The sequence below is a fragment of the Beta vulgaris genome, chromosome 5, assembly GCF_026745355.1.
Source record: "Beta vulgaris subsp. vulgaris cultivar EL10 chromosome 5, EL10.2, whole genome shotgun sequence".
NCBI classification, from domain to species: Eukaryota; Viridiplantae; Streptophyta; class Magnoliopsida; order Caryophyllales; family Amaranthaceae; genus Beta; species Beta vulgaris.
In genome coordinates, this window is record NC_079206.1 from 11284975 (window position 1) to 11357063 (window position 72089).

A 72089-nucleotide genomic window follows, 5' to 3' on the forward strand; every position below is an offset into this window, starting at 1 on the left:
TGTAATAATTTAGAGTATCCAGTTATATAACGGCAACAAATAAGCAAAATGGCATATATCATCCTGATTAGGGGTGAAAGTTATTCGGATAAAATCCAAAATCCAATCCAATCCAATCCAAATTAGTAATTCGGATCAGATTCGAATTGTGTTCGGATTGGATTCGGATTGAGAATTTTTGAAAAATTGGATTATCGGATTGGATTGAGGGTAATTGGATCCAAAAATCCAATATAACCAAATAGCAATATGCCTTGTATTATGTATCTGGATTGGGCTTAAGTGCTTAACTGATTTTTTATTATAAAAAAACCTACTCCATAATCCAATACACATAGAACTTCAATCCTTCCCCTAAAGCACTAACTGCACTTAATTCCTCATTTTCTAAATCTACTAGGTTGCTGTTGTGCTTAATTTATTTCATCGAAAAATTAAAGTTTTAAAAAAATTGGATTTTCGGATCGGATCCAATCTAGAGTATGAAATTTCGGATTGGATTGGATCGGATTCAAACCTTAATTGGTTTGGATTCGGATTGAAAAATTGAAATCCAAATTTTATTCGGATCGGATTGGATTAGGCCCTAATCCAAACCGCACACCGAACTTTCACCCCTAATCCTGATCACATATTTTTAGTGTTATATATTTTACCCCAGAAGTTGGTGTTCACACAAGTCATTCTTATAACGTTGGATGTTATGCCGATACCGGATGTTGATATCCATGTCTATAAATAAGTAGCTATAATTTTAAGAGTCTCATATATTGTGGGAGAAACAAGAGAGCTTATATCAAATTGTAGGAATAAGTAGTACTAGGAAACAACCTCAAAAATGTGGATGAGTCTTGAGTTAGGATTATTATTACTATATGTAATGTTAATGATAGGATTTATATTATGGTGGTGGAATGAGATATGGTACGTGAGTATAGTTAAGGCAAGGTGCTCAATATTCAACATCAAATTGCCACCTGGTCATTTAGGTTTTCCTTTTATCGGAGAAAACTTCTCTTGTTATTGGTTCTTCAATAAAGCTCGTCGCCCTGATGATTTTATCAACCTCAAGAAACACAAGTATGTTCCCTCTATATGCCATTAACTTCATTAAATCAATCTCGTCATTTTCTTATAATTGTTTTATTTAGCATGTATAATGTGCGATGGGTGGAACCTAACGTCGGTCAAATTAAAAATTTCACCATAAGCCTTCCCCTAAATCCCCAAGACCCAACCCTTGTTCACCAGTCATTAAGATTAAACTCCAATTATTAGGAGGCGGATCTATGAAGGGTCTTGATTAGCACGTGCCTAATGTAAATTAAAATTCCATCATATCTATTAAATTTTTTATGTTGTTAATGAAATAAAATTGTTGGACTAAATGTTGCATTTTGTATAAGCCTTTTTCTATAACTAAATAATTAATTTGTTGATAGGTATGGAGAAAATGTGGGAGTTTACAGAACCTATTTGTATGGGTCTCCAAGCATCATAGCATGCTCTCCTACCATATGCAAACTGGTTCTTAATTCAAGCGATAAATTCAAACAAGAATGGCCCACCACTGAAGTTTTGGGAAGTAATTCTGTTATAACACTTCAAGGCCCACGCCATACTGTTATCAAGAGTTTTATTGTGAATTCAATAAACCGGCCCGATTCTCTTACTCGATTTTTGCTCCAAGTCCAGCCCGATATTGTTGATGCCCTTCACCACTGGTCCCAAGAGCCCAAAATCACAGCTTTTCGCCAGTTGCGGAAGGTAATATTTGTACGCCCTCAAATTTATATATATAGCTTTTTAATATACACGATGCGTGCCACGAAATTTGATTTTTTAATTTTCATATATGAGTTTAAGTATTTTTTTTTCTCAAATTCTTTTTAATATATAGGCACAAACAATTCGAGTTCTCATATTTCGCCTCAATTTTTTTTATATCAAGGGCACGAATATTGAAGTCATTTTTTACGAAATTCAATTTTTTTGACCATTTATGATGTAATTTTAATTTGAATTTCAACTATCTTCGAATTAAATTTTAAATAAACTGTAATTAAGTTAATATTTTTTTGGAAAACAATAATTATATAGCACATATTCGTAGAGTTACTATAATTTGAGTTTAATTTTACTCAAACGCAGTTCATATTTTTAAGATTTACTGAACATATAACAACACACATAATTTTATTTTCAATAACGAACTGCGTACCTGATTAACGGAATAGAATTGACAAATTTTAGAGTTCCGTATTTGAGAATGTCGTGAAGCTCCAATCTATGAAGAGAACTGATTTTTTTTTGTTTGGAGTTTGTGTTATGGAAAAATTGATTTGAGAGGATGTTATGCCGTGTAATTTTTTTTGTTATTGTATATATTATTAACATTTGGTAAGTTCTTGATTATGAATCTTTTTGATTGGCAAGTTTATGTGATCGAATCTTATATGAGTTAATTGGATTTAAATTTGATTTGATTGATATTTTTGTTTTGGCAAGTTTATACATGGAATTGGGGTTGATTAGGTGGCTATAGGTTGTTTGTGGAAACTTGAAATATAATATCTATGTTGGGGGGCATTTAAGTAAATTCCAAGAGGGACACTATTGCTCCCCCTTGACTTATATAATAGAGACATATTTTTAAAGAGAAATTTCATTAATTGAAGGTCAAACGACATCTATAATAGATATTAAAGAAAAACAAGATACAATGAAACAAGGTTAAATCAAATTTGTGTTCGAAAAAACTACAATGAACCAGATTGAGTAATACAGCGCAACCCCCTTGTATTTGCCGAATCAAGCAACTATTGATGATCCATGTTTACTGCATCCGAGATTTTAATACATTCATGTTGAGTCCCGAACTTCAACCAATGAATACAATTTCTCATACCTAAAAAAAAAAACCCATACTCAAAACTCCCATGGGGTAGAAGGAGATCTCCATGACACGGACTAAGATACTATTAATTCAACAAAATAAGAAAATAACTAAAAACTGAAAATAAAAGGGAAAAAAGGGCTTACCATGGATGAAAACATGCATGAAAGCCCCTAACTGATGAAAAAGTGACAGGAGAGGCCATGTTTTTAATGTTAAGGCTCCGTTTATATTGGATAATAATGTTTTTCAGGAAAACAAAATTCTCATTTTTCATTGTTTGGTTGAACAAGAGATTTAAAAAGAAAAACTAAGTTTCTTTCTTCTAAAAAAACAAAACTAATGTAAAAAAGAGTATCCGATCCCTTTGTAAACATTTCCCTCAAAATTTAAAGGAAAATCATTTTTCCATACTCTCTCATTTCCAACATCTTCATTATTCCCTCTTTAACTTAATAGTTTTCCATCAAACCAAACAAAGAAAAAACTAACTTTCATTTGCATTTTCCAACAGAAAATATTTTTCATTGAAAACCATTTTTCGTGGGAAATATTATCCGTCAAACCAAACAGACCTTCATTGTTCGTTAATGGAAATATAAAAGTATTTTAGTCTTATACAACTAGTTGTTGACCCAAGCGATACTCCAGATTATTTACTAATGTGAATTTGAACTTTTAAATCTAACACTTGAGAGAAGTGAGAAAAAAGAGTTATTGGCATTAGGTTGTGCTCAGGAAATGATCTTCCAGTTCCTTTTAAATTTTCTACCTTGTAAATTATAATATGAATTATTCATCAATATAACACTCGGTTTCAAGAGATTACATGTATATAAATATAATGGTTTTTTCACCAAATACCCTTGACAATTTCTTTTATTCACCAGATACCCCAACTTTTTTCTAAATTCACCATGTACCCCTGTCTTTCAAAAAAATACATCAAAATGCCCTTAATAAGTAACGACAATTAACTCCGTTAGTTATTAATCCTTAAAACCCTAATCAACTTTAATCAAACCTAAAAACCCTAAAACTCTAGCTAAGAGCATGAGCAATGGTTGGGTTGGTCTTTGTGTTTTTTTTTCTCTCTCCTTTTCTCGTTCTTACACCTCACATCCCACTAAAACTTCCACCAACTCATCTTTTTTTTCCTTACAATGGTTTGGTTGGTCTTACTTGGTTTTTCTATTTCTCTCTCCTACTTTTACCAAACCCAACAATATTCTCTCTCTTCTTCTACTTGTATTTTTATATGAAATAGATGATTTCAATAAATAAAAGCTAAGTAGATTACGTTAAATTAATTACGATAAATTAAATTACGTTACAAGCTAATTAGCGTACGTTAAATTAAATTAGCTAATTAGCTTACGTTAAATTAAATTACTTTAACTTGACATTATAAATTTTTTAAAAAAACGAACACATTACATAAGATAGATAATTTAAAAAACAGACATACATGAATTTTGTGGGTGGTTTGGATTAGTTTGGGAGTAATTAGGATTATTTGAATCCATAATATTGGCTTAGTATAAGTAATATTAGGTAGGAGAGAGTAGTTAGAAAAAAAATAGGTTGGGAAGAAATTTGGTTAAATATATGAAATTTGAACTCAATTTATAGATAAAAATATTTTATAGCCGTTATTGCAATTTTTTTAAAAAATAATAATCTGATTTTTTTTATTAACGTTACAAAAATTAACGTTGTAAATATAACAGTTGAAAATCAGATGGGAGGAAAGAGTGTTGCAAGTCTTCAACACGTGGCACGCTGCAGCTTGCTGCTCAGTGGGCCTCTGACGCGCGTCAGAGCCACTAACAACAAGCCTGGCGCATTGGGCCCAGCAGCGAGTAAGGTGAAGCATTTTATGCGCTTGCTTCACTCTTTCTTCCTCCTTTTCCTTCCAAGGGATGCGTTTCACAATGGGCCAGCATTTTTTTCGGGAGCTATTTTGCCACGCATCAGTCCAACATGTCTCTTGTGCGCTCCATTCGATGCTCATCTGGTCTAGAAATCAAGACCAACCAGCCCAAAGGGCCAAGTGCTCAATAACAAAACCAACCAAAGCTAGTTTTACTATTTCCTAGACCAACCTAAGACCCACCTATTGCTCATGTTCTAAAAATCCTAACTAACCATAACCCACCCCAGCCCACTACCCCCCCACCCCCAACCCCCACAAATCCAACCCTACCAGCCCCCCTCCCCACATCCCCAGTCCGCCGCGCCTCCCCCTTCCCCCGCGAACTCAATTGCCCCCTCCCTTTCCCTTGTGAAATTAGTCGTTCCCCCTCCCCCACGAACTCAGTCGCTCCCCGGTCCCATCCCCTCCCCTCCCCGCCCAGTGAACTTAGCCGCTCCCCCTCCCTTCTCCTGTGAACTCATTCACTCCTTAATGGCTCGAATTTCTTCGACAATAATGGCATCGACGACAGGTTTCAGATCTATTACGCCGGCAGAGTGAGGGAGGGGGAGGCGCGAGGGAGATCGAGGGAGCGCTTGCGTGGGGTTTGTCGGGGAGGAGGAGGGGACCGCGTGGGGGCTGCCGGGGATGGGGTCCTGCGTGGCTGCTGCGGGGGAGGAGGGGCTGGTGGGTTCACGGTTGGGTGGGGGGTTGTTGGGGCCGGAGTTGGGTTAGGGTTAGTTAGGGGTTTTAGGGTTACTTAGGATTTTAAGATTAATAGGGTTTATTTAGGATTTTAAAGTTGACTATGGTTTTTTAGGATTTATTAACGCTAATGATTAACGGAGTTAACAGTCATTAGTTATTAAGGGCATTTTGTGTCATTTTTTTAAAAGTTAGGGGTATATGGTGAATTTTGAAAAAAGTTGGGTTATTTGGTGAAGAAAAAAAATTGTCAAGGGGTATTTGGTGAAAAAATGTAAACATAAACACTTACAAAGAAAATGATACAAACTTATTTCTGAAAATTAATTTAATTTTTAATAGTATAACATATGTAATTATATGGTGTAGTAGTGTACTACGAAGGTTATAAAAATTTGAAGAGCTCTTTTTTGTTATAACAATATTGAAGGGTAGGACATGTTATTAGTAGCATTAGGTTAACGAGTATTAATTTATACATTTGTATCTTGTCTTAAAATATTATTTTATCCTTAAATAATTTTTTTCTCACAAAGTTCAACCTGAGATTGTAGAGTAGTTGATTAATGAATTTATATCTGAAATGAGAGGTCATGGTTCAAGTCTCAAAACACACATTTTTCTTGTTTATGTCTCATTTGACTGTTTGGGGGACATGGGATTACATGTGGCAACATGATAGGTTTTTACCTTGGGTTTTAGACCTATATAACTAGTTTTTAGGTCCGGACTATGCCACGGGTAATTATAAGATTCATTAATTAACATTTTACTTTATAAATAACACACCAAACATTACTTGGTTTGGTGGTTAAGATTTTAATGTATAACCTTCAGGTCTTGGAATCAAATCTTATAAGATAAATTTTCTATTTTTTTTATTGTATGCATGTTGACATAAAATAAACACTGTAAGTAAGGGATAGCACCACGTGGCATAGTTCCTTGCTTAGGAAAGCCTTTTATTATATTAGTGTAGATTACCTGTGACATGTCATAATATTAGTTATATGGTGTGATCTAGGGGCGTTCATTATTGGATACTCGATTTTTTCGGGTCCTTGAAAATGTGGTTACCCAACTCTGCGGGTAGTAAAAATGCCGGCCCATGACCTGACCTAAAAAATTTGGGTATCTTATTAGCGGGCACCCAACTTACCCCGATCGGGTCATATGGTACTTGGTTGCGTTATTTTGTTCTTATTTAAATGTAGCAAAAAATTTGCGTTGCCATGATGTAAAGGAAATCAAGGAGGTTTAATGTTAATAATAGCTTAATTTTATGGGAAGTATCGGAATTTGTCACATGGTATCCAGATGCATTATTTTGTCGCTATTTAAATTGTAGCAAAAAATTCCCGTTGTCGTAATGTAGAGGAGTTCAAGGAGGTTTATTGTTAATAATGGCTCAATTTTTTGGGAAGTATTGAAATTTTTCATGAGTTTAATGGGGGCTAGAGATAAATTTAGAAATTAGAAAAAGTTTAGAACTTGGAGAGAGATAATGGAGAAGTGTTAAGGATTATTCTGAAATGAAAATCACGTGTTCATGTATTTAAGGTGGTCAGGCTAACTAGTTTGCTTATAAGTAGGAAGTATAACTTTCTAGGAAATCCTAATGTCCATGAAGATATATTTATTAGGAAATGCTAAATTCTGTTTGGTTGGATATGGAAACTTCTAATTTTCATGAAAATTTTCACTTACTAAGGAGGAAATAAGTAAGTCATTACCTACATTTTGTAGGAAGTTAATTCCCATAGGAATTTGTATTTCTTACATTATTGTCAACCAAGCAAATGCACATAAATATACTTTCCAGGAAATACAACTTTTCATGAGTTTATATGTCAACCAAATAATACCAGTATTTCTATTTACCTTCTACGAGAGCAATTTTCCCATTTACCTTTCCTCCATTTCTATACAACATAAGATTTTAATTCCCCTAAAAATACGCCTTCTAGTTAGGTTTTTTTTCTTTTAATTTGAGTCATATTGAACATAATTTCTCATTTTGTTGATTTTATTTTTTTGAAAAATTTACTTAAATTAACCTAACTTTCATCCATCTTTTTCTAAAGTTAGTATAATTAATGTCAATTTTTTCTTATCTTATTATGTAATTTTTATAGTCCTTTGCTACCTCTGTATTAAATGCATAAAATAATATTATAGAAGTGGGGACACTAGTCAAATCCTATGAGAATAATTTTCATATTTACCTTTTTCTTATTTTTATACAACTTAATATTTTAATTCACCTAAAATTATACCTTCTAGTTTAGTTTTGTTTTCTTGTAGTTCGAAGTCATATGGAACATTATTTCTCATTTTATTGATTTTCTTTTTTGACAAATTTACTTAAAACAACCTAACTTTCACTCATCATTTTCTAAAGTTGAGATAATTCATGTCAATTTTTCTTATCTTTTTTTGGTAATTTTTATAGTCATAGCTCTGCATTAAATGTATAAAGAAATATTATAGAAGTGGGGAGACTGGTTCAACTCCTATGAGAGCAATTTTCCTATGGACTTTTCTCTTATTTCTATACAACTAATTTTCCTTATAATATATATACCTTCTAGTTTAATTATGTTATCTTTTAGTTGGAAGGAACATTATTTCTCATTTTCTTTATTTTCTTTTTTGAAAAATTTACTTAAATCAACCTAACTTTCACCCATCTTTTTCTAAAGTTGAGATAATTCATGTCAAATTTTTCTTATCTTTTTCGGTAATTTTTATAGTCCTTTGCTACCTGTTTTTTTTTATGCATAAAGAAATGTTATAAAAGTGGGGACACTGGTTCAACTCCTATGAGAGCAATTTTCCTATAACCTTTCCCTTATTTGTATACAACTTAATATTTTAATTTTCCTAAAAATATACCTTCTAGTTTCGTTTAGTTGTCTTTTAGTTTGAAAGAACATTATTTCTCATTTTGTTGATTTTCTTTTATGAAAAATTTACTTAAATCAACCTAACTTTCACCCTTCTTTTTCTAAAGTTGAGATAATTCATGTAAATTTTTTCTTATCTTTTTCGGTAATTTTTATAGTCATTTGCTACCTTTGTATTAAATGCATAAAGAAATGTTATAGAAGTAGGGACACTGGTTCAGCTCTTATAAAATGAATTTTCTTATTGACCTTTCCCTTATTTCTATACAACTTAATATCTTAAATTCCCTAAAAATATACCTTCTAGTTTAGTTTAGTTTCTTTTAGGTCGAAGGAACATTATTTTTCATGTTGTTGATTTTCTTTTTTGAAAATTTTACTTAAATCAACCTAACTTTCACCCATTTTTTTTTCTAAAATTGAGATAATTTATGTCAATGTTTTCTCATCTTATTTGATAATTTTTATATCAAATGCATAAAAAAATATTATAGAAGTGCTAAGGACTATTCCAAAATGAGAATCATGTGCTCATGTATTTAATGTTACGTTGTCAGGCCAATTACTTAAAATTTGAGATAACTTTAGTTTTTATAGGATAACTTTAACATTCAATTAACTAATAAAACTGGCAAGTAAAATGAGGCTATGTTCAGTTCACCTTATTTTTGCTTATTTCAGATCTAATCAGATCAGATCAGATCAGATCAGAAAAAATAAGTTCAGATCAGATCAGTTCAGATCATGCTTATATTTAAAAATCACTATATCTTTCATTACATATTAGTAAAAATTATAATAATTGAATATTAATAAAGTACTCATTGATACGAATCAAACAAGACCCCACATGACTATATTTTTTCTTATATATTGAGAAATCTAAAAGATAAGATCTTGTTATCAGATCAGTTCAGATCAGATCAGTTCAGATCAGATCAGATCAGATCAGAAAAAATAAGTTCAGATCAGAAAATTTCAGGTGAACTAAACATAGCCTGAATGACAATGATGTTTATAAATTGATTTTTATATTAAAAGCTCATAATGGGTTAGCTGACTAGTTATTGGTTTTAATTTGAAATTCGGAGCCCACGGAAATACTTAATCAATATATATTATTTTTTCTTCTCAAACGATTTCAAAGCCACGTGGGTTAGATCTTATATTCGCCATTGTCTAAGATAAAGGTTCGACTTTTTCCCCTTATAAGTGGGATTCTCATTTTCCTTACACTTGTAAGATATTTTCATGTTACCTTTAAAAATATATATGCTCATCATATATATGTTATTTAGGTATGCAACACTATTATTAATATATATGACACAGGTAACACTTGACTACACTATGAGGTACTTTTCTGGTTTTGAAGCAAACTCTGAACAAATAGATGCTTTTCAGAATTTATTAGAAGGCATCATTAATGGAATGAGAGCCCTACCATGGAACTTTCCCGGAACAACCTATCATCACGCCCTCAAGGTATATATGCTTCACCCAATGTGTGCCTGAGTGCATGATACTTATGTCACATCTAGTAGACGTTAATAATTCTTGATAATAATGGTAACGTTTTTAGACTTAATTTTGTAAAAAAAATATAAATGTGTGTACTTGAAGAAAATATGAAGCAATTAAAGGTGATCATGGGCCGGGCGTGGCAAAAATATTTGCCCATTGGTCGGGCCGAGCCTAAATTCGGACCAAATTTTTGTGCCCAAAGCCCGCTTTTTCGGGCCTAAAAACGGATCGGGCCAAAAAATAGACTAGAAAGTCGTTTTCGGCTTGCCCAAAGCCCGTCCAAATCCAAAAAAAATTTGGGTCGGGCCCGATCGTGGGTCGAAAAATTGTGCCCATAACCCGACCCAAAAGCGGGCCGGGTCAAAATGATCAGCTCTAGAAGCAATGTGGCTGCAATTTTTTTTTAAAAAGGTAAAATGAAGTCCTTTGCAAGTAGGGGAGGTGGGGATCGGGATCCCTCCTTGCAAGAGGTGAGACTCGATCCCTGTAATTAGAGGTGATGCCAACACCACTAGGCTATCATCTGCTGCTCAATGTTGCAACAAGTACACAATATGATGCTGTGTCTTACGATCTCATGTAGAAAATGCAGTGGGTGCTACATCCAACCCAAACTCTATTGGACCCATCCTATTTTTAAGGAGTGGGTCCAAATTTTACAAACCATATTGGGTCTGGGTTAGGTATATGTCTAAATGTTGTTGGACATGGGTCCAATGTTGCCCCATATCTGACTCATGAATGGTGAACCCACGTATAATTTTTTCCAAATAATAAATACATTGAGATTACAAAATACAATTTATCTACTCACAATAATAGGTCTTCATTCTCTAAAATAAAGCTAATGATGAAATGGAAGGATTTTTTTTATATATTATTGTTATAAACTGAAGTATATGATACTTATGTAGGCATCTTTAATATTGTTTAATTTTTAATAGTCTTGTTTACTAAACTTTTAAATTGAAATATGTTTAAGTAGTATTTTCTTGAGTTATAATTTTATTATTTCATTATTCATAAGTATTAATAGCCGAGTTTAGAACTAACATCGTGTTATATGTAAAAAAAATTGACTAAATAACGTATAGAATAAAGGATATCGACAACTAAAAAAATCTTAGGGGACTATTTCTGACCCATTTTGGACTTAGAACCCAGGAGATATAATGGGTCTAGGTCCAAATCAAAAATTATTATCCTAATATATTCTAGAGTCTTTTAGAAGTTGCTCCTGTCATGTGACATATTAAAGATGTTTTAGGTACGTATTTCGTCTTCTTATGCTATTGGCATTTTACAGAGTTTTCTAGTATTTTTCTTTCCTAATTTTAGGGTGGAATTCTAGGTAGATTTTAACTATAAATAGCTACTATTTTCTTGTAATGAGAGAGAAGGTAAACACACACAATTGGAAAAAAACTGATTCAAGAAATGAGAATGAAGAAATTTTTTTCTCTAAACAACTTCCAAGTTTTTCTCATTTCTCTTTATGGTATCAGAGCAGGAGATTATTATTTGCTTAAAAAGTTTTTTCAATTTCAAGAAAATCTTTAGAGAAAATGTCAGAAGAAAAAGAAAAGTCTATAGCTCATCTTGGATATGAGATCCTTTCTTCTTAGCTTCTTCTAAACTGTCGACAAATCAACTAGGTAGTATCACATTCTCAGGTGATAATTACTTAAACTGGACAAGGAGTGTGAGAATGGCCTTAAAGGCTAAGAACAAACATGGTTTGATCAATGGACATATTGATAAACCAAGGGAAAGTGGAACAGATTACAACAAATGGGAAAAAATGATGCCATGATGAGGTGTTGGTTATTTGTTTCTATAAATACTATTAGAGGAGTAAGCATGATGTATGTCAAGAGTGTTGAAGATTAGTGGAATGAGTTCAAGGAGAGATATGAGAAAACTAATATTCTTCTCCTCCAGCTGAAGAAAGAGCTAAGTGACCTTAGACAAGACAACATAAGTGTTGTTTAGTTTTACCATAAACTCAAACTATTGTGGGATAAAATATCACCATTGAAGGCGTGCTTAAGTGCAGTTATGGAGTTATGCTGAAATGTACCTGTAATATCCTTAAGAAGTTGGATTAAGCTGATGATTTGGACAAACTGATCCAGTTCTTCATGCCTCTTAATGAAGGGTATGAGAACATGAAAAGCAATATATTGGCAATGGAGCCTTTACCTATTGTGATAGAGCATTTGATCTTATTCAACCGAAAGAGAAGTAGAAGCAAATTACAGTGCAGATGCCAAGTGTAGGTGAGGCAAGTGCACTGAATGTGAGAGTGCATCAACAAGAAAATTGTTAGTAAAAGAAAGAGATCGATTAAAGAAGAAAAAAATGAAAAGAAATGTGAGCACTATTCCATGAAGGGCTTGTGTGGTAAGAATGTTTCAAATTATAGGCTATCCTGTGTGGTTCAAGAAACCCAAGAATAATCAGACGAATGCAATGAATTTGAACAATATTTAGTAAGAAGGAATCAATGAGGCCCCTCTTGACAGAAATTATGAAGTGGAAGCAAGTCTGAATCTAGCTTTATCAACAACCTTATTCAAGGAAAAAACAACACAATAGTAACTTTGGAGGGCCACTTCTATGCAGAAGACTATGGAAAAGGAAAACAAGGAGTCTATGTCTTGGTGCTTGGAGAAAAGATGAAAAAGTGACAAAAAAGAAGAAGAATAAGGATAAATTTATTTTATTTTATGAGAACTAAAGGATGTTTGTAATGCTGTAGAAGGTTTTCGATTGATTCATGCCAGATCAGGCCATGACCTGTATATCTTTCTCTAAATTAAGACACTTGAGTTTTTGTAGTTGCAAAGGAATAATCAAAGAATATTTTTGTGATACTTGATGTGTCCCTAAACATTATAGACTGGCTTTTAATGTTAGCTAATCAATGGCTGAATCCATCTTTGACTTGATCCTTGTTGACTTATGGGGGCCTTACAAAGTCCAAATAATAATAAGAGCCACTTTTTTTCCTCACCATTGTTGATGACTACAGGAGAACAACTTAAACTATCCTTCCTTCCAACAAAGAGCAAGTTAAAGGAAATTTTATTAAGTTTCTTGCTTATACTGAAAATCACTTTAATAAGAGTTAAGATTTTTAGGAGTGATAATGAAACTGAAATCTTACAAGAAAAGTTTGGGAAGATTTTGGGAGAAAAAGGGATACTGAACCAAAGGAGTATTGTGTGGGTTCCCCAACAAAATGGTAGGGTTGAAAAAAAGCACATATTTCTTTTAGAGACTGCTATAGCTCTAAAAATTCATGCTAGTTTCTAAACTATTTGCTAGGAGGTTGCATCCTTGCTGCAACTCATATTATTGACTTACTTCCTCCATCTGTACTAGGATGGAAGACTCCTTACAAAAGGTTAATGAAAAGAATCCTACATATGGTCATCTACGGATCATTGGGTGTCTTTGTTATGGGAGTGGAATAACTAACAGACAAGTTTGGTGAGAAAGGAATAAGATATGTTTTCCTTGGATATCCCTACAATAGAAAATGGGTTTTTCACCAAATACCCCTGTCAAATATTTTTATTCACCAGATACCCCAACTTTTTTCCGAATGAAACATATACCCCTGAATTTGTAAAAAATTACATCCAAATGCCCTTAATGACTAATGACGATTAACTCCGTTAGTCATTAGCGTTAATTAACCTTAAAAAATCTTAATTAACTAACTCTAAAAATCCTAAGTAACCTAATTAACCCTAAAATCCTAACTAATCCTAAAAACCCTAACTAACATTAACCCATCCACATCCCACCAGCCCCCACCCCCACCCACCCCCAACCCACCACCCCCACCCCCCATAACCCCAGCCCACCAGATCCCCTCCCCCTCCCCCTCCGCACCACCCCTAGCCCACATCCCCCCCTTTGAAATAATAGAAAGCTGTCGGCAGTTTTGTCTCTTGATCTCCCCCCTCGATCCGCCGACAGTTTTGAGAGGTCGATCTCCCCTTTCGATTCGCCGACAATTTTGGGAGGTCGATCTCCCCCCTCGATCTGCCGACAATTTTGTGTTTTTCGAAAGAGGTTTTCGCCGACAATTTTGTGTTTTTCGAAAGAGGTTTTCGCCGACAGTTTTGTGTTTTTCGAAGGGGAGGTCGAGAAAGAGCGTTAGGGCTGCGGGGGTGGTGGGAAGGGGGAGGCGCAACGACGAAGGAGACCAAGGGGGCGGGTGGTGGTTCGTCGGGCTGGGATAGGGGGATGGTGGGGTTGGGGTTGAGGGGGCTGGGGGGTGGGTTAGGGAGAGATAGAGAGTTGGGTTGACATAGGCTTAATTGGGTTGAGTTAGGATTCTTGGGTTTATTAGGATTTTTCTAGGGTTAATTAGGGTTTTTTTAGGGATAATTAACGTTAATGACTAATGGAGTTAACCGTCGTTTGTCATTAATGGCATTTTGTGTCTTTTTTTAAAAGTGAGGGGTATATGGTGAATTTGAAAAAATGTTGGGGTATCTGGTGAATAAAAAAAATTATTAGGAATATTTGGTGAAAAAATCGATAAAAAAAGGTTATGAACCTTCTCCACAGAAAAAGACTTTATGTGGTTAGAGATGTAATTTTTAAGGAAGGAATATTTCCTTTCCTTAAAAATGTGAAAGATTTAGTTAAGCAAGTTCAACATACTAGATTTATTTTCATTATTTTTCTGAGATGAATGATGATGATTTAATGGAATCAGATATAGTTGTAGAGGAAGAAAATGAATGGTTGATGACTTGATTCAAAGCCTTACGACATAATCTCCTATTTCTCAACTAGCTCAACTTGATCAAGATACTTCTCTAGACACTTTTGAATCTATGACTTACTCTTAGCATTTTCCTTTAGCAAGTGCGACTACCACAAGCATGTCTATCTTAAGAAGAAATGCTAGCACAAAATTAATCCCACACAAATTTGATGATTATGTCTATCAACTTTATGTTGTGAGCAACCAGGATGTAGAACATGATCTATCTAGCTCTTTCGTTATGTATGGAGTAGAAGAGATGCAACACTACTCTGCTCAGATGACAGGCTAAAGTCGTATCACCTAATTAAAAATAACATAAGGTCCACTAACTAATAGTCAGGAAAGTCAAGATCAAATTCACAAGGAGAAAGTTATACTATTGTATCTGAATTATAATATTATACTAACTAAATAAGATGAAAAGAGTTGTTATACTGTACTACGCAAATAACAAAATTTAAATCGAGGGAATGAATAAATTAATAAAGGAAAAGAATTATGGATCACCATGCATACAATTCAGGAAATCAGAGACGAACGATAACTACATGATAAGTCAATTGATCTAAGGTCACATGTAATTTCTCTCGAACATTACCTCCCTCAAAGATCACCTAGCCTCTGTCGCATGATAAAGGATCACTCTGCCTAATGATTGAAAGTCTCTACGACATCTATCCTCTCGAAGCATATGCAATATTGCGATAGTAGAAATACAAATCAGGCCTAATTTATAAATCTAGCATGAATGATTCAATCACAGGAAATAATTGAAATAAAAGGTAATTAGACTAATCTATCAATTCCTCATTGCATACATAGAGCCCCACAATCCTAGAAATAAAACTACTTACTCATGTTTATGAAAACAATAAGAAAATCGATATAGTAATTCATACTTGGCATGATTGCAAATAACTAATAGATGAATCAAATCAATAATAGCGAAAATGATAAAGAAGATTATCAAATTGAAGAACTTTATTGAACTTGCAAATAATCCAAAGGTTTGATCTTGAATCAAAAGAGAAAAGCAAACTAAGGTTTATGAATTACTCTACAGAGAGAACTATGAAAACAAAAGCTAAATAAAAGGTGAATCATAATAATATTCTGATTTGGTTATATATACTAAACTTAAAACAAATAGGAAAAGTATTACAAAAATAGTCCGGAAAGCATTAAATGAGCGTGTCGGGTCAACCGCCCGATCAGGCTTCACATGTTCGATGAAATCGGGTTCAACAAAATGATCTTTAGCACAAATGGACCAACGCCCGATGCAATCGTGCCAGACCCACCCGATGCAATCGGGCTACCAGAAAGTGTCCTCGGGGCCTTGACACTCGACATCAAACGTCTCCAATCCAGTGTTGTGGTCATATAATAGTAGAAAATAGGGAAATAATTTCCTAAAACCTGAATTCAACACAAACGAGAAAACCACGAATAGATGGAGAAAGATAGCATAAAATGGCTCCTAAGAGCACCATTGACATCCTTTTTAGCTTATAATAAGTAGGAAGAAAAACTCTATATAAAACCATAGCATCAAACTTCCCCAAGCTAAATATTTGCTTGTCTCCAAGCAAAGCACAACATGAACATGAATAAAATTTCTTCACCCCTCAAGTAAAAAATTCAGGCTCAAACATTTTCAAACTCAAAATCCTTTAAGTAAGCAAAATTCAAGTTCAGTTGTTCAGATCACCCTGACCACCAATCACTTAAGCAAACCATCATATGCAGCTGCCCCATAACATGCAAATCTTGAAAAGGTGCTCACTGAGGTGTCACTTCTCTCAATTTTTTGGCGAGTAAAATATGTGCCTGATCACTCATCAACCCAACTATAATAATTCTCGCTCACACTCTCATGTGTTTAGAAAGGTATAATATTGCTCATCTTAATCAGGTCGACTCAAATAACAAACTTAATCTTTAACTTGGGAAAATTGACTCAGTATTATTCCAATGAACAATCAAACACATGCTTAAGAGGTCTTTCTCAGGGTTGTAATGGGGCTCGGGTAAAGGTAAGGAAATTATTTAGGGAATGTGGTGGAAAATCAAGAAAAGGGGAGCAAAAACACTAGTAAAGAGTAAATGTGGTTGAAACAACTCCCATGACCTCAACAAAATGACCAAAATCATAACCAACTTTGAAATCTCACGAACCAACCAATAATAGTCGTCTCCTTGAGCATAATTTTCAATAATTTTTCATGAATCAAGGATTTTTTTGAAACTTAATATAAGTGAAGATCATGGAGACTTTTCATGTATTATTACTTTTTTCACTTTCTTTCTTTCTTTTTCACTTTACTTTTGTTCTTTTCTTTGTACTAGAGGTGATCAAACATGGCCCGGCCCGCTGGCCCGGCCCGGCCCGTTTTTGGGCCGGGTTTGGGCAGAATTTTTCGGCCCGCGGGCCGGGCCGGGCCCGGCCCGGTCATTTTTTTTTTTGTTTTTGGGCGGGCTTTGGGCAAGCTAAAAACGACTTTTTAGTCTATTTTTTGGCCCGGCCCGTTTTGGCCCGCAAAAGCCCGCTAAGCCCGGCCCGAAATAGCGGGCTTTGGACACAAAAATTCGGCCCGAATTTAGGCCCGGCCCGGCCCGGCCCGGCCAATGGGCAAATTTTTTTGGCCGCGGCCCGGCCCGAACCCGGCCCGGCCCATGATCACCTCTACTTTGTACCAACATGATATTATTTCCAACTATCCCACGAAATCAACCACACATTATAGTGTCAATCTAACAAATGCTCCCCCAAGGAAGGCTTGCAACAATAATCATTGTAAAAGATCAAGGTGTGTAATGTGGCTTAATATAGAGACAAAAAGTCATTAGGCTCAACGGGCTTAGGAAGAAAAATAATAATTCATTTAACAACTTTGAGGCTTAAAAATTAAACACATGAACACCTCTATCACAACACATGTCCAAAGTCATTAGAAATCAATGAGTATAATGCCAAAATCAAGATAAGAATGCTACAAGGAACTAACACACAAGAATAGACTATATATAGATATAAATCCAAAGGCTATAATGAATAATCACAGTCTAACAAGTTCAAGCATGCAGTCAAAGTAGGCGCTTTATCATCAAAATCAACTCAAGATCAAGGCACTTAGAGATCATCACAACGACACAATCGCAAATGCCCAACTATCCAGTGTAATGAGTTAAATCATTTTGCAAAGCACAGTTCGAGGCACGGGGAAGCAACTAATCCGTTCATGTTCAACTCGTATTTTTGGTGTTTTTTCAACAATATTTCATTTTTTTGTGATTTTTCATTTTTTGGAAAGCAATTAAACTAACTTAACTAACCTAAAAAGTAATAAAAGAGAGAGAAGTACTTATACAAACCCTCCCCCAAGTTGAACGTGGCAATGACCTCATTGTAACAAGGGAAATGAGAGGCATATATATCAATCATCCATGTGAGTGTCTTCACCATCATCATCCTCACTGCCATCATCATCCTGATCGCCCATGCCACCCTCACTACAGGATTCTGGCTGGGTGTAACTCTTGTTCCAGGTGTACCAAGATTGGTGCGGATCGGTCTCAACAATTCGATGAATTTTTATAATATTCATCGTACATGGGGTACATAGCCATATGATCGCGGTAGCCAATGTATTGACACACTGACTAATGCTCTGGATGGATGTGGAGTTGGCAGTATTACAAGACTCCATCCGCTAGAGCATGCTCATCATTGCCTGAAAATTAAAAGGAGGAGCAACATAATATGAGGGAGGGGGAGCATCAGAAGTAGAGGCACCAATATCATCAGAATGCATGGGATAGGGTATCTCAGGGGCGAGGGTGAAGAAAATTAGTGTCGGCAATGGATAGGTGGTAGTGGGGTTTCCCAAGTCTGATTTTGGCTAAGGGGTTAGGCAACTCAATAGAGCGCAAAGTGTGTATGCAAACTAGTACAGAAAAGGCAATTTGCGTCGGACGTGAGACGCTTATTTGCGTCGGACTTTGGTGCGACGCCAAAGCCCTCGACGCAAATGACTCAGAAACGATCTGCGTCGTATACAGGTGCGACGCAAATAGGTGAACATTTGCGTCGCACCTGTATACGGTGCGACGCAAGTGAATCTTGCCAGCCTAATTCACCAAGCTCAAAGGGTAATGTGCGTCGCACATCGCCTAGGATGCGACGCAGATGAATCATTTGCGTCGCACCTTGGGCCACGTGCGACGCAAATTGTAATTTTTTTTTAATTTTTTTTTTATTTAAAAAGACTAGAAAACGTAGAAAGTGGAGTTGGTAGTGGTACAGAAACAGCGAAAACTAGAAGTTACATGGTGTGCAGTAATTGAAAAGGAAATGAAGAACATCAGATCTAAAATACAACTTGATGATAATAAACAATTGAAACAATCAAAAAACCCGAATACAACTGTTTTATAAATCATCAGATCTAAATTTAAAAACAGCAAAAAATACTAGAAGTTACATGGTTTTGTATAATTTTAATTGAAAAAAATACAGCTGAGTTATGAGGAAGAGAGGAGTGCAGAGTTAATCTTTACAAGCAGTAAATCCCTTTCTGTAAAGATTTAGATGATTTCTATATCCCACTTCAAACCCATCTTTGAGCGCATTCTCCTTCCAAAGCTCGAGTTCTTGAAGGGTACCCAACACAAGTTTATCCTGTCCATGAACGATGATTGTCGATCCTCATCAGATCTAAAAATAGCCCACCCACTATGGGACTTATCGTAACTATTAATCCTCATCAGATCTAAAAATAAAACGAACAATCAAGAAACTAAATCAAAAATAGAAAAAAGAAATTCTAACCCTAATCAGAAGATGAAGGGGAGATAAAATTAAAAATAAAAATACAAAACTCAAACGCAATCTTCATAGCAATCCAGTCGAAATTTCAGATCTTCGAGAATTTCATATAATTTCATAGCAATCCAGATCTTCACCTCAAACGCAACTACAAGACTTCGAGAAAATCTGAAAACGAAAAAAAGGTCAAAATAAACAAAAAAATCAGACATAAAGAAAAATAAAGAAAAAGAAAGAATACCTTCACAAAACGAATTTGAAAGTCACTTGCGTCGAAGGTAAGGTGCGATTCACTTGCGTTGTTGAGATTTCGTTGTTGAGATTCACGAAACTAAGAAGATGAATGATTTCGTTGTTGAGATTCACTTGCGTCGAAGGTAAGGTGCGTCGTTGTTGAGTTCTGTATAAGGTGGGTGAGAGAGACGATGATAAGGTGAGAGAGAGACGATGGTAAGGTGAGAGAGAGAGAGAGACGATGGTAAGGTGAGAGGGAGAGAGATGACGGTAGTTGAGAGAGAGAAAGATGAAGTTAGGGTTTGAGAGAAGTTAGGGGAGAGGAGTGTTTAAAAGTCGCGCATTGTGGATTTTGGGCCGATCTGCGTCGGATGGGCCAAGGGTCCGACGCAGATTACTTTGTTATGTGCGTCGCACTATGGGCTTCATGCGACGCACATAGATGATTTGCATCGCACGTTAGTTACATACGACGCACATCGTTCGTCTTGTGCGACGATTCATTGTTGCATGCGACGCAAATAGTATTTTTGCGTCGTTTCCGTGTTTGTGCGACGCAAATACGCCACTGATATTTATCCCCAGCCCTCTCTAACTAGCGAAGGCGATCTAATGAGGGTAGGTCCTATGGCTGGCTGGCAACGAGTCTCATAAAAACCCAGGACTTTCCGAGTAAAAAGAGTCACCAACCCATTCACAATGGCACGAGAGGAAAAGGAACCTTCGGCTCGCCTTTTACGAAATGTGGTAGCAATACGCTCCATTTGGAGCGCAATATGGTGAGGGATGTAGTGTTGAAACTGGCTACGTGTGCTGTGGAGCATATGACTCTCGATCAAGTACATTTCTTCCCCCCCTGATCAATTGCCCTTCCACCCACCCAAACAATGTCTAAGACATAAACCGTACCTAAGATTTAAAGATGGGTTGGTGGATGAATTTGGCGTGACAGTGTTGTAGGGTGAATGTGTTATCATCACCCGTGATGGCAAAGTAAGTGTCACGGTGGTGGTAGTTAGGAGGATGCCCAATCTCCTGCTGGCTCTGGACTCGAAGGATTCTAGCAAATTTTGGGAGGGTGAGGTGAAAATCCTGATTAAGTAGTCTAAAGGACACATAAGAGACGGGTCTAGTTCGGGGTTTGGTAACCTCTAGACTATTGTAAAACTCGTAAACAAGCACAAGATAAGTATTAACATGCAAACTAAATAATGATTCCATCCCTATGATTTTCATGAAGTCCTTAAATTCAGATGATATACCCAATTTATTCAAAAATTCAATATCGAGAAAATGGGTAAGAGTTACCTCGCTCCTTTTTAGGCGATGCAAATTTTCGCGCTGTTGTTCAAATTTGAAGATGACATCCAGTGGTGGTGGTGGTGGTGGTGGTGGATGAGACTTGAGGCTAGGTTTGCAAGCAAGCCTCTTCAAATTCTTGGTGGAAGTAAGAAGGAGAGAATTTAAGATTTTCTCACTAACTTTAATAGTGGATGATGCAAGGAAGGATAAAGAAGAAATTTGTGAGAGATGGAGCCAAGGAAAGTGAAGAAGATGGAGTAGGAAAATTGTAACAGATGATGAGAGAAATTTTTGTGTGAAAGACAGGCTAAAGTCATATTACCTAATCAAAAATAGCCTAAGATCCACTAACTAGTAGTCAGGAAAGTCATGATTGAATCCACAGAGAGAAAGTTATACTATTGTATCTGAATTCTAATATTATACTAACTAAATCAGTTTAAAAGAGTTATTTTACTGAACTACGCAAATAACAGAATTAAAAACGAGGGAATGAACCAATTAATAAAGAACTAGAATTATGGATCACTATGCATACAATTCGAAAAATCAGAGACGAATGATAACTACCTGATAAGTCAATTTATCTAGGGCACATGTAATTTCTCTCAAACATTAGCTCCATCAAAGATCACCTAGCCTCTCTCGCATGGTCAAGGATCACTCTGCCTAATGATTGAAAGCCTATATGGTATCTATCTTCTCGAAGCGTATGCAGTATTGCGATAGTAGAAATACAAATTAGGCCAAATTTATAAATCTAGCATGAATGATTCAATCACAGGAAACAATTAAAATAGAAGATAATTAGACTAATCTATCAATTCCTCATTGCATATATAGATCCCCAAAATGCTAGAAATAAAACTAACCACTCATGTTCATGAAAACAATAAGAAAATCGATATAGTAATTCATACTTGGCATGATTGCAAATAACTAAGAAATGAATCAAATCAATAATAGGGAAAATTATAAAGAGGATTACCAAATTGAAGAACTTTATTGAACTTGCAAATAATCCAAAGGTTTGATCTTGAATCCAAAGAGAAAAGCAATAAACTAAGGTTTACGAATCACTCTAGACAGAGAACTATGAAAATAAAAGCTAAACCGAAGGTGAATCATAATATTCTGATTTTGCTATTTATACTAAACCTAAAACAAATAGGAAAAGTATTACAAAAATAACCCGAAAAATATTAAATGAGTGTGTCAGGTCAACCTCCCGATCAGGCAACACATGCCCGATGAAATCGGGGTCAACAATCGGATCTGTAGCACAAATGGACCAACGCCTGATGTAATCGGGCCAGACCTGCCCGATGCAATCGAGGTATTTGGGTTTCTTCACCAGTGCACACAGCTGCTCACACATGCACGCCTGATGCAATTGGGCCGACACGCCCTACCGGTCTTCAACATCAAATTACGATCGGGCGAATGGCGTGGATCGGGCCCGCAACAAAAATGCTTGTTGTCACTCGTGGGAACCCGATCGGGCATTGACCTCTCGATGTGATCGGGCCTGGATGCTTTTCTTTGCTCTTGGCTTCAATTGCCAATTATTCAACTCTTCTTTGCACAAGGGTCCCGAAAAGTGTCCTTAGAGCCTTGGCACTAGAGGTGGGCATGGGTCGGGCCAACGCGCGGGCCGGCCCGACCCGATTTGGGCCCGGCACGAGCCTGCTCGAGGTCCGGCCCAATCCATTGTCTGCTACGTGGGCCACGTGCCTGTCACGGTCAAGAAAATTTTATTTCAGGCCCGCACCAGTACGAGCCTGCGTGGGCCAACCCGCGGGTCGAACGCCCCTTTCCTTTGTTTTTCAGCCTAAAACTATCAAATATACAAAAAAAAAATCATAAAACACGAGCCCGACCCGTGGGAGGCACGGGCCCATGGGCTTGGGCCTGGCCGTGGTCAAATTTTCGAAATTTCAAGCCCGGCCCGCCACTCACAGGCTCAGGTTCAGCCCGGCCCACTATTTCTCCAAGGTCGTGGGCCGAGCCCGTGAACAGGCCCGGCCCATGCCCACCTCTACTTGGCACTAACATCAAACCTCTCCAATCCAGTGTAGCGGTCATATAACAATAGAAAATAGGAAAATAATTTCCTAAAACCTGCAATTTTACACAAACCAGAAAACTACAACTAGATGGAGAAAGTTAGCATAAAATGGCTCCTAAGAGCAGCATTGACATCCTTTTTAGCTTATAAGTAGGGAAAAACTCTATATAAAACCATCACATCATCAATACATCAACGCAATGCATAATGTCATGACGATTTTAAACTGACACTTACAACCAAGATCTTCAGCATCAAGGGTGGAAAGATGCAATGCAATTGGAGCTAGAAGCTCTTGAGAACCATACACATAGGAAGTTACCAAGCTACCACCAGGAGACAAATTAAATCAGTAGCATCTAAATGGGCTGTGGGTTTGTAAGGTCATGCATAGACCTAATAGTAGAATTGAAATATTGAAGGCCTGGTTAGTGGTTAAGGGACAAGCAGCTCAAAGACAAGATCTATGAACACCCATTATCTCCTGTTGCAAAATGTAGAATAATTAAAGTGTTAATACCCCATTCTACACTTCAGAACTGGAATTTGCATGATATTAATATTAACAATGCTTTTTTACTGGGATACATTAAAGAGAAGGTGTATTTGAAACCTCCTTGAGGTTATTCAGTCCCAGAAGGCAAAGTATGCAAGCTGAAAAGAAGCTTGCATGGTTTGAAATAGGCTTCAAGAACTTGGAATGTGGAGCTAAAGGCTTTCTTGCTGCAACTTGGTTATGAATATTCCAAGGAGATTATTCTTTATTCTCCGAGGCTAACAATGGCAAAAAGTCTTTTATATTAGTTTACTTGGATGACTTATTGCTAGAGAACAGTGGCGTATCCAGGAATTACGGGATGGGGGTACGGAATCATTAGAGTGAATTTACGACTAAAAATTCAAATCAAAATACAATGCCAATACTTGAGTTAAAAGACTTTTGTGATTTTCCTCCACCTCTCTTCCAAAAAGATTGTAAACTTTTTTTTTCATCTTCCAAATCTAGTATAAAGTAAACATATTTTAGATATTAATTCCAAAGTCCCTTGTTTTAAATTACATTTCACAACACCTCTAATTCCAAATTCAACTAATTTCAGTTGACAACCTCTATTTCAATTTCACAATTTCTAATCTCTAATTTCAATTCAAGTAATCTCAATTTCCATATTTCACAATGCACAACATTGAAATTTCATTTTCATAATTTCTTATTTCAATTCAAAATATCGATTCACATCAAGATTCCATTCATCAGTTCACATCTAACATAGTTCTAATCATATCTCCAAATTCCATTAAAAAATTAAGAAGTCTTATAAATTAACAGAAATAAAAAAAAAATACCTCAACCAGTAGGGTTCTGCCATTCTGGGCTAGTGGCGACCGGCCTCTGCAGGCGGCAGTCAGCAGTGTCCGGCGAGCGACACTCCAACCGTAATCAGAAAAGAACAAAGGATATAAACAGATCCCCATTCCTAGTCGACGGATCATCGTGGCGCAAATACCTCAACAAACCCTTCAAATTATCTAACAAATAAACGAAATTCAGCAAATAATTAAAGCAATTAATGACAAAAAATCAGCTCCCACAAACAAATTAGGATTTTTCGTAAAGCATATTTTTACCTAAGCAAAATTCTTCCTTGATGTAATCAATATTACCCTCTTCATCCTTATCAAAAGAACCGATCCCGGCACAAATTATCGATGAACCTTCAGTGTCCATTGTTGATTTTGGAGAGGAAAAAGTATGAGGGAGAGGGAAAAATAACGTTATGAATGATAGAGAGCCTAGAGGAGAGAGAAAGAGAGCGACGCGTGAGGAAGATAGGGATACAATGTAACTTCTTTTTTTTTTTTTTTACCCTTTTGCTTTTATTTTCTTCAAAAAAGTTTTGGGGAATGGGGGTATAGTTTTACCCACTGTACCGCCTGTAAATCCGCCCCTGCTAGAGAAGATGGTCATGAGGCTATTGACAGTCTCAAGCAAGCCTTGGATAAAGCTTTCACCATAAAAGATTTGGGGGAACTTAGGTACTTTCTAGGTATAAAAGTCTCCAGAATACATCATGGACACTTCTAATCAAAGAACATACATATTTGATATTCTCTCAAACACTAGTATGATGGATTGCAAAGAAGCTCTCACTTCTCTCCCTCAAGGCTTGAAGCTTTCCTCAAAAGAAGGAGAGGTTTTAGAAGGTCCCGAGATCTATAGAAGATTAATTGGCCACCTACTCTACCTTAATCTTATAAAAGCTAGCATTTTCATTAGTGTCCAGCAATTAAACCAGTTCATGAACTACCTAAGAAAACCTCACCTTGCTGCAACTCTACATATTTTCTTAAACCTCAAAAGAACAATTATTGGGTGATTTTTTATCCAACAGCAGGCTCATTTCAAACTTATTGTGATTCTGACTGGGTAGGAATAGGATAACGTGTCTTCCTAAGAGGGTGCTTGGTTTCTTTAAAAACAAAGAAGCATCAAACTGTTTCCGAAGCCTCGGCTGAATCTAAGTAATATAGAGGCATCCAAGACTATAAGTGACATTGTATGGATTAAATTAAAGGTGTTCTTGGAGATTTAGGATGTTTCATTCCGAATCCTATCATCTTATATAGTGACAACAAAGCTGCTCAAGATATAACTGTAAATCTATTGTTCCAATTGCATGAGAGAACAAAGAACTTGTACATACATTGATTGTCAATATGCTGTAAAGTAAAAACATTAAAGCAAGATTCTTATGCCCTGAACATGTTCCTTCTCAATCTTAGCTTGTAGATTTGACGACTTAAGAATCTCCGATCCCTAAACAGCAACATCATCATTTATCAATTAAGTTGGGTCTTGTTACATATTATCATTATTTATAGCTAGTATTTGGGCCCGGGTGTTGTCCCGGATTGGAATTGTATTTCCGAACTTGATATGCATTTTTTTCCTTTGACACTAAAATATGTTAAGGAAAACTCAACATTTAAAAGGTACAAAATTTAATAATGTGAATACTTAAAGCATGATTAAAAGTTGGTTGAGATTGTAATATGTCATATATAATAGCAAAAATAAGTCACGGGTTCAAATCTTGTTACAAGCTAGTTTTACTTTTATTAATTAACATGACTTATGTACACATTGGACAATTCTAGTGGAGTTAAAGAGGTGCCACATGGCGTGTATATATTGTCACATACGCCTTTTAATATTGTCACGTACGCCTTTTAATATTTTTGTATTGTTGCCTGAACGAAGTGTTAGTGTGTGCTTGTTATTTCCTGGGTGTATATTGGCTGGACTATATTAAACTTTGCCAAATTCAAATTCAGTCTAAAACCTTTTGGACTCGAAAAATTTGAGCCCAAATCCGATCTAAACTTTATCTAAACTTTCTTTAAAGTCCATATCAATCCAGTATAAAAAATTTTCTGGAGTCCAAATCCAGACTAATCAAAAATTTAGTAGACACTAATGAGGAAGATGACCAGGTCGGATACTAGGCATTAGGGTTAGAGATTTATCAAATTATGTTTTTATGTAACAAAAGGCACAAATAGTAAAGTAACTCTACACTTTTCACTTTGGAGGGTAAATGAAAAATCAGACGCCAACTAGGAAAATTTGAAGAGGTAATTAATGTTGAAAAGTCCATACTTCACATACAATATTCTATCCGGTCATTATCAAAGTTTCGAGTTTGACTTATACATTTATCGATGCCTATCTTTAACTATAAACTAGTTATTAGGCCCGGGCTATGCCCCGGGTAAGAAAATTTTCATTTATTAATATTGTACTTTGATATGATATCACTAAAATACAACTTGGTCTAGTGGTTAAAACTTTAGTACATGAACTGAGGTCACGGGATCAAAACCTATACTATGCAATTTCTAATTTTTTTAATTGTACATGGATTACATGAACTAAAACTCCCTTGGGAGAGCGCCACGTGGCACCGTTCCTGGTTTACGCACGCCTTTTAATATATTAGTACTAGCCTTCATATGCACGCGATGCGTGCGTTAATTTCAAAATTTGTTATTCTATTAGATACTCCATTCGTACTTTATTTATGATTAAACTTAAATGTGAAAAATTTAGCAGTTAGATGAATTTAGATATATTAATTCTCTAATGTAAAAAAATAAAAAGGTTGTGAGTGATTGTTAACATTATTTTTTGTGAATGAATATTGAACAAAAAGAACAAAAATAATGAGTTGGTTTAACTAAATTAAAGAGTATCAAAGGTAGTGAATGTTCAGACTTTTCATGTGCACATTATGTATGCCATCTTTTTTATAAGGTATAAATATTTTGTCCCTTTAATTTTTGATTGAAGTATTTGATGCATATACCATTTTAAACTTGTTTGAAATGGCAAGTTGGAATGAGAATTTTTAAATGATTTGCTTTTGTAATTTTTTTCATTCCATTAATTAGATCATTAAGGGTATTTTAGGCACTTCAAAAGAGGACACCACACCTCCTCCCTTGGCTTATATAATAGAGATAGATATTTGTAATTATGTATTCTTAAAAATTATAAAATTTGATTTTATCAAAGTAATAACTGAGACAAATCAAATAAGATGCCATATAATCATATTTGTTTTTCTTATATATTGAATAAAAATTTAGAAGATTCTATGTTATTCCAATTAGTGCCAAGTTTTCAACTAGGAATATTAATAAGGATTGAAGGGAGTGCCAACGAATCCATGCTAATTAAGATATTTTTGAATTGGAATTTTTGGATCCTAAAGGAGTGAGTCCAAGTCCAGTCCGAAAATATTCAGACTCGAGAAATTTGAGTCTAAGTCAAGTTAATAATTTTTTTAGTCCAGTAGTCTGACAAGTTTGAATGAATTAGATCGGACTATGAACTTTTCGCAATCCACTTATACCCAAATTGTCTCATATCATGCAGTGGCGGACCCAGGAATTTGAATATGGGGATACGGAGTTACGGACGTACAACAAACACAAAAATAGTAGAAAAAAGTTCATAAAAAAAGTTCAATACATAAGTCTTACAACCAAAATATCCATAGTCATACATAAGTAAACCCTAACTAATTCATCAACAATGTTCAAATTCAACAATTTACATCTAAATATTCAATTAAATTAAGAATCTAACAATATATAAACGTAGAAAAGATAAAAAATCTGAAATCAGAAAACAAAAGTATAAACCCTAACTAATTAATCACCAATGTTCAAATTCAGCAATTTACATCCAAATATTTCAATTAAATTAAGAATCTAACAATATATAAACTTAGATAAGATGAAAAATCTGAAATTAGAACTAAGAAGTAAGAACTAAGAGTCTAAGAACTAAGAACTTACAAGAACAAAGCTGCGATTTGCGAATCAGTGGCTTGAGTTCTGCGAAATAGGCCACCGCGGCACCGGTGACCGGCGTGAGTTCAGCGAATTAGGCCACCGGCGGGCGGCGTGTCGGCCGACGGCCGTTATTATGTGAGAGAGAGAGAGAGAGAGGAGAGAGGAGAGAGGAGAGAAGAGAGAGGAGAGAGAAGAGGGAGAAGAAAGAGGAGTCTGCTGCGTGAGAAAAGAAAGAATGAAACTTGGAAGTTGGAAACGCTCGCTGCGCGATTTTTTTTTAATTTTTTTTAAATTTTTTTTTTTTTTTAAAACTGATTTTTTTTTTTGAATTTGGGGATACAGCTGTACCCCCATGTCCCCTTCTAGGTCCGCCACTGATATCATGTGAGTTTCAACTATTGTTTGAGATTTGAAAATTAATATAAAGAATTCAAATTACTCGTATTTGCTTAGGTAGTCATACTAACTTTATAATCCATTTGTGAGTGTGTTTGTTTTTGATGTTGAGAGAGCCACAAAATAAAAATACATTTGTTGAGATTCGTTTGAGGAACGAATAAGCCCTTAATTAATCCTTTAGCCCATCTAAACTATTTATAGGACTTAATGAAGAATAATATACTTGTGGACTTACAATGACCTGATCTGCATGTTCATGTGTCTATGATTTATATCTAGTGTCGGAAGAAGATAACCATGAAATTCAAGGAGGAGATAGAGAAAAGGAGGCAAAATAACAATAATGGAGAAGGGTCAGAAACTACAAGTGATCTCATACATGGTTTGATGCAAATGAAGGATAAAGAAGGGAGACAATTAAGTGAGGAAGAAGTTTTGGATAATATTGTGAGCACTATCCACAATGGTCATATTGCAGTTGCTTTTCTAGTAACATGGTCTCTCTACTTTGTAGCCAAATCTCCACATGTTCTTCAAAAGCTTCAGGTACGTAATTGCATAATTAATTTTGCTATCATCTTTGTTAGAAACATTCAGGTAACAGCCACTGGCGGACCTTTTAAAGGGCATGATCAGCCTGGTCCCTAAAGGTTTTGGAGGAAAAAAATACAAGTTGCAATTTTATAGCCTGATAAAAGCCCAACATAAAGGCACACTGCATTTCTGCGTGAGGTACATTGTACAGGAGGGAAAAGGAGATAAGGAAAGGGGGACCACATTGGGAATATTGCCTTAAAATTACATAAAATCACCTCGCTCTTATCAAACATTTTCAACTTTACCTTTTTATTTTTTTTTGTTTATTTTCCACAACCACCAGTTCCATTCCCACAACCACCACCAAAACCACGCAAACCCCCACCGAGGCCACGCACACCATCACCAAAACCACGCAAACCGCCACGAGCAAACCGAAAAAATTGGGGCGATAATCCACCGCATGGTGGAAACATCTATACAGGATTTTTCCACCATCGTGAAAACATCCAGGCTGGACGTTTCTACCATGGCAAAAACGTCGAAGTCGGATGTTTCCCGGTGGATTGCCTCAATTTTTTTCCCGGCTTGCTCGTGGTGGTTGCAGATGGTTGGAGTGGGGGCTGCTGGTGGGGGTGGAGGGAGGTGGGTGAGGGACTGTTGGTGGGGTTGTAAGTGGGTGGGGGATGCTTGCGGGGCATTATTATTATTTTTTACAATCATATCTTCAATTGAAAAATCTTATACTCTTTTCCGTCTTTATTAATTTAGCTCTTTCTTTCGCACAAAGTTTTAGGAGAAATAATATTGTGGGTTATAGAAAGAAAGAGAAACTATTATTTTATATTAAAGTTGAATGTATGTGTAACGAAAAGTTAGTGGTCCCATTCTAAATATATAAATAAAAGAAAGGGGTAAACTAATAAGGGACATCCTAAAAAGGAATATGGGTAAACTAATAAAGGATGAAGAGAGTATAATACAGTTGCATCAAAGTTAGAGTCATATTAAACATACATAATACATTAGTTAAATTAGAATAAAAAGGATAAATTGCCTTAAAGTCCGATTCAGATGGATTTTTTTATGCAATTCGACTCCAACCCAACTCCAACTCGAAGTCGTACATTTATAATGAAATCGGGTCTAGATTATATTTTGTCAAAGTTGGCTCTGATCTTTGCCTTCGAACTGAAATGGACTAGGATCGCATGCAGACTGAATTGCCATCCTATTAGGCTATTACTATTGTACTACCGCTAAAACTTACTACGATTTGTACCTGGTTGTAGACTTGTAGTAACACGTGTGTTTTTAGAGACTAATTACGTATATACGGGGACCAGTGTTACACTATTACTCATAATTCATAAATCATAATACTGCACAATCATTTGTTTATATGTCAAACAATTAAAAGACCAAATGCTCAAACAATTACTAAGTTTAATTTGTAGAAGTGATTTAACAAAACAATCCTCAAAATACATTGTAGGAAGAGAACAGGGATATGTCACGACAAAAGAATGGTGGGCACATAACATATGAAGATATCATGCAGCTCAAGTATACGAACAAGGTTATATCAGCTTCCCCAAATGTTTTTATACTTTTCTTTTGTTAAGATTATCATTTCAGTCACTTGAATTATGACGTCAAAATATAGCATCATCAATTTAATATACATTTTCATTAGATTATAGGTTTATTATTAGTAATATAGTATAGCAATAAAATTAAAGTTAAACCATTGTTAATAACGAAAATCAAATATAACTTATTGCAGGTCATAGAAGAAACTATTAGAATGGCAAATCTTTCCGGCTTTGTTTTCAGGAAGGCTACTGAAGATATTGAATTTCAAGGTCTGGAAGTAATATACCCACAAATTGTATCTCTTATCACAACATCAACTACTCCCTCCTTCCTATAATATATTTTCTTATAAAGTGTCTTAAAATACAAGTCATATGTCTATTTTCAATCAATAATTATACCAAAATACCCTCATGAAAATAATTTGATTTCCAGATTATCCTCATAATTTTAGCTCCTGATGCACCATTACGAATGACAAAATATGATCTTTTACTGTATTGAACTCCTCTATACATGAAATCGTACAACAATGAATGTCCAGTTTCTATTTTTTGTTAAAAGAAAAACAAAACAATGTAAGTGTTTTCTAATGAAAATGAATCTATTTATCAAAGTAAAATAAGATTCCACTTATCTTAATTCCTATGTAAAAACATAATTAGAACTTATATTATGGAAGAGACGGAGTATATTTTTTCTTTTCATATAATTTCCTTACATTAGAAGGAAATAAAAATTAAGTTGTTTTGACAAAGTTTATTAAATGACAATTTATATAGAAGTATAATAATATAATATTGCAGGTTACTTAGTTCCAAAAGGTTGGAGAGTTATTGTATGGCTAAGGTACCTCCACACTGATCCATCAAATTTCGAGGACCCCATGACTTTTAATCCAGATAGATGGGATGTAAGTACCTCATTTTAGCCAAATGCACCAAATTTTTGATTAATTGATGAATGATGAGCATGTCTAACCACATAAAAGTTAGTAAATCACAATATTTTAAGAGAGGTTTTTCTATTCTTTTCCTTGTTTTATATACTACTAGCCTTCTATGTAGCTATGCATGCGTCGATTTTTTGGGACTGTTCTTAATAAATTTCATCTAAATATAATTTTAGAAATGTGATTTATAAGTATTGTTGCACAAATGAATGTAAAGTGATTAGAAATTGTAATGAACATTTACATATAAGGTCTTATAGTTAATCTAAGAGTTTTTTCACCAGGTACCCCTGTGATTTTTCAAAATTCATGCGGTACCACTAATTTTAAAAAAATGCACCATGTACCCTTTTTATTTCTCCAAAATGCATGATATGCCCTTAATTACTAACGGTGTCAAGTTTTCGTTAGTCATTAACCTTAATTAATTATTAAATCCTAATTAAACCTTAATCCTATCCCTAATCCTACCACCTACCCCTAACCTTAATCCTGAATTCTAACCTAAACCCTAACCACCAATCAACCACCCCTCCCCCACTCCCTAGCAGCCCCCCCTCCCACCACCACCCGCAGCTCCCATCCCCTACCCCTGCAGCCCCCCTCCCCAACCATATCAATTTTTGTCGAACTCCCCCCCATCCCTCCCCCACCCCAGTAGCCCCACCCTCCACCACCCCCCGCAGCTCCCCTACCCCCGCAGCCCCCTCCCTACCCCCGCAGCCCCCTCCCCCACCTTATCAATTTCCGTCGAACTTCCCCCCCACCCCGTCGATTTCCGTTAAAGTCCCCTCCCTCATCTTATCGATTTCCGTCGAACTCCCCTCCTTATCCCCGTCGATTTCTGCGAACTCCGATCCCTTCCCCACCCCTGTTGATTTCCGTCAAAGTCCCCCACCCCCCTATCGATTTCCGTCAAAGTCCCCCACCTTAGCGATTGTTGTTTTGCGGCGAGATGAGAGAAGGGAAAAGGTGTGGCTACGAGGGTGGGTGGGCTACGGGGTGCAGAGGAGGGGTTGCGGCATGTGCGGGAGGGGGTGGCGATGGGGTGGCAACGGGGGTGGGGGAGGGTGGGCTACGGGGGGTGGAGGAAGGGGTGGGGTGGGGAAAGGGGTGGTTGGTTGATTAGAGTTAGGGTTTAAGGTGAGGGTTAGGTGTTAGGGGGTTAGGGTTACTTTTAGGATTAGGAATAGGATTAGAGGGGTTAATTAGGGTTATAGGAGCTAATTAACCCTAATGACTAACGAAAATTTAACACCGTTAGTCATTAAGCGCATTTCATGCATTTTGTGAAAATAATAAGGATACCTGGTGCATTTTTTTTAAAATTAGGGGTACCCCATGAATTTTGATAAAGTACAGGGGTACCTGGTGAAAATACCGTTAATTTAAATTTATATTTTTTTTTAATTGAATAACCATTTTTCTAATTGTGTTAAGTTAATTTACTAATGCTTATTTGGTTTAATTTATCATTAGAATTTTGACTCCATCTTTAAATTAGGAAAGGATATATTGAAGAAGATTTGAATATCCAATTATATATTTAACTAATGACAAAAAGGACTCTTTAAAGGGGGACACCATAGCTCCTCCCTTGGCTTATATAATAGAGATCTACGTTTCACTGTACATCCACCATCTATTATTGGCACACAAATCAAGAAGGAATGATATATGCTTGTGGCGTGCTTAGCTGGTCCAGACACAAACCGTGATTTGGCAGCTCATTTCCTAAGTTACTCCAAAATTAAGCGTGTTTAGCTATGAGTTGTCTTGGATAAGTGATTCCCGGAAAATTTCTTAGATTGCACATGAGCAAAAACAAAATGCGCTGAATCTCTCTAACATATTAATAATGATACTAAGAATTCATGCAGATGCGGCCAAAGAATGGAACATATCTTCCATTTGGGGGAGGTCCAAGATCTTGTCCGGGATATATGCTTGCTCGATTGAGTTTAGCTGTTTTCCTTCATCACTTGTCCGTTGGATATAAGTAAGCTAACACACCTTTTCGATCTTTTACCTGTCTTTTCTCGATAAATGGTTGATCGCATGCTGAATTGGTAAAGTCATAACAATAATTCCAATATCTTTAAAAAAAATTATTCACATTATTGAAGATTTTGCAATATCCTTGCAGGTGGGAACTGCTTAATCCTAATGCGAGGATAAACTATTTTTCACATCCATTGCCAACCGACGGCCTTGAAATTTGTCTCAACAAAAATTGAGCTCATTTGAGTATTTGCAAGACTTCAGTTAACGTCTTTAAATATAATGTTAAGAAGATTATTCACATATTTCTCAACATTTCTTTTTTATCAGAGGTTGTTACTTGTTGTAACTAAATCACAGCTATTATTCCTTAAGTAGCTTTTTTTTTTTTGTTTTACTAGGTGTTGGCCCATGCGTTATGACACACAATCCTCCAAATCTGCACAATTTAATCATTGAAATTGACCGTGTCTAAGGGCCTGTTCTCCCCAGCTTATTTTCAGTTCAGTTCAGTTCAGTTCAGTTCAGTTCAGCTCTAATAAGTTCAGTTCAGTTCAGTTCAGCTCCAATAAGTTCAGTTCAGTTCAGTTCAGCTCCAATAAGTTCAGTTCAGTTCAGATCAGTTCAGTTCAGTTCAGTTCAGTTCAGCTCTATTCTTTTATAATCATTTTGTTAAATATTATTATTATTATGTTGGTATAATTTATTTTACTAATTACTATTATTATTATTATTATTATTATTATTATTTAAATATATATCATTACTATTAAGTATTATTATTATTATTATTATTATTATTATTATTGTTGTTGTTGTTGTTGTTTCTATATATATTTTTTATTATAGCTTTACTAATTATTATTACTATTATTATTAGGAGGAACATGGTTTAGGTCAAAGCACAAATAAACCCACTTTTTTTAGCCCATAAACCAATCAAATCGCGTCAAGACGGTTTTTGATGTAATTTTCGCGGTCCAACCCAATCATTATTTTTATTACTAAATATTTTTAAATTATTAAATCTAATTATTAAAATAGTAATATTAATTTACTTCTTAGATATTATTGTTATTATATATCATCGTCAAGTATTAATATATTAATACAAATAATATAAAATAATTATTATTAATTATCATTACTATCATTAATTGTTATTATTATTAATTTATGATTATTAATATTATTATTTATAACTATCATTTAAAGATATTCAAAATACTACTATTATTATTATTCATTATTATTACTTATCATTATAATTATTATTTAATATTCATATTATTATTGTTTAAAATATTATTTATATATTTATTACATTCAATTTATTTCAATGTAATATAATTCAATTCAATTTAATTCAATTCAATTCAGTTCAGTTCAGTTCAGTTCAGTTCAGTTCAGTTCAGTTCAGTTCAGTTCAGTTCAGCTCTGATAAGTTCAGTTCAGTTCAGTTCAGCTCCGATAAGTTCAGTTCAGTTCAGTTCAGCTTTGATAAGTTCAGTTCAGTTCAGTTCAGTTCAGTTCAGCTGTTTTATGCCGAAGAGAACAGGCCCTAAGACCTTGTTTGGTTGACAAAATAAATCATGGGAAGTACAAATTCCTATGAAGTAAAAGTATATGAAGTTGTTTGGTTGGCAAAATCATGGGAATTTGCACTTCTTAGGAAGTTCTACTTCCTCCAAAATGGAGGAAGTTACTTACCTAGGCCCCCCTAGGTAAGTAGAGCTTCCCATAGGAAGTTCTACTTCCCATTATCAACCAAACACAATTTTACACTTCCTAGGAATTTCAAATACATGGAAAAAATAACTTCCTAGGAAGTATGACTTCCTATATACAACCAAACAAGGCCTAAATTTTGGACGAAGTATTTTTTTTTGGGTTAATGTGATACTTCATCCGTTCTTTAATGGTTATAACATGTACATAATTTTTGTTAGTGCAAGACTTCAAAGTTGGGGAAAATGGTGATGAATAACTAAAGTATTAGCATAATTGATTTAAGCAAAATCGTAGTTTTACAAAACCAACACCTTGTAAACATTGTCTTATTTTTGGAGCCAAAAGATGCAAACATTAAAATTCATAGTTTTAATTTCCAAAACCATCACCTAGTTAGACATTTACAAACGAGAGGAAGTAGCTGCTCAAGTTTTATTGTTCACCCCAAATAAACGTTCACTTACACATGGTACTTACACACATAGCACCATACTAAAGTAAGAGATAAATATCTCTTCTTACATCACGGGAAAAAAAGCAAAAAAATGAGTAGTTCCTACGTTTCAGTTAGCATGGAGGATGGAGAAGTTGATGATTCTGGAGTTGTCTCCATTAAGCAGCTATTGTGGGAAGTATTCTAATTACAAGAAGACACACAAAATGAGATTAAAAATGATGTCTAATTATGCAATCCCTCTCCACTTTCCACTTATTAAATGTAGTATCCAAATTACAAATATCAACTCTACGCAACCTTCGTTAGGACTATAATTCATTTGCAGCTATTTAAATTATTTATAGATGTATAACACAGGTTCCTCAAGCTTGACTCGAACGGCCCCAAATTCAAACTATTTTGTTATATCAAAGAGTGGTGTGGCAATGTTTATTCTAAACCTACGTATTCCAATCACTAATAGATGCACTTCCATAGTTATAGAATTTCTTGTTATGCTAATCCTAAACACATGTGACATGGCCTTTATCAGAGCTTGTAATAACAACCACCTTGATATCTAGCTTGATGAACTATTAAGAAGAAAACAAGGCCTTGGTTTTTCATTTCCAAGATTGCTTGTACACAATCTAAAAGGTAATCTAAAAGGTGTATTAAGGCCTATCTTTTACTAAATTTACCGACCACTACCCAAATAGCCACTACCCAAACAGATAACAGGCAAGAAAAATATGTAGAACACTTGATTTTTCAAGTAATAACAACTCAAACAATCAATTTGATGACATAGTTTCGCTAAGTTAAACAGAAAACTCTAGGAGTTTTCAAGCTACACCTTTGTAGCCATCTCATTACAACACAACATTGGAGTCCAGGTATTCCAGAGGTCATATCTCCTCCTAATTTTTTAGCACTCGGGAAATACAGGACAACGAGCTTAGTAATTTGATGCAAATGGAACTAAATCAAATTACTTGTTGTCAAAAACCAAAAACAGCAGACGATAATCAACCCCAGGGCTATATAAAGGCAGATACTTACACTCCCCAACATTCAGTTTTTATGATTCAACAAATATATACAGAAACTACAAAATTGACATCCAACCTATAAAGCATAATCGCAATTAAGAGTCTCGTCCAATAAACTAAACACCATAAACACATTAGACAATTTCAACCAACACATGAAAATTAGTTTTCCATTTCCAATATTGCTTGTGCACAATCTAAAAGGTGTATTAAGTCCTATATTTTACGAACTTTACCTACCATAATACAAGTGTGGCAAGATATTATGCCAGTTAATAACTTAATTGATCATTACTCTCTCCTTGTGACAATGCCATCTTTGTTAAAGCTATGAAGTTTTTTTTTGTTTTCTAATTCAGTATAGATTAACATATTATTTGTAACAACGTCAAATGATAACAATAAATCATCATGTACCACCAACACATTATCATCCCAGACTAAAGAAAAAGATAAGATGAAGATCACAAAATATCATCAGGAACATTTTTGAGTTCCTTTGCGCAATAATAGGAAAGCATGATGATTGGGATATAGTTCCTCCCCTTCACGATAGGGACTCAGAGGGATTTCAGGGCCATCATCATCAAAGTCCTCTTAATAGTCTTTATAGACTTTAAAAAGGTGAAGTTTGCCATCTTCATCCTCCATAGAACATATCACGATAATTCCCCTCCTCTACAAAATCAGCTTTCCGGATAGACATCCCCTCCCAAGGCAACTCATATTTTTCATTGGATTCACTATCGACCTCTATTTTCATCTCAACGACCTTTTATTTTCCCTTCCTTTGGGTGCAGAAGTTTTATTGGAACCTAATGCCCTCAATCCGCAGAAAATTGGTGGTTTTTTTAGAGGGGTTGCCATAATTTTCTCCTTCTCATGCTCAGTGTTAGGTCACCTATTTTCACCCCCTTACCCTTCGATATTTCAACAGATATCTTAGTTTTAGGTTTAGATTCAGGGGACTTACAAGAAGGGGTGTTAAACACTTCATCAACCATTTTCATCACTTTCTCCAACGCTTTGAAGGATTTGGTGCTCAGGATGTTTCGCCGGAGTAGAACATCTTCCAAGCATAAGGGCTTTCATCCGAAATAGAATTTGCGAGATCTATGCATATAAACTTTTCCTCCTTCGTTTTTGCAGTAGAGGCTGCATTTTTTAGTGGTTGAATGTTTATCATCTTTCACTTTTGGTGAGAAGATGGGGAGATGGAAGAAATTTAAGAGAGTGAAGAAGATGAACAGAAGGAGAAAAAAGATGGAGAGAGTGGAGACTAAGAATGAGCTTTGATGGAAGAGATAGATGTTTTTTTGAGGGTTTGGGTTCTGGTTTAGGGAGGGGAGGGGGGGTTTGATGATTAGTTATGATCAATCCAAAGTGAACTGATGAATTGGTTTTTGATTGGGATGTTGAGAGGTTAGACCTCGAAATTGGTGGGAATCCTTAAGTATGGCAGTAAGAATATTTCTTTTTTTTGTTTTTTGAGTCCACATTATTAGTACAACAAAATAAGGGTTAATTAGTTAATGTAAGGGCATATGTGTAATTTTACTTTCAAAATTTGACAATGGCTTATTAGTGTCATATTGGAAGGAACTAACCAAAATTTACAAACAAAAAGGTACACTTTCAATTGGTACAGTTGTGGGTTGACCTTTGCCCAACCATTAAACTAATCTTTAACTGGAAAAATAGCAAAAAATATAACCTAAATGTATCAATGTTATGTTCCATTTCCAAAAATGGTTCTCAAGTACTAAAGTTCAATTGTAATGTTGGCCCCATTGGGTGTGTTGAAGTACATTCGTTTTAGGTAATGGTTAAGGTAGGGGCCCAATCGTAGTGCATTAACACTCAAAGCCCAAAAAGCAATGGTTTGGCTTATTGTGAACTAAAGGAAAACGCACCATTTAGTTTGCTTCTCTGGCAACCACAAAGTGGCGCCACAAAACGCAACGTCCTCTACAAACTTAAAACTTCACTCAAACTCTTCATCTACCAAAGGTGTCAGTGCAACTCTCTGTTAGACTTGAAAGAAGCGATTTCATGGGAGTTTTTTCCTTGCAAATTCACTAAAATCTTCTAGGTAAATTATTTTTGCAATTCATATACTAAAATATTCAAGTTTAATTAAGTCATCAGTTAGGCTTTGATTTTGGATTTCAAAATTTGTAGAACATATATCTATGCAAATTATAGGTGTCAATCTAGGTCACTGGCTGGGTTTGGATCGACCCAAGCTGGGTCGGAATGATTTGGATCGGAATAATTTGGATCGGAATAATCTGGGTGAGAGTGTGTCATGGGTCGGAACTGGGTGGGTCGGGTGAACTTGGGTCGGGTTCAACTAGGTGAGGAGATCTCGGAACTGGGTCGCGGGTATCTAGGTTGGGTGAATTTGGGTTGGAACGGAATAAGGTGAAGTCGGCCCAAATCGGGTTTCAGAATGACTTGGGTCGGAAGAAATCGGCTTTCGAAATGACTTGGATTGGAAGAAATCGGCTTTCGGATTACTTGGGTCGAAAGAAATTGATATCGGAATAACTTGGGTCGGAATAAGTCGGCTTCGGAATGACTTGGGTCGGAATAATTTGGCTTTCGGAATGACTTGGGTCGGAAGAAATCGGCTTTCATATTACTTGGGTCGGAAGAAATCGATATCGGAATAACTTGGGTTGGAATAAATCGGCTTTGGAATGACTTGGGTCGGAATAATTCGGCTTTCGGAAATACTTGGGTCGGAAGAAATCGATATCGAAATGAATTGGGTTGGAATAAATCGACCTTCAAATTAATTGAGTATTCAAAAAATCGACTATCGGAATGACTTGGGTCAGAATAAATCGGCCTTCGGAATGACTTGGGTCAGAATAAATCGGCCTTCGGAATGACTTGGGTCGGAATAAATCGGATCTCGGTAGGACTTGGTTCTTGGATCAGCTGAAATATCAAACCGGCGGCGCCGCGGCGTATTGATTTGGGTCGAGATTGTTGTAAACTTATAACATGTGATATTGTGATATAGATTATACTTTATAGTGATATATTTTAGTAATTATACTAATATTGTGAATTATGATTGAGTCATATTGTGAATTTTATAATAATACATTGAATCATTAATAGTTTGATACTTATATTACTAATTTTATATGTTACTAAAGTAAGACTTATAAGTTATACTTATATTATTAAGCCATTCACCATTGGGCATTGGCTATTTGCCTATTGCCTAAGTATCGATTATTCACTTATTCTTATTCATGATTGCAGAAGTGTTCAAGTAACAAGTAATAACTAACATCTAACAAGTAACAACTAACAACCATAATGATTAATTAAGCATTTAAGTTGTTAAAGGCTTAAGGCATAAGTCCCTACTCCATAGTTCATATTGATTATTGATTATAGACTTATAGTGTTAGAATCAATAGACTATTGAACTTAAACGTTTTGTTAGTTAGTGACTTACTCACTTCAAGTCTGAATGTTCATTATATAGCAACAAAAAGAGTTAGACTTTCATTGTTCACGAAACAACTCAACAAGTAGTGAAGTAACATTGATCAACGTTAATCATGTATCACTTAATCGAAAATGTCAATATGTCATATGAAGATGATACATAATCAAACACTATATTAGTAGCGGATGAACATGATCGAAATTTGTTAAGTTAAGGTTCACAATCTTGGCATAAATTAATTAATCAAATGATCATAAGATTGATTGTCTTCGACATTAATCAAAAGTCAAAACCATCAAATTATCATAACAATTCTCATCGATGTTATTACACGGTTTTAACAATAATCAAAGCATCATTAGAAATTTAGAATAGATTGATCGACTTTCATTGTTGATGTTTCAGTTTTGAATCTTATAAGACATTATCTTACTAAGTTGCTATACGTATCGTCGTATAACAACTTAGTCATACGTATCATTGTGGATCTTAATCAAAAGTCATACTAGGAATCCGTCTATTTCTTTACTTAAATAATCATACATTCATATTTCATACTTAACAGTTTTAACTTTCACTGTTTCACATTAATACATCATTATTTATTCATAATAATTTTTACATTAATCATCTTCTTTATAATTAAAAATAGTAATTAAACTTCTAAAGTTTGTAATTTTTATTAATTTATAGTATTACTAACTAGTAATTACTAAACAAAATTACAAATCAATACTATAATTACAATCGGTATAAAAAATGTAGAATTATAAATATAAAAACTAGAAAAAAGCATTACTTGTCTTAACAAGTCTTAAGACTTAACCTTAACCATTTGATTTGAGAAAGAGTAAATCCAACCATTGAGATTTTGAAATCCATGTACTTGGTCACTCTTGATGTTCATTGGTCAAAAAAATATGTCAAGGATCATGGTTTGAGACCATTGATTAGCTAATATTAAATCTGAGCCCTTGAAGGCTTGAACCTTCATTTCTTTAATCTCTAAAATCAGAATTCTAAAAATCTAAAATTAACTCAATAAAACGAATTTTAGCCACTCAATGACTAAATCCAACGGTTGAGATTGAATCACAAATCTAACCCTAAACCTCCATCCTAATCCCTAGTATATAAACCTATTTTTTATCTCACACGCCTCATTTCTTCACCTCATTTTATCTCTCATTTCGGCTCTCAACTCGCAACTCTCATCCTCTATTCCCCCCCCCTTTTCCGAACCCTAAAAAAACCCTAAAAATTCTTCGCCTCTTTCTGATTTTCTTCCCCTCTTTGAGATTTCTTCGCCTTTTTTTTTCAATCAATCTCTATTACTCTCTCATTTCCTCTCTCTATCTTATTTTCTTCGCTTCTTTCATATTTATCTTCCAAATTTCTCATTTCTCTTTAAATACGGTTTACGGGTTTGTGTTCTCTTGGTTTATTTTCTGGGTTTTGGACTTTTGGTGAAGAAGTGAAGATCGTCGGAAAAAAATACGGTGATCGTCGGAAAAGAAGAGCAAAAAAAATAAATAAAAAAAAAAGCAAATTTAATATTTAAAAACAGTATGTAGCAACCACCAGGTAAGTATTTTACACTTCTAGAGTTCTAGAATTCTTTTTTACAAAAAAATTAGGAAGATCTGCTGCTTGTATGTGAATGTGGGATTATGTGCTGGTCCAGTTTGCAGATCTACTGGAATATCATGTATTTTTTATTATTTTACTTGTTTTTTTGTCATATGTGAGGTCTAGAATTTTTTTAGGAATATCGTGTTTATTTTTCGATCTTATTAATACTGATTTTTTATTTATATATTATTTTTTTGATTATTTTACTTGTTTTTTTGTCATATGTGAGATCTAGAATTTTTTTAGGAATATCATGTTTATTTTTCGATCTTAATACTGATTTTTTATTTGTATCTTATGTTTTGATTATTTTAATTTTTTTTAATCATATGTGAGATCTACAATTTTTTAGGAATATCATGTTTATTTTTCGATCTTAATACTGATTTTTGTCATATGTGAGAATTGAGATCTAGTGTGTTAGTTATTATTTGTCATGTATAATTGTATATTAAATTCTTAACTTGAATTGTTTAGGGTTTTTGACTTTTTTACAACTTTACATGTTTGATGTTCATGATTCTGTTTCTGATTGTTTTACAACTTTACTCATTGCCGGGTTGTATTACGTCGAAATGGTGTTGGGTCGGGTTTACTTGGGTCAAGTTTACTTGGGACGGAATGGTGTTCGGTCGAGTGGTAACTGGGCCGGGTCAAAATTGGGTTAGGTCATAACTGGGTTGGGTCAGAACTGGGTCGGTGATAGCTGTGTTGGATCACAACTGGGTTGGGTGCTAACTGGGTTGGGTGGTAACTGGGTTGGGTGATAACTGGGTGGGTTTAACTGGGTCATTGGCGGGTGAAGTTGGGTACGGGTTATTTTCGGGTGAACTCGGTTTGGGTTACCAATTTCACGGGTTAAACTGGGCACAGGTGCACGCTGGGGCGGAATAGATCGGCTTTCCAACCGACCACTCTCGGCTCGGAACATGTTTGGTCTGGGTCGTATGCGGGTTCATCCGTGGGTCGACCCAGTTTTTGACACCTCTAATGCGAATGTGTTGTGAAGTTGTTTGAATTATGGTTTTTAATGTGTTAGTTATGGTGTTAAATTATGTTGTTCACGAATTCTGTATGAAAATGCCAACTTTAAGGTGGTTATACTCTTGTAAAGCCAGGTATAACAGGTTTTTTTTTTTGTTTTTTGGGTTTTCATTTGGTGTCAAGTTGTTTTAATTAAGCTTCCCTATTTGTTTGAATGTTATTGAGTGTTTTGATTGAAATTTCATAGCCCATACATTCAAGTCGATCATGTTAAAATGCAGTTAATACATATATATTTTTTATGTTTTTTACGGATTTGCTAATTGTCATAGTTTTTGTAGAACTTGACTTGCTTAATGATTGAGTTTCATTGGAGGTTAAATGGGTTTTCGTGATAAGCAAAAGTTTGGTATGAGTTTTGTAGAACTTAAATTGCTTAGGAGGGAAGTGCAAAAACTAAAGAGCTTGTTGTGAGTAGTTGTATTCAACTTACTGGGAGCCTAAACATGTTGTTGCTTCTTTATTGTACTGCTGGTTTAGATGTTTAGTTGTCTTTTATGTAGTTTTAGCATTTTGTTCTCCATTTATAATGACATAGTCTTATACCTATCAAATAAGAAAAATATAGAGCCTAACAATTGAAAAGAAAAGAAAGAAGTCTAGTTTCAAATTTGTTTTTCTATTGTTTAGTTACGAGACTTCTTTTTCCAAATGAAAGCAAATGTAAGAAATTCATAACTATTTTGGTTGCTATGGTAGTTGTTTTTTTAGTCATGAAATGATGTTGAAGAAGGCATATTTTTGTGTAGTTGTGCCCTTCTAAAGGTAGTTATAATAGGGGGTGAGTTTAGTTTAAATCTGCTTTCTATTTGAGAGACCTGATTGAATAATGTTGGTTTGTTGTTGCAGGATAACCATGGCAATACCACGATCTGCGGAGGCTGTGCTCTTCAATGAGCACATTATGTGCATGCATGTGTTCCCAAAACTCTCAAGGAGGGACAAAGGGAAGAAAAGAAAAGAATTAAACCAACGAAACGAAGGAAACAATGGAGACAAGGTGTCAGCGCCCCCGTAGCAGTGGCAGCAGCAACAACAACACGGTGGTGGTGGTGAAAATTGTGGTGTGTGACGTTTCTTGGCGAAGAAGAAAGCGTTTCTTGAAGAAAAAGAAGAAAGAAAATTGGGAGAGGAGGAAAAACGTGAAAGAGAAGAGAGAGAGTATGGGGCCGGCCACCTTGGGAATTGTGAGGAGAGAGAGAATCTTGTGTGGGTAAAATAATGGGGTTTAAGGTATTTATGAGTAGGTTATCCTTTTGGGCTTAGGAAAAGGTAATTGGGTAAAGTTTGATGATGAATAAGATTGAGGAATTAGAACTCCTAACATCAATAGAGATCATTTTCCTAATCCACTTAAAATTTGAATTCCTCAAGCCCATTTAAACTTCTTTTCCAAATCCAATTAGTATTTCAAACATTTTTCAAAGCATGATGCCTTAAAAAAATATTTTAACTTCCTTAAATCCTTAAAATAATTCCTTTGACTTTTAAAATAGTCAACCTTCTTTAAATAAATAAATCATGTCATACTAAATTATGTTTATGTATAAATATATCCATACTAAAATATATTTTTAGAATCCATGAATTTACGGGGGATTACAAAATGTCTCAGCTTTAAGCTATTTTTTCAGAGTCTTGACTCTCCGAAGCATCCTTATAGCTAGTAGGATCCTCACATTCTAAACTCGTTATTTTGAAAACTTTTAGTCAAAGGGAAATTAATATATCTCTTTGACGAAATAATGGTCCTACTAGACCTACATTGAGGAGAAACAGAAGAAGTTTCTTTACATGTTGTGCGTTATCTAAAAAGGCACTCCTGATTAAGGCATTCTTTTGTGTGCTGATAGTGACCTTTTTCTATAGGATTGATGTGATTCTGATTGGGCGGTTTGTCCTCTTTCTCATTGCTCTATGTGAGGTTAGATAGTTTTCTTGGGTAATTCTCCTGTTTCATGAAAAACCAAAAAGCAGCATATGGTCTCTCGTTCTTCTACAGAGGCTGAATTTCGGTATATGGCATATGTGACTTGTGAATTACAATGGTTAAAGGCTCTATTACTCAGCTTAGGCATTAATCATCCAAAGGTCATTCCTTTGTTTTGTAATATCCAGTTTGCCTTACACATCGCAAATAATCCAGTCTTTCATGAACGAATAATAAAGCACATATAGAGGTTGATTGTCACTTTGTTTGTGATGCTATCATTGAGGGTCGTATATCCCCATCTTATGTTTCCACTAAACTTGAGCTTGCAGACATCTTCACAAAGACACTTGGCAAGGCACGGTTTGAGTTTATTCGGTCCAAATTGGGCATTATTGATTTATTACATGCTCCAACTTGAAGGGGGTGTTAATTAGGAGAATATTGTATTGTAACAGGTTACCTATATTTAGTAGGATTTGCTTTCCTATTTTAGCTAGGACTCTTGTACATATATATCTCTATTACATAAGGGAAGGGGGGAGGTATGGTGTCCTTTTTTGAACTGACGAATTTGCCCCCCCTTCCCTTTCAATATTACAATTCACTATTACCTCAAACAAAGCCACGGGTATTAGAGGAGTAGCAAATCAAACTTTACAAAAATTAAGCAAATCACTTAAATCACTCACAAATCACTTATATCAGGAAATAAATGAGAAAATCACGTTAGAAGAAATTCACAAATCACTGAACTTTACAAAAAAAATAAAAAAACATACAAATCACTATTCTAAAAAAACTCACAAATCACTTACAGTAGTCTCAATACATAAAAAAATTCACAATCAACCTTACAATTGTTCTAAAAAACTCGCAAAATTCAATACCTATACACGATATACACAACAATCTGCAAAAAAAACATAAAATTTCACCGGGAATATCACACATTTGACCATCGACCATTTTCAATCTTCCAAAAAGGTACACAATTCTTTCAATCTTGCAATTTATTTCAAATTAGTTGAAAAAACAATAGCAATTTTAGGCGTAATTATTACTAACAGTGAAATTACATTAACAGTGAAATTAAGCACCAAGATAAAAGGGTGATAATAAAAAAATTTCGCCAACGACTTTTGCAAAAATCAAATTTCGGATAAAAAATTACATTAATAGTGAACTTAAGCACCAAGATAAAAGTATAGATTTTTGTTATTTCAAAAACCAAAAAACATGTTAAATCACTGAAATTAACGATTTTTATTATTTCAAAAAAAAAATTAACGATTTTTTTTATTTCAAAAAAAAAAATACACCGATTTTTGTTATTTCATGTTAAAAGTATAATTTTCTAGATTTAAAATATATTTATGAGTTTGATTTAATTTCTAGATTTCAGAAAATAAAATGTTCATGATAAAAGTATAATTTTCATGATAAAAGTGTAATTTTTGAGTACATGATAAAAGTATAAAATTCTAGATTTTATACCATTTAACTCTAATTCATTTTCATTTTAATTTCATTTTCAGAAAAAAATAGTGAAATTAAGTACAAAATTATAAAATTCTAGATTTTAAAAAAAATAGTGAAATTAAGCACCATTTTCAGAAAAAAAAGGTCTTTTATACAATTTAACTTTAATTCATTTTCATTTTAATTTCAAAAAAAATCCAATTTCAAACTCTGACAGAAAATTACAAATTTAAGTTTGTGAAATCATAATTTATATGTTAGGCAAGGGGGAAAAATTTATACTATTCGGATTATATTTTGGAAACATTGATTTATAATTTTCGGATTAAAACAAACATTACATTTTCTGGCGAATTACCTTTCCTTCAGTTTAAATCTACTGTTGCATGCTTAATACTTGAAATAGTTGATTTGATGAGCTGGGTAGTGGTGGTGGTGACGTCGAACATCTTGCCGAGTTCGCCGGATTTCTTGATGTCGCCACCAGTGTAGGGTACGGCACGAGCAACCATTGTTGGTGGGCATTCTTTGGGTTGGGAATCGGGCCGGCCCGTAACGTAGAGCACATTGCTGAGCTTGTGAGATTGGGTATGACTTCCCCATGAATTAAAAAAAAAGAGGAGAGAGAAAATGAGAGGTGAATGAAAATGGTGGAAAGTTACTAGAAGTGAGAGTGATGAGGGTGGGTAAGGTGAGGGTGAGGAAAGGAGAAGAAAGAAGAGTTCTTTTTTGTTGTTGTTGTTGAGTTGGGAGTCGGTGAATTGTGATAGAGATGGATGTATGTATGGTGTGGTAAGTTTTGGGTAAGCTAATAAATTAAGTGAGATGTTTAGGCCTACCTAGAAGGAAAGCTAATAGTGGGTAAATTACTTTTTACGCCTACCTAGAAGGAAAGCTAATAGTGGGTAAGTTTTGGGTAAGCTAATAAATTAATGCTTACCAAAGGAATGAGACAGTGGAGGACAACCCTTAGCAACTTGCTGTCAGTGGAAGCCAAATGTACTTACCTAATATCAAAATAGAGATGTTTTTATACTGAGATAGTCTAACATAATAGGTGACTTTTTATATTCAGTTAGTCAAGCTTCCAAGTGATCCTGTGACCTTGAATGATATTCATAACTTATGTAGATTTTTTTGGCATATACATCACTTATGTAGAGAAGGATACTTATGTGCTTTCATTCAACTCTTTCTGAATGATCCCTTGATCAATCTAGATTTTTTTTTATAATAGTTATGTACTTAATATATGTTAGCTGTTTTGCACGTACAAGATGAAATTAGTAGTATATATAATAGTTAGTAGTACTTAATATATGTTAGTTGTTTTGCACATACAAGATAAAATTAGTAGTATATAATAGTTAGTAGTACTTAATTCAAAAATTCTAATGTACTTAATTTAATAATAATAATAATAATAAGTGAAGACGAATAATAATAATAATAATAATAATAATAATAATAATAATAATAATAATAATAATAATAATAATAATAATAGTAGTTATGCCTAAAAATGTTTGTTTACTACTTCATAATAATAGTTATGCCTAAAAATGAACTTACATACAAACTCAGGGGTGGTTCTTGGCCCATGCAATAACGGCGACTGCCTAGGGCCCCTAAAAAGCAGGGGCCCCAAATATATATCGTTGTATTGATTTTATTGACAAAAGGAAGCGTTTAGAGTAGTGGTAAGACCGCGTACATAATGAACATCAGGTAAGCGGTTCGAATCCGCTTAACCTACAGTAATAAATTTTTGCTTTTTGGAAAAATTAAAAAGCTGTCCATAACAACAATAAGCGTGTAGTTCTATTCTTTAATGAAAGTATTAAACCCATTAATTCCTCTTCTTATTCCTATAACAGAAGTCATCTACAAGAAGTCATCCAACTAATAGCTCCCATTCTCCCAAATTTTTAATGTTTAATTACTACATTAATGGCTCCAATTTATTTTAAGGCTTAACAAGTACTTAATCTGGTCGATGACCTTGAAGGAAAAAAGCAGCGCTCGACCACAATAATGTTTTTGGTAATTTTCGTTCTATTTTTTCCAATTTATATAATAATAATAATAATAATAATAATAATAACAATAATAATAACAATAATAATAGTAATAATAAATAATAATAATAAATAATAATAATAATACTAATAATAATAATAATACTAATAACAATACTACTACTACTACTAATAATAATAATAATACTAATAATAATAATAATAATAATAATAATAATAATAATAATAATAATAATAATAATAATAATAATAATAATAGTTATGCCTAAAAATGTTTGTCTACTACTTCATAATAATAGTTATGCCTAAAAAAGAACTAAGATACAAACTTAATAATATTTAACAAAATGGTTATAAAATAATGGAGCTGAAGTGAACTGAACTGATTGGAGCTGAACTAAACTGAACTGAAAATAAGCTGGGGAGAACAGACCCTAAAGATAATGTCGGTTATGGACTTTGTGAATTAAGATTTAAAGGCTTGAATTTATTGAGGATGGAGGTTGATTAGAATTTAGGCTTTAATTTTGGGTTGTCTCTTTATGTAGATTTTAAGTTAGGATGAAGGACAAAGTGAAAGGAAAATGACAATAGATATATTTTAAATTTTTTTATAGGGTGGTTTTTTTTTATAATTTCTAATATGGATGATAAATTGATAATAGTTGAAGAGAATTCAATCTCGATTTATGGGTTAACGTGTAATAATAGCTTACTTTCCGTTTGTTTCTAGGATGTGATCTTCTTCTAGCCATGAAAGATGGCTAATTAGTTCAAGTTAATCTCTTTTTAAAAAAGTAGTACTTCATGTCTACTCTTATGTTTAGACTATACTAAAAATATTACATCTTATACGATATAGTTTTAGAATGGACGACTTCGAGTTGCAAATTACTCAAGAACGTAGGATTAGATGGATGGAAAATAAAAGGATACGAAGAAATTCAATGACCCCTGAACAAAGAGATTCTGAAAATGCAAGAAGGCGAGCTAGACGAGAAGATGATACGGTAACACCTTTGCACATTCAATTTGACTCACCCACCACTGAAAGACAATGTCAGACTGTGAATCAACGTGATGTACCTACCTCTTCAAATATAAGGATGCCTATGGTAGACATCACTAATCACCAAAGTCATGTCACACATGATCATGGAAGACATAATCGTATGTATCTAAACTAGACATAAACATTTGCCTAAACTTTCGTTACTCAATTAATTTATACGATCTCTTACGCAGTGAACTATTGTTTGACATTAATGCCAACAATAATTCTGGGATTGCAACTGAAAGTAACATGCCGACTCGACACTTCTGTGTTGGTGAAAGTAGCACTTCCAATGTCAATAACACGCCAGGAGCGGCAACTTCTGGAATAAGGATTTGGAAGGTCGGGCGACGTGGATATCACAATTGTGCAAGGGATTACCAAGAGAGTAATGGGGTTCCCATATTCAGTCTACCTCCAATGACAACATGTCCACACTGTCAAGCACGACTTTTTAGTTGTGAATCATCAGAATTATGTTGCTTGAGCGGAAGGTCAGATTACCTGAATTCCCTTTGTCATCTGCTCTACTAGGCCTCTATTCTGATCAAGGAGAGGATGGGAACATTTCAGACTGAACATTCGAAAGTATAATCATGTTTTCGCATTTACTTCAATGGGAGTAGTTATAGATGATGAATTAGCCGACGCACGTCAAGGTGTGTACACATATCGTGCTCACGGTTCAATTTATCATCGTATTGGGATTATTACCTTTGAACTCAAATGATCGTCCTCGATTCCTTCAAATGTACATATATGATATCGAGCATGAAAATGAGCATCGAATGGCAGAAAATGCAACGTTAAGAGTGGATATCATTGATAGGATTAAAAATATTTTGAACGAGCATAATCCTTTTGTCCATACTCTCCGACATCTTGCTCAACGAGATGACATACAACAATGCAAGTTTGTCATAAAAGAGCAACCTCCTAACCAACATAATTATTCAATGCCTTCAGCCTCTCAAGTTGCAGCAGTTGTTGTCGGAGGTGATGATATTGCCAACCTGAAAGAAAGGGATGTCATGGTAGAGTCCGTCACTGGACGACTCATGTCTATTAAAGAGACAGCAGGCTATTACGATCCACTACAATATCCTCTATTATTTCCTTACGGCTCTTACGGTTGGGATTTAAACACCAGATCTTTAACTGGCAAGAAGATAACATGCCGAGAATTTTATTCGTATATGTTTCAGGTACATACAATATCACAACCATTCTCCCATCCTCAATGTTAATCATTATATTTATTCTAACTGCTTCACCAATTTATACTTGAAATAGATGAGAGAATGTTATGATTCTATAGTCTTAAGAGCTGGCCGGTTAACTCAACAATTTGCTGTGGACAACTGTGTAAAGATGCAAGCATCCAATTTGAGATGGGTTGCACTCAACCAAGACACAATTCGTGCAGATTTGTACAAGGGACTAGAGGATTCATACAATCCGGCCGGAGAACACAATACAGGTATGATTTCACATCATATCGGTAATTATCTACTTTTAATATAGACACCTATTCATTATTTGAACCTTATTTTATGCACTTTCTTACCTACATGTAGAAAATGTTGGACGAAGAACTATACTTCCATCATCATTTGTTGGGAGTCCGCGAGATATGCATCAACGATACCAAGATGCAATGGCTTTGGTGCACAAATTTGGCAAGCCAGACATATTCCTTACTATGACGTGCGAATCCGTCGTGGTCAGAAATAGTAGCGAATTACTACCTGGCCAACAACCTCATGATCGTCCAGACTTGCTAACAAGGGTATTTCATGCCAGACTGAGGAGTTAAAAAAGGATGTGTTAGAAAGGAATGTTCTCGGAAGGTAGTTGCTTATGTATATGTGATTGAATTCCAAAAACGAGGGCTTCCACATGTTCATATGTTACTAATTCTTGACCAAAGTGACAAGCTTGCCACTCCTGATGATTACGAAAAATAGTGAGAGCAGAAATTCCTGACCAACAACAAGAACCAGAGCTCCATAAAAGGATTCTTAAACACATGATTCACAACCCATGTGGTGTCCAGAATCCACGTTCACCATGCATGAAACAAGGGAGTCGGTGGGTAGTTCCATATAACCCATGGTTGTTGAATAAGTATGATTGTCACATTAATGTAGAGATATGCAGCAGTATTAAGTGTGTCAAATATTTATACAAATACATCCATAAGGGTTCTGATAGAGTTTCCATGGAAGTTCATAAAGGGGATGAGATTGCACAGTTCGTTGATGCAAGATGGATTTGTGCACCTGAAGCTATGTGGAAATTTTACAAATTTCCAATGACTCGGATGAACCCGTCAGTAGACCGTCTGCAAGTTCACTTGCCAAACATGCACCAAGTTAGATTCGAAGGAAACCAGCCTATCGAAAGCATTTTGGCTGACCCAAGGAACTCCAAAACAATGTTGACTGAGTTTTTCAAGATGAATTCAGTAGATCCTGAAGCCAAATTACTTATATAGAGAATTTCCAAAAATATAGATGGATTAATTCCACGCGAGAGTGGCGCCGAAGGAAAACCATGCAGAGAGTAATTGGTCGATTGTATGTAGCTTCGCCTCTGGATGTTGAAAGGTTTTACCTAAGAATGTTACTAAACCATGTCAAAGGGCCCCAATCATATGATCATTTAAGGACTGTCAATGGGATACCCCACCCTACCTTTAGAGCTGCAGCTGAGTCCTTAGGTCTTATTGAGAATGATGAAAGCATACGTCAATGTCTTAGAGAAGCATGTCAGGTAAGAATGCCGTCGGCACTGAGACGATTATTTGCAACTATCTTAATATATTGTCAACCATCTGGGTTACGTGCACTATGGGATGATTCTTCCCACACTTGGTTGAGGATTATCCGTCTTCGACAACGACAAACAACAATGAAATTCTAACTTACAAGCTTCTTAAAGACTTGGATCGCTTATTACGACCGCTCAGGAAAACAATATCAGACTACAATGAATTGCCAAATTTACCAGAATCTGTTGAAAATATTGACGAGTTATCTGAAGTGATGGAGGAGTATTTCTCAGTCCAGTTCCTACTGAGGATACCGAGTGCATAGGTAAGTTGAATGCTGATCAACGACATGCATATGACACAGTGATGAATGCTATCACTTTAAAAAATGGTGGTGCTTTCTTTGTTGATGGTCCCGGTGGTACTGGAAAAACATATCTGTATCGAGCTATATTAGCTACTATAAAAGGTAGAGGTGAGATAGCTATCCCAACAGCAACTTCTGGAATTGCTGCCACATTGTTGCACCAAGGGAGAACTTCACACTCAACTTTTCAACTACCATTAAAACCAGATAGCTCATCGTCATGCACCTTTACAAAGGGTTCAAAAACCGGCATTCTTTTAAAACATTCTTCATTATTATATGGGATGAGGCACCAATGACACATAGGTATCAGTTTGAAGCAGTTGATCGTTCACTTAAGGATTTAATGGGAAATGACTTGCCATTTGGGGGAAAAATAATTGTGTTTGGTGGGGATTTCAGGCAAGTTCTACCTGTTGTGAGAAATGGAACAAGAGCTCAAATGATTGATGCATCCTTGATAAGGTCTCCACTATGGAACCATATTTCGGTTCTGCAATTGAGAGAAAACATGAGATCTAGACATGACAATGGATTCGCTAATTTCTTACTCTCTATTGGAAATGGCGATGAACCTACCATTTCAGATGATATGATAAAATTGCCGAGTAACATGGTTATCCCTACTGTTGCTGATACCTCGATTGATGGGTTGATTGATCAAATTTTCCCCAATCTAAATGAACACATCGGTGATGGAAATTTTATGGTTGAAAGAGCAATCATCACTCCATTGAACGAAATGCTGATAGAATCAATGACAAGGTTATCGAACGATTTCTCGGAGAAGGACGAACATACTACTCATTTGATTCAGTGCCTGATGATACAAGAAACCTGTATCAACAAGAGTTCCTAAATTCAATTGTCGCGTCAGGACTGCCTCCACATGTGCTCAAACTGAAACCTGGCGTTCCTCTAATGCTTCTCAGGAATATCGATCCTAAAAATGGTCTTTGTAATGGAACACGACTACTTTGCCATTCGCTAAAGGATCATTTCATCGATGCTGAGATTTTAACTGGACATGCAAGGGGAAACAGGGTCTTTTTGCCAAGAATTCCGTTGAAAACTGCTGAAGATATTAGGTTACCTTTTGAGATGGTCAGAAAGCAATTCCCTGTAAAGTTGAGTTTTGGTTTAACTATAAACAAGTCGCAAGGGCAAACCATCCCACATGTTGGGATATATCTTCCTGATCATGTATTTAGCCATGGGAGTTGTATGTTGCACTTTCGCGTAGAATTTCCGAGAACACGACAAAGATTACTGTCGACAATGGAAAGATTAGAGGAAAGGAAGGAGTGTTCACAAAAAATATCGTGTACAAGGAAGTTTTGTTACTTCCTACATAGTGTATCTTACATTTATATATTATTATTACCATATTTGAACGAAATTTAATAAATGTTATGAATTATACTTTCTGATAGTATGAGTTTACACATGGTTTTAATGCACGCGATGTTTTAGATTTAACAGTATCAATTGAAAGTGATGTTTTATATATATTTGTATGTAATTGTGGTAATTGTTAGGATGGAATATCATTGTACACCATTTGCTCATTTATTTCCTTGCGGAGTACGAAAATATGATGTGCGAGCACGATTGGTTCATAATTTTGACATCTTCACCTTCACACATCGTGGAGCTTGCAAACAAATTTGGAAAATGCTTTTTGTGGATAGTGAGGTAAATATTATAAATAACTCTTATTATATTGGGAAATTTTCTTTCCATTATTACACCCATAATAATTATTATCATTATTGCTTTTATAGGGTGATGGCATACAGTGTACTGTATTGTCCCCTCATATTGAGAGATTTCTTGGGAGATTTCAAGCAGGCTACATCTATGTGCTCCAATCTGTACAGATAGTGCCTGCTGACTACACAAATGACATTGTTGACGATTCCAGACAGATGTTATTGACTGATGCATCTTATGTCATTCTTGAAGATGAAGATGACCTTGCAATGCCCACTTTTTTTTGCAAGAGAGTGCCGTTATCTCATATATGGCGTCATGTTGATTGCAGTGACAAATTATTCGGTAAAGTCTATTTATTTCCAACATATACATGTTGTCACTACGAAAACACATATTTAATGCATGGTGAAGTTTCTCAGATGTCGTTGGAATACTCCTTGATGTATCACCGATTCAACAGGTTGGAAACAACTCTTTCAAAAGAGATGTTGCAATAATGGATAACACGTACGTGCACATTCTTTATTTAATATCACAATTTATTATTATAGTGCATTGTTTTTTTTAACTTTATTCTCTCCAGGTGGATCATTATCAAATTAACTGTTTGGAATGATTATGTTCATGTCTTCGGAGATGGACCATTTGACTATGGGAAACAACATTCAATTGTTGTCGCATGTGGGCTTCATCTGAAAAATTACCACGGTATGAATAACATCCCTTTTCATACAACAAAGATATTGCTTTTAAATTTGTATATGTATATGGTTGACCAAGATTAATTTTTGGAATCATTTATGTCAACAGGGGTATATCTTACGACCGGCTATTACAGCAGAATATACTTAAATACAGAGAACAAATTTACCAGTTTATTATCTGCATGGTATGCAACATTCAGTTTCACACCAATCAACTAATCAAAAAAATGTATACGCACCTTTATTATGTATATCAAATTGATTTTTCACATACTATAATTCAGGTATGACACCGAGAAACTGGCACAGAAACGGGTTGCGGCTTTCCGCTCATGTCCATTTGCAATGCATTCATCAATTGCAGTTTATAATGCCATTCGTACTCGGATATCTAAATTACCTACTATAACGAGTGTAAATAACTATAAACCTTTTCAATTTGTTTATTAGTGGAATTATCAATACAAAACAAAATAACGAATATTTGTTGTTTTCTATGATAGGTTCATTATTGTCGATTAGTCGCTCATGTGAGGCGTATTGAGTCACAACCTGATGAGATTATTTACGAAGCATGTAATCGTTGTCTAAGAAAAATTGTCATCACCCAAACGGCCTATAAATGTGTACGGTGCAATCTAACAAATGCTGCAACTATTCCAAGGTATAAACTTTATAACATTAATCTACATATATTACAAATATTCACAAATCTCTATTAATTGTGTTTTTCCGTTGACAGATTAATGCTTCGACTCATTATTTCTGACAAGAGTGGTAAAATGGGAGTAACATTGATGAACGACCTAACTCAACACATGTTGCGGTGTACTCCGACTGAAATCAAATCACTACTTCAACAGGTTTGTCAAGTACTCCAAACTTTTTTTTACGTATCGTTTTACAACTACAAAATAATATTCTATTAATTGCAGCCTAATGGAAGAGCAGCAGTTTTCAACAAAGTTATGAAAGTTTTCGGATTCAAAGAATACTCATGGTTTTTACATCCACCAAGTAACACCATGGATATTAATCAGTTCCACACCGTTGATTACATATTTGAAGTTGACTGGGCTGATGAGTGTGCGTGGATTTTCAAGAAAATTAGTTAATGTCAACAAAAAAGTAGTTACAAATGCAATTTCAATACTTATACTTATTTATTAAAGTGTTTTTAAATACTATTTGATTGTATTTCAAATAATCTTATTCACAAAATGGATGTGAACTTAAATACTAAATTGCATTGCTTTTTGTTTACTACTCCCTCCGTTTCAAAATATAAGTCGTTTAAGGTTTTTGCACATAGATTAAGAATTTAGTTAATTTTAGTTAGATTTGTATGGGTAATAAGAATTGACATTAAATATTGTATTGATAATACAAAATAACCTATAAGCTTATCTTGATAATATAAAGTTGCATTTAATCTTACATTGGTATTGTAGAATGCCTTATATTATGAAACAAATTCTTTTAGCTAAAATGCCTTATAATTTGAAACAGAGGGAGTACTTAGTAATAATTACGCCTAAAAATGTCATCGCACGCATCGCGTGCATAAAAAGCTAGTTGATAATTGAATGAATCAGAGGCAACACACCCACAACTTTAACCTAATTCTATTTTGTCAAAGCATCTAGCTAGTTTAGCCAGGTAGCTAGTTTAGTAACCAGGTAAAGAACGAACTCAATAGAAAGAAGTATGAGAAATGTAAATAATTTTTTTTAAAAAGAAAGGATAACATGGAATTAGAACTAGTTGAACAAGGAGAGCATATATGTAGGCATGTAGCCTAGATTTGGTTGAGGAATCAGGAATCTTCATTTGGGATGCCTACATTGAACTTTTTTCTTGTGGATGTAACAAAAATAAAGAATAAATTTTAAGGGGAGAATATGACTAATTAGTTGAACCTAACACGTACCCCAACTCTCCTTCTAAAATGTGGCTAATAAGGATGGCAAGCATGGGTGGAGAAGTGAGTGTAGTGGCGCCACGTGGTGGTGATTGATGGAGGGTTAGTGGTCAAGGTGGTTGGGTTGGGGTGGATAAGGCAGCGTCTAGAGTACTAAGGTGAGGCAGCCTAGCGGTGGTGGTGGTTGCATTGATAGTGGTCTTTTTTGTGGGATCAAGTACTTGTACTGAAATCGGATCCGGACTGAATTGTCATCTTTATGTCAAAGATTTGTAATGGTATGGTAGTAAGAATAAACTATGGAAATGACATGGTATTATATATAGTACACAAGACCTTGATGTATGTCGTATTTTTACACATATTTGTTTTAATTACATTTTCATGTTCTATTTGCATGTTGTTTTCATTACACTTACTGTTTAAGCAAAATGATTTTTTTGTCTACATGTTTTTTTTTTATGATGCATAATTGCATGCTTCTTCTAATTTCAATTTGAGCATAAAAAAACTTGCATATATAATGAAAATATGAATTGGGAGCTTCCTGATGATTGCTAACATGAATGAAATATACTCCATCTCTCTAGAAAACTAAAATTGCCCGCTTTTATATCACCTCTTGAATTGACTAATATAGTAATATCACGTTAGTTAGGAATGTACTACTACTTCAGATACATCTAACATTAGCAAATCAAATAAATGAGTCCACTTGTCAACATCCTATTCCCCTTAATCCCTCTTGAATCGAAACTACAACCAGGTATGTTTTACCTCACACAATGACACAATAATAATGATATAGACCGATAGACGTCATCACGTCAACACTCAACACACAAAAATATGATAGTTGCCAAAACTTAGGCACATATGTGCAAACCTGACCCTTATTTGTTCATATGCAAGCCAAATCAACATTAACCATTTGCCTCGTATTCGTACCTTAATTATGTAACAAACAAGTCAAATGGCTCATTATGCCTCATATCACTCTGCTAACTTTTTTAGTGCTATGTATTAGTCCTCGCCTCTTCGGTAAGTAGGTGTCGGACAAGTCATCATTAAATTGTTGGATGTTAGGGCAATCTCAGATGTTGGTATCCATGTCTATATATAAATAAGTAGCATATGGTTTTAAGAGATTCATATATTGTGGGAGAAACAAGAGAGCATATATTGTATATTTATATTGTAGGATTAAGGAGTACTAACCACAAAAATGTGGATGAATTGTGAATTAGGATTTTTATTACTATCTATAGTAATAGTTTTGCCAATGATAGGATTGACATTATGGTGGTGGAATGAGATATGGTATGTAAGAAGAGTTAAGGCAAGGTGCTCAATATTCAATATCAAATTACCACCTGGTCACTTAGGTTTTCCTTTGTTCGGAGAAACTTTCTCCTTTCTTTGGTTCTTCAATAAAGCTCGTCGTCCTGATGATTTCATCAACCTCAAAAAACGCAAGTATGTTACCCTCCATAAGTGCCATTAGTTTCACAAAGTCAAATTTTCATCTTATTGTATTTTTTTTTTTTTTTGAATATGTGCAATGTAGGATGGTTGTGATGAAATTCATCTTAACTATCTCAAATTAGCAAGTCTAACCGTCTAAATCCTTCCCCCAAACCTCCAACTTATGTTCCTTAGTCATAAGAATCTAGAGTCCATATTTTTACACGCACCGAATTAATGATAATTAACAGGTTACACCTAGGTACACTATGAAGTTCACACCATTATATTTTCGTCTCATTTAGTTCATTGAATAATAGTACATGTGCTTTTTATAAAGTTTTTGGGCCTTAGGAAATTGCCACAAGACTCAAACTTTAAGATAGTTTGTGCTTGTTATCTATTCACTCAATCTTTACCTCTTGATTCTCTTCAACATTACTCCTTTATAGTTCACTTCATGTAGGATCTTGTCCTCAAATAGGTTCGGTCCTCACGAAACTTGCAATTCACATCTATTCAATTTTTTCATAAATGAAATAAACTAAGAAGTTGGACTAATGTTGCATTTTATATGAGCTTTTTATATTTTTGACAATATGGTTAATTTGTTGATAGGTATGGAGAAAATGTGGGAGTTTACAGAACCTATTTATATGGGTCTCCAAGCATCATAGCATGCTCTCCTGCTCTTTGCAAACTGGTTCTTAATTCAAGCGATGTATTCAAACAAGATTGGCCCACCGCTGAAGTTTTGGGAACTAATTCTGTAATAACACTGCAAGGCCCACGCCATGGTGTTATCAAGAGTTTTATTGTGAATTCTATTAACCGCCCTGATTCTCTTGCTCGGTTTTTGCTCCAAGTCCAGCCCACTATTGTTGAGGCCCTTCAACTTTGGTCACAAAAGCCCAAAATCGTAGCTATTAGCCAATTGCAGAAGGTAATTACTAGCTAGTAGCTACGCCTTCAACTTCATATGATATGAGTATATGATGGCTTAATTAATTAACTTTTGTTATAAATATTGACATACTCATGTACTATATTTGGTTCATTCTAATTAACAGGTTACACTTGGGTACACTATGAGGTATTTTTCTGGTTTTGAGGCTAGCACTGATCAAATAGATGTTCTTGAGAAATTATTTGAAGGTGTCAATCATGGAATGCGAGCCCTACCATGGAATTTCCCGGGAACAGCCTATCATCATGCCCTCAAGTTATACTATTTCTTAATGCATGTATAGCTAGCACTTATACAACTTGAAACATTAAGTACATGCTAATTAATTGTGGTGATGGCAATTAATTTAGAAGTAATTTTATTACAAAAGTATCAAACATTTTCCATATCAATATTCATAATGTTTGACTTTCTTGATATAATTGCATATGCTAACATTCAGTAACGCAAAAACTATATATAGAGGTAATTGATTATGATGAAAATATGTGAAGAAAAGTAAACTAAATATTTGAAATGAACAAACATTAACATATGCATGTATAAGAGTTTTTTTAAAAGGTTTATCGTAAATTATTGATTATTTATTATCATCGACCAAATAAGTCATTAAGGCTTTTTTAGCTCATGTGTATCACACTCAATAATAATAAATAATATGATTTTCTTTACCCCAAAATAAAATGATTATTTGATTTTCTTTATTTTGAGATTAGAAAAGTTATATATGGAACTTCAAAGTTCAAACCACTCATGCATATGTGCTCGCTAGACTCTAGTCATATACTCCCTTTCTCATTGGAACAACTTGACAATTAAATCCTTTTTTTTCATAAATATTTCTTGTTAGTTTTCCAAATACTCAAAGATACAAAACAATAAGGAACAAGCCTTTAAATAATCTACTCCTTTAGTCTATCTTAACTATCTCACAAGTAAAGTTTTTTTTTGTAAGGTAAACTCTAGTATGAAATAATAACAATGAGCTACATGTGTATGTGTCCATGATAAAATCTCTAGTGTCGGAAGAAGATTACCAAGAAACTGAAGGAGGAGCTAGAGAAAAGGAGGCAAAATGACAATAGTGAAGGACGATCACAAAGTACAAGTGATTTAATGGATGGATTGATGCATATGAAGGATAAAGAAGGGAGACAATTAAGTGAGGAAGAAGTGTTGGATAATGTTGTGAGCACTATCCACATTGGTCATGCTTCAATTGCTGCTGTAACAACATGGTCTCTCTACTTTTTAGCCAAGTACCCCCATGTTCTCCAAAAGCTTCGGGTAATGATCGAATTGCATCAATTATGTTATAGACTATTTCTTTAGAAATTATGTCAAAACACATTTATAATTATATATATAAGTGAATTCATATGAGAATGCATGCTTACATAAGAAATGAGAATGAATTTTACGCGCTATAATAAGTGATGTAACTCTAACGAAAAAGTGATGTTACTCCAAAAAAGAATATTAGAAAAAAAATTCAAAAAACAAAAAAAAAAATTGGGCTCAAAATTTTTTAGGGGGATATAACTATAATGAACAAGTATTCTAACTCTACCAATCGTGTGGTTGAGATTCATTCTCATTTCTCATGTGAGGAGCATTCTCATGTGATCTTGTTTATATATACTTCCTCCGTTTCTTTTTACTTGCAACGGTTTGACTTTTACACTATTCACCAACTCTACTTAGTTTATGTTTGGTGATTTATAGTTAAGGAAAAACATATTCATGTGGGATCTTATTAGATTCGTGTGAATGTATATTTTCTGAATATATATACTTTTTATAATTTTTATTTATCGGTAATTAAAGTTATTGATGGTTGAAATTATGCATTGGCAAGCGTGAAAGTCAAACTGTTGCAAGTAAAAAGAAACAGAGGAAGTATATCACAAATTCTGGGTATAACTGTTACTCCATAATTCATGGTGCAACAACCTATACCGTTTCTTTTGTAAAATAATTCAAATGACATGAAATAAATGACAAAATGATATAAGATTCATTTTATTATTTGTATAGTGGTTCATGTCTGATTGAAGTTTATGTCATTATACATGTTACACAATAGAAGTGATTTAACAACATACAAAAAATTATGGCAGGAAGAGAACAGGGATATATCACGAGAGAAAAATGGCGGGCACATAACATATGAAGATATTATGAAGCTTAAGTATACAAACAAGGTCATATAAATTTCCAAATCGAAATTGATTTTCTACTTTATTTCCTTTTAAGATATTCATATAAATTTGACCATAAAACTTAACTATTGCTTATCACAGGTCATAGAAGAAACAATTAGAATGGCAAATTCTTCCAGCTTCGTTTTCAGGAAAGCCACTGATGATATTGAATTTAAAGGTCCGAAAATAACATATCTACAAATGGGATCTTAATTGGAATAATATTAGCTATACTTTTCGTTCTATTTATTCCTACATATGTATAAAAAAAGTTTGAGTTGAAATGTTTTCTAAAATGAGATACACTTTATTGTTATGTTGCAGGTTACATGATACCAAAAGGTTGGAGTGTTATTGTATGGCTAAGATACCTTCATACTGATCCTTCAAATTTCGAGGACCCCATGTCTTTTAATCCAGATAGATGGGATGTAAGTAACATTTTAGCCACATCGATTTTTATTCCGATTCGACATGTGACCTATCATTCACAGCACCTCAATTTTAATTACTAGACGAGACATCCTTAGTAGTATCATTTGTCTTGCTTATCGTGATGTATATAGATTATTAGAAAAAACTCTTTCTTTTTTTTTTTTTGGTACCAAAGCAACTAACATAAAAATTAAAGGTTCACAGAAAAAAAAAAAAAACTCTTTCTTTAGTTATACTTGTTTCACTCCAAAATTATTGCAACCTCATGCAGATACGACCAAAGCATGGAACATACCTTCCCTTTGGGGGAGGTCCAAGATCTTGTCCGGGATATACGCTTGTTCGATTGAGTCTAGCTCTTTTTATTCATCACTTGTCCGTTGGATATAAGTACGTACCTAGCTAACACAGAGTATACAATTTTCTTTCTCTCTTTTTCTACTTGTGTGAAGTATTTACTATTTAATAGTATTTTATTGTCGTTTAAATAAAATCATGTTTACATGAATTATTACATTATCAAACTTTTTGAGCGAGAATTTGATTATTTATTGCAGATGGGAATTGCTTAATCCTGATTCGAAGATCAACTATTTTTCACATCCATTACCCACTGACGGGGTTGAAATTTCTCTTACCAAAAACTAAGGTCATTTGATCTAAGTTTATGAAAATAATAGACGACTTCAAGTATAAATGTATTATTACTAATTTGAAGTTGTATTATAAAAGTAATAATAAACTATATTTCTTTGTGGAAAGGATCACCCTTTATGGCTAGATTATGTATATAATTAGTGATTTCAACCACTTTTTTTTAAGGAAAAATTGATTTTATCAGTCCTAACTATGGGCGTCCTGATAAAAACAGTCCCAACTTCAATTTATTATTGTTCAGTCCCAACTTTTGGGGTATTTTACAATAACGGTCCAGGTTAACCATAACCTGTTTAAGAGGTCACCTCCCCTCCCCTCCCCTCCCCAGCTCTAACCCTCCTTGCCACCTCCCCTCTCCTCCCCTGCTCTAACCCCCCTCTCCCCTAACCCGGCCACCACCCCCAACAACCCCATCCCCAACACCCAACCCCCCCTCCCGCTAGTCGCACTGCCCCATCCCCTTCCCCGGCAGTCACACGACCCCCCTCCCCTTCACCGCCAGTCGCGCAACCCCCCTCCCCTTCCCCGCCAGTCGCGCAACCCCCTCCCCTCCCCGTCCCTTCGCGCACAATTCTCGTCGCCTCTTCTCACTCGTCGTCGCTTCTTCTCAGTCGTCGGTGTTTGCCTCGTCGCCGTTGCAGCGGTGTTTGCGTGGGAAGGGGAGGGGAGGGGAGGGGAGGGGGGGTTGTGCGGCATTTGCAGAAGAAGGGGAGGGGTGCTGCGGTAGCTGCAGGGGAAGGGGAGGGGGTTGCGGGAGTGGGGATAGGGGAGGGGGTGCGGCAGTTGCGGGAGGGGACTGCGGGGAGAGGGAGGGTGGTGGCTGCGGGGAGGGAGCTGGTGGGCTGGTGTTGGTGGTTTCGAGGGAAGGGGCTGGGTGGCAGGGGAGGTCGGGTGGCAGGGGAGAGGAGGAGGAGGAGGGAGGAAAGAGGACGAAGAAGATAGAAAAAAAGGGAATTTTTTTTTTGGCGAGTTTACCTGCTACAGCAGGTTAGAAACCTGCTGGGACCGTTATTGTAAAATACCCCCAAAAGTTGGGACTGAACAATAATAAATTGAAGTTGGGACTGTTTTTATCAGGGCGCCCATAGTTGGGACTGATAAAATCAATTTTTCCTTTTTTTAATCCTTTTTGGGGAACCGTGGTAAGATGGATTTCCTCTGGACTACCCTCGCACAGGATCACTCACCTAGAGGTCCAACAAACCCTAAACCCCCTCTCTCAACAATATTGATATTTTGCTTCCACCAAATTTTGAAACTTGATCTCCCACCTTCGATATTGCACACATATATGACTATGGAAAGATCGTATATACACATATATTTAGTTTCCTAAGGAATCAAAGTTGGTTTAATTTTCAATCATTTATTCTGCAAACTATAAATACGGTCTGGCCTTTTTGGTTGTGTATCAGTATCACAATAGCTCATGCAGTTGTGATTGGTGAACTGATGATTGTGATGAATGTTCTACTTCTACCCCTTTCTTATGTGCAGTTGTAGTTGTACTATGCTGCAGGAATGCATTGGTGAATCCATTTATCCTTGTTCTTAAAGCATGTTTAAAATGAATTGAATCATGTTCCTGATGACTGTAGTCAAATGCATTTCTTTTCATAGTCGTCGTGTGTCATCCCAACTCATGCTACGGTTGCGCTGGCTGCTTCACGAATCGATGTAACGGGGATTACCATTGGTTTGCTAGTTATATGACTATATGACTTCGTTTGATTTTTATTTTATGGTACTAGTTTTGTTGTTTGTGGTTAGATGTAATAAATCGTGTAGTAGCTACCATCATCAGGGTATGGAATTGGAGGAGCAAACAACCATGTTTGATAAGGACACATAATGCATGTTGGATGTTTAGATTAAAAAAAATTGTCTACCCACTGGCAGACTATTCACCATAAATAAAGACTTGTTGAGTGTTGTGGTAATAGAATCCAACTTAACATAATTGTCATTTTTTTCAATGCTCTATTAATAGTGGACAGTGAGTTATCTAACCGATGATGACGCATTCGGAAAATATGGAGAAAAGCAAGCGCTAATCTCGATCAATAACGAACAGATTTACAAGCGATAAATCTGTAGAAAATCCGGAATCCACCAGAAAAGAGTAGGAACTCTGTGATATTATTAAAAGTCAAAAACTGTCTCCCAATAATGACCTAATAATGTTTAAATACTTAACACAAAACCCTATACGAAATTAAGGAAGTAATAAAATCTGGAAATAATTAAAATGCTGATTTCGGGCCTTAAACGAACTCGGATGTTTAGTTTGACTCGTTGGCCCGTTCCGCTTCCAAAAAGGTTTCACAATAAGCAATCGGACTCCGGAAGCCCGATTAGTAGAAATCATTTCAGGCTCTTTTGTCGAACTTCGTTATCGAACTTATCCGCTAACCTTCCTACATCAGATGAGTAGATGTAGGTCATGTAGCAATGTCCATTTAGACCGTTAGTAATCACTTATCGGCATAACTAACACCAACCAAAAAGATTACACCAGAATTCATTGAATATACTAGTAAGATGGACAGGATAGGATAAGATAACGAGAAGGTGCTAGTTTGTGCCGGATCTTCGATGCAACTTCCTCATTTGCAATTTCTTAATAAATTGAACAGATCCTGTTGTTGGCTTCTTCTACTTTTTCTACTTTTTTAAAACTCAACCTTCAATTTCCTAGTTCCTACTCAAATGAGTCACATCCTAACGGCTTAAAGTCACCAAAATATAGATACATTTGCTAAAGTCGATAGAATTTATGGCCCTATGTCTCTAGGTGGTGCACACAACATTTAAAAAAATATCTTAGGAAAATGGATATTCCTTGATTCCATGTGCATAATGCATATAACATGTGGCTTTCCAGTGTCACTAAGACGACGAGTAAATTTGAGGCTACTCTCTTCAATATGGTCCCTATTTTTACTATTGTTGATGTGCAAAATACTCCTCTGGACTGGAGTGTGGAGTGTGGACCAGCCAAAAATTAAAGCCTCGCTTTATGCTTATTACTTATTAGCAAGTCTTAAGATGAAGATGAGCGTGTATATATATATAAACCTAACGTGTGACGTTTAACTGCTAAACTGTGCTTAGCCTTAATTACCTGTCCATTTACTAGCTCAAATGGCACATGTTCATGATTACATTGTACTCCCTCTGTTTTTTTTTTATCTTTCTCACTTAGAATTTTGACACTATTCATGCATAGAGAGAATCTTCTCAAATGTTCTCAATTTATAAGAAAAAACATAGTCATGTGGGGTCTTGTTTGATTCGTCTCAATTAGTACTTTATTAATATTCAATCGTTATAATTTTTACTACGGTTTTTTCACCAAATACCCCCGAGTTTTCATGAAATTCATCGGGTACCCCCGCACTTTTGAAAATACACGGGGTACCCCTCAGTTTTACTATAATACACCCAAATGCCCTTAATGACTAACGGTGGTTAACACCGTTAGTCATTAACCCTAATTATCTAATTTAAACCCTAATTAACCCTAATTTTAAAAACTAACCCTAACCTCTAAACCTAAACCCTAACCCATCCACCACCCTCCCACCACCCCCACCACAGCAGCTCCCCCCTCCCCACCATCCCGCAGCTCCCCCCACCCCCGTCGACCCTCCACAGCGCCCCCACCCCGTCGACCCTCCACAGCGCCCCCACCCCATCGAATCCCCCACCCTCCCCTTCCCTGGTCGAATCCCCCTACCCTCCCCCACTCCGGTCGAATCTCTCCCTCCCCGCAAATTTTTCTGGGTTGTTCGCTTCCACGAAAAACACCCACCCCATCAGCTCTAGAGTGACATTAAAAAAAAAAAAGATGAGAAGAGGGTGAAACGCCGACGAGGGGAGGGAGGCTGGCGGCTGCGTGGGCTGCGTAGGTAGGAGGTTGCGGCCGTGAGTTTGGGGGTGCGGGGAGGGGATCGAAACTGAACGGGGGTGGGGGTGGGCGGCTGCGAGAGGGTTAGGGAAGGGGTTGCTGGGGGTGGGGAGGGGGCGGTCGGTGGTTGGGGAGGGGGGGTCTGCTGGGGTGGTGGGTAGGGTGGGGTTGGGGAGGGGGGGTTTGATGGGGTGGATGGGGTGGTGGAGAGGGTGGTTAGGGTTTAGGGTTAAGGTTTAAAGTTAGGTTTAGGGTTAGGGTTTAGAGTTAGAAGTAGGATTAGGGTTAAATTAGTGGCTAATTAGGGTTAAAAAAAGGGTTAATGACTAACGGCAGTTAACGCCGTTAGTCATTAAGGGTATCCGGGTGTATTTTGTTGAAACTGAGGGGTACCCCGTGTATTTTCAAAAGTGCGGGGGTACCCGGTGAATTTCATGAAAACTCGGGGGCATTTGGTGAAAAAATCGTTTTTACTAATATATAATGAAAGATATTTAAGTTTTAAAATGTGCATTGGAAGACGCGCACAGAAAAGTGAGAATGATAAAAAAAAAAAACAGAGGGAGTAGTGTGCAATTCAATCATCTGATTAAGTAGCAATCTAGAAAAGCAAAATGCTCTTTCTGTCCAGTATCAGTTCTCACATCATGTCAATTCTTATAATTATTTAGAATTGAGTGTATCTTGAGGGTAATTTGTTATACACTTATACCATAACTTATTGTGTAACATGTATAATGACATAAACTCCAGCAGCAAGAATGACATAGACTATACATATGACGCATGAATCTCATGTTATTTGAATTCTTTTTCCAAAAAAATGGTGGTTTATGGTAGATGTGATCAGCATGGACCCAACCCAAAAATGGACGGATTTGGGGCACAATTGTTCGGTCGGTGGTTAAGGCTCGACCCGATTTTTGGGGAAAAAAGCCAGGCCGACGCAAATTTGGAAAAATAGGCTAAGTTTTGGCACAGCCCCAAAACCCCGCTTGGAGGCCCGAATTAGTGGATTTTGGCGAGGGAATTTCGACTTGAGGCTTGGCCGCCCGAAACGGATCACTTTTTTAGCCAAAGCCCGATCCGGTCCATGATCACCTCTAATTTATAGGTTGTTACACCATGTATTATGGTGTAACAACTACACTCAAGAATTTGTGTAAATGATTTGACATAATTTTATAAGAAGATCATTCATAATAGACTTAGTCGGGCCTTCAATTTTTCTTTTATTTATGGCATTTTGAAAATCTACTCATACTTTTTCTTGTTTACTAGTGGAGTTATTTACTATTTCATCCGTCCCTCAATTAAATTTTCATTTCTAATTTTGGCAATATTCATAAGTAAAGAAAATCTTCCAAACTTTTTTCCAATATATTAAAAAAAAACTTAAGTATGTAAGGTCTTGTTTAATTCGTTTCATTGTGCGTGTACATTACCAGATTTAAACTTTTACAATTTTTACTAATATGTAATTAAAATATTAATGATACAAAATGTGTATTGAAAAATTTACAAAGGAGAAATGAGAAGCCTACTAAAGGACAAATAAAGCACTTCTTAAGAATTAGGTAACAATCTTGTCTTAAAGTATAAAAAACATAGTTAACTAATCAAGCTCGTTCGGTTGTGTTTCTCGAATTATAAGCTTGAATTTCACTTTTAAAGTTTTGGAAAATTTGATATGAATACTCTCAACTTTTATCAGTCTTCTTAAAATAATCCAAACTTTGGAGTATTTCAGAATAATCCTAACTTTTGAGGGGATCTTCTCAAAATAAACCAAACTATCACTTTTCTTACCTACACTAATTCGTTTTAGGTCTATAATATATATATAATTAATAATTCGGATTATTTTGAGAAGTTACCTCCTAAAGTTAGGATTATTCTAAAATAATTCAAAGTTAGGATTATTTTTAGAAGACTGGTGAAAGTTGAGATTTTTCTTGTCAATTTTTCCTAAAGTTTTTCCTTTTCTGTGGTGGAAAGGGAAAACATTCTACATTCTTCGTTTCATATTAGATGATACATTTAATATGTACTTTATAATTTTTACAAATACAAAACTAGAAATATATGTCCTTAAAATTTATTATTGACATGTATAAAAAGTACAACTATAACATCTAATATGAAATGGAGCCAGTAATTCAAATTATGTCTCAAACATAACAAATAAGCTTAAAACAGTTAAAAGAGACGAATGACAACTGTTGAGCAGAACTCACTACCAAAAAGAAAAAAGAGAAAGAGAAGGCGTCAAATTATGGCCGGACATAACATTAGTAGTCTCACCTTAAATCTTAATATAAGCTTGAATTATTGGGTTGTTCTTTATGCTTGTGTGGTCAAATATGAAAGCAGAGAAATGGGGGGTTGAAATTATTCTGAAATAATTTCATTGGTGTGATAATGACATAACTTGACAGAAGTTCATTAAAAAAAAACGTATTTTTTTTTAAGGTGGGAAGAAGGCCACCTATCAAACCAAAATCTCACCCAGGTTAATTTGACTTGGCTTTGCGAGAAAGGTTCCTTAAAAGTAAGGGGAATGGAAGGGAGAATCTCCACTCCTAAAGTGCTTTTAATTGAGTTTTTGATCGGACAACCACAAGATTGTGAGACAGAAATCAAATCACTCAACCAAGTACTACTTGGTTGATTAGGGTGGTCCTTGTGAATGAAACCATGAGAATGGATGACACTTCAAGATGAGGTATTTAATAGAAATATTGTATAATTACTAATAATTCTCACCTGCTTTAAATAAAATTGACCTAAAGAAGAACAAAGAAATACAAAAATCGAACAAATGTGCAATCCTAAATGCACAAGTGGACCGTGGATTAAATAAGTTAGAATTGGAGTATTTTTAAGATAGGTAAAATGAAATATCCTATTAAACCAAAACTTCTCAACCATGCCATTGGTGAAAATTTAACCAACAACTTAGCTTATTGGTAGAATTAGGATTATTAGGAATAACATAGATCTCTTTCTTCCAAAAGAATCGTATCAGGAACATATTATTAAGGTGCTCCCGCACCTCTCGACAAATTCCTGCATTTCGAGATCATTATGTTTGGTGCACCTGCACCTGATTGAGGGGTGCGCCCACACCATTTATGTTTAGTGAAAAATTGGGAGGCCTCGTGCCTAATTAAAATAGTAGGAGATGATTATTATTCGACTTATGCTTTTTTAAAAAAATTAACATTAATTCATTGATTCAAACTCATACGACATCTACAATAGAAGTAGAAACTAAAAAAATACATATCAAAATGAAATAAATACAATTCTAATATGACAAAACCATGATGGTTGAGTAGATCTAAAACTTCTGAAAATTCTCGTCTTCCACATCGTTGTCTAATGCAGCCTTCTGCAAGGGGGTTTTGTCAATCTTTTATAGTTTTGAAGTAAGACTGGATTTAGTTCAAGTGATTGTAAATAAAGTCTTGACATCTGTTGCAACTCCACACAAACTTCGTTCAACATCTTGAATGACCCAAAAACCCAAAAACAAAGTCTCCAAACTCTCACATGGAGAGAGATAAAACCCAATATATGGCTAGATATAACCCAATATATGGGTAGAAAAACTCTCTATTAGAAAGAGACTGAAATTTATTAAAAATATAAACATAAAAAAACTAGTAATCAAAAGGAGGAAAGGGGACTTACCACCACCCTTTCCCTAGGGTGAAAATTAGAGTTTTGTAGGAGAGGAGAGAGAAGAGAGATTTTCGACTTATGCTTTATTCTATATAGTTTCGAGAGTGATATTAAGGTTCTTATTAGAGAGATAAACATTTTATTTTTGTTTAAGATTTGAGATTCTAAGATTAAGGTTTGTGATTTCTACACATCCAAGGTACTTTTGTTTCAATTAATTGCAAAGTTTCAGTTTTAATTCTTCTTTTTCATTGTTATTCTTTGTTCTTCCTTATTACTAGATCTCTTATATTGTAGTTTTATATTTTCTTATTTTCATTAGATTAATTATCCCTTAATCATGTTTAGCCTTAGATTAGTTATAAACTTCATGATTTATGCTTAGAATCCATGAGTAGTGAGTAGTCTCCTATTTAGAGTTAGGGTGAAAGTATGGATAGGGTTTACATGTATTATTAATGTGATTGTGATGATCTAAAGGTGATTATGCATTGATCTTGGTGTTTTGAAGCCTTAGGATAGATATTGATCACATTTATGCTTTGGTATTTTGGTTTCAAATGTTCTTAATCGAATTTTGAACTCTTTTAGGGCTTTCCAAATTCATTTCTAGGCCAAGAGATTGGGTAGAAATTAAGGGTTTATTAGGGGTTTTGCAAATTGATTGCATCTCTTAATTGACTAAAGACCATTCGAGAGAGGATTTAGTTGATTGATTAAGCGATCATTCTCGAGGACCATTCGAGAGAAGACTCGAGTATTTTAGAGGAAAACTTAACCTTGCATAATCGTCGCCTTTGAATCACAATTTCATTATGATCGTTGTCCATTTTGATTCATACTAGTAACCTTAATTCTATTGTCTTCCTTACTGATATTTTCATCTCGTTTTATTTGCTAGTCCTTTAATAGTAGCTAGTCGTAGTTGTTACCAAATCATTTAAAATCCCCCTCCCCCCCAAAAAAACCCCCTCAATAAGGTAATTTAGACTTGATATATAGACTTTGATTAATCCCATTTTCACTGTGGATCGACCCTTGACTTCTCTTTACTACGTTCTTAGTAATTGCTTGTTAGGTTTTGTAAATATTGTTTGAAAAGCGATTTTTGGTGCATTAATGATACACTAAAAACCTCTTATCAAAATGGCGCCATTGCCGAGGAAATTGTGCCATTGATTGAAGTTTTTTTTTAGTTTGAAATTGCGTAATTGATTTTTTTTTACTTTTCTTTATTGGTTTTTTATCTTGTTTTATTTTATGTGGTAAGTGATGTTTATATCACTAGTACAAAAATGATAATTTGTGTCTCCCTATTTGCGTCGGACAAAAGAAAGACCGACGCAAATGTTAAGAAACAGATGATTTGCGTCGAATGTTAACAAAGATCTGACGC

General features: G+C 35.2%; 3 protein-coding genes across 3 annotated transcripts; all 3 read left to right on the forward strand.

Annotated features, from left to right (window-relative positions):
* The first annotated feature begins 719 nt into the window (after positions 1 to 719).
* LOC104892787 (beta-amyrin 11-oxidase) lies at positions 720 to 35572 on the forward strand. Its single transcript, XM_010678788.4, has 9 exons — positions 720 to 1080; positions 1443 to 1767; positions 9755 to 9907; positions 29210 to 29476; positions 30963 to 31046; positions 31254 to 31332; positions 31870 to 31976; positions 33896 to 34014; positions 34162 to 35572. The coding sequence occupies exons 1-9, from the start codon at positions 839 to 841 to the stop codon at positions 34250 to 34252; spliced, it is 1467 nt and encodes a 488-aa protein (XP_010677090.3). The 5' UTR covers positions 720 to 838; the 3' UTR covers positions 34253 to 35572.
* Positions 35573 to 53323: 17751 nt separating this feature from the next.
* Positions 53324 to 54383, forward strand: LOC130591339 (uncharacterized). Its single transcript, XM_057394614.1, has 3 exons — positions 53324 to 53793; positions 53961 to 54132; positions 54240 to 54383. The coding sequence occupies exons 1-3, from the start codon at positions 53324 to 53326 to the stop codon at positions 54381 to 54383; spliced, it is 786 nt and encodes a 261-aa protein (XP_057250597.1).
* Positions 54384 to 58594: 4211 nt separating this feature from the next.
* Positions 58595 to 64809, forward strand: LOC104892788 (ent-kaurenoic acid oxidase 2). The gene is made up of 8 exons (XM_048645628.1): positions 58595 to 58689; positions 59452 to 59776; positions 59904 to 60077; positions 60821 to 61087; positions 61921 to 62004; positions 62104 to 62182; positions 62329 to 62435; positions 64717 to 64809. Exons 1-8 carry the CDS (start codon positions 58595 to 58597, stop codon positions 64807 to 64809), a joined length of 1224 nt encoding a protein of 407 aa, XP_048501585.1.
* The last annotated feature ends 7280 nt before the right edge of the window (positions 64810 to 72089 follow it).

Excerpts from the sequence above, each read along its gene's own strand:
- LOC104892788 (XM_048645628.1), top strand. The coding sequence starts at position 58,595 with ATGTGGATGAATTGTGAATTAGGATTTTTATTACTATCTATAGTAATA. Across the intron at positions 60,078-60,820 it reads TATACTATTTCTTAATGCAT|TGTCGGAAGAAGATTACCAA; the intron begins GTATAGCTAGCA and ends TAAAATCTCTAG. Across the intron at positions 62,005-62,103 it reads AGCTTAAGTATACAAACAAG|GTCATAGAAGAAACAATTAG; the intron begins GTCATATAAATT and ends TGCTTATCACAG.
- LOC104892787 (XM_010678788.4), top strand. The coding sequence starts at position 839 with ATGTGGATGAGTCTTGAGTTAGGATTATTATTACTATATGTAATGTTA. Across the intron at positions 9,908-29,209 it reads CCTATCATCACGCCCTCAAG|TGTCGGAAGAAGATAACCAT; the intron begins GTATATATGCTT and ends ATTTATATCTAG. Across the intron at positions 34,015-34,161 it reads CACTTGTCCGTTGGATATAA|GTGGGAACTGCTTAATCCTA; the intron begins GTAAGCTAACAC and ends ATATCCTTGCAG.
- LOC130591339 (XM_057394614.1), top strand. The coding sequence starts at position 53,324 with ATGACACATAGGTATCAGTTTGAAGCAGTTGATCGTTCACTTAAGGAT. Across the intron at positions 53,794-53,960 it reads CTGATAGAATCAATGACAAG|GAATATCGATCCTAAAAATG; the intron begins GTTATCGAACGA and ends AATGCTTCTCAG. Across the intron at positions 54,133-54,239 it reads TTAGGTTACCTTTTGAGATG|CCATGGGAGTTGTATGTTGC; the intron begins GTCAGAAAGCAA and ends TCATGTATTTAG.